Source organism: Myodes glareolus, chromosome 5 (genome assembly GCF_982192425.1).
Source record: "Myodes glareolus chromosome 5, mMyoGla1.1, whole genome shotgun sequence".
In the NCBI taxonomy this organism is placed as follows: Eukaryota; Metazoa; Chordata; class Mammalia; order Rodentia; family Cricetidae; genus Myodes; species Myodes glareolus.
The window spans coordinates 99,056,722-99,128,810 of NC_142030.1; the positions used below are offsets into that span (position 1 = coordinate 99,056,722).

The 72,089-nt window shown below is 41.2% G+C and overlaps 1 protein-coding gene across 1 annotated transcript; it reads left to right on the top strand.

The window, feature by feature from the left end:
- The first annotated feature begins 10,354 nt into the window (after window positions 1–10,354).
- On the top strand, window positions 10,355–55,156 carry Actr3 (actin related protein 3). The gene is made up of 12 exons (XM_048443786.3): window positions 10,355–10,602; window positions 29,690–29,745; window positions 31,586–31,710; window positions 35,879–35,989; window positions 39,559–39,654; window positions 40,530–40,637; window positions 42,261–42,404; window positions 44,382–44,555; window positions 50,533–50,625; window positions 50,831–50,956; window positions 52,944–53,027; window positions 53,973–55,156. Exons 1-12 carry the CDS (start codon window positions 10,559–10,561, stop codon window positions 54,066–54,068), a joined length of 1,257 nt encoding a protein of 418 aa, XP_048299743.1. The 5' UTR covers window positions 10,355–10,558; the 3' UTR covers window positions 54,069–55,156.
- Window positions 55,157–72,089: the final 16,933 nt, after the last annotated feature.

A 72,089-nucleotide genomic window follows, 5' to 3' on the forward strand; every position in this document is an offset into this window, starting at 1 on the left:
GCCCATGAATGCCACCACCCATGATGGGCTCAACCCTCCCCCATAAATCAGCAACTAAGAAAATGTCCCACAGGTTTGTCTACAGCCGGATCTTACGAAGGCATTTTCTCAACTGAGGATCCCCTCCCTCTCCAATGACTCTAGCTTGTGTCAAGTTGACAAAAAACTATCAAGTACAGTAAGTTTACCACCCCTGATGGCTGAAGATGTCTTGTCCCCCCATCTATCTCCAGGTAGGAAGCAAGGGTTGAAAGCAAGCTGACTTTTCTCCCAAGTGACCCAGTCTGCTTTGTAGAATTTTTTTTAGGTTCCACCCAAGTGGCTTTACTTCCATCTCTTTGGCCACAGCTTACTGGCACACCCAGCTGTGGAGGAGGGGATGGCAAAAGGCAGTGTGTCCTGGTTTCCTTTCTGTTGTCATAAGCCACTGACCAAAAGCAACGAAGGAAAGGAAAGGGTTTGTTTCCCCTTACACTTCCAGGTCAGAGCCATCATTGAGGGAAGCCGGGGTAGGAACTCAAGGCACGACCCCAAAGGCAGACTTGCTAGTCCCTGCGATATCACCCACTCACCAGCAAATTATTACGAGCAGGAACCACAGAGGAGCTTGCTTGTTCTCACAGGCTAAGAAGCTTAGCTAATGTCTTAAACAGCCCACGGCTGTGTGTCTATGGAATGGTACCACCAACAGTGGGCTTGGCCCCCTGCATCAATTAACAAGCAAGATAATCTCCCTACAGGATAATCCGATCTCTGCAATTTCCCCAATCAAGGCTTTTTCCCCCCAGATGACTCTAGGCTGTGTTAGGTCGACACTTAAAGGTAAGTAAGGCAAGTAGTGTCTCTTCTGGGTTCATTGACACTGGAATGAAATGTAAGGCCAAAGAAGCCAGTGAATCAGTTGGGGTGCCTTATCCCTGTGGGTTAATGAAGGAGAGAGACTGCTGATTGTCCCTCAAGACCTAGCTGTGCTTCCTTCCACTCCAGACAGTCTCTGGGAGCTACCTGGTCACAGTGGTATTTGGGACATAGGTTAGACTTCTACATTTTATGATTTAAAAAACAATCCCCAACCTCAAAATATATTCTATCTTTGTCAGTATTTTTTTTTCATTTTTCTTTTCAGACAGGGATTCATGTATCCAAAGTTATGCCCCTTGAACCCCTATACCTTAGGATAATCTTGTCTTAGTTTTTGTTTTGTTTGTCATTGTTTTTGTTTTTCGAGACAAGGTTTCTCTGTGAAATAGTCCTGGCTCTCCTGGAACTCACACTGTAGGTAGACCAGGCTAGCCTTGAACTCATAGAGACCAGCCTGCCTGTGCCTCCCCGAGTGCTGGAATTAAAGGTGTGTGCCACCACTGTCCAGCGATCTTGAGCTTCTCATCATCCTGCCTCTACCTCCTTAGTGCTCAGATTGCAGTATGTGACATCACAGCATTTTAGGTAGCACTACGGATGGAACCAGGGCCTCGCATATACTAGCCCAGCACTTTCTCAACTGAACCGCACACCCACGCCCTTAATTAGCATTTCCATTTCTTCAAGATTCACCCAAAGCAAGATTTCTAAAACTAATACATATGCGTGTTAAGTTTTGAGACACGGTCCCATGTTGTCCAGGTTGCATGTATACATGTTTCCAGGTCCAATTCTAAGCATTTGTTTTAGTAAATAACTTTTCAAATTTTATCTTTATTTAGTATATGAGTGTTTTGCCTGTTTTTATGCTGTGTAGCCCATGCATGCATGGTGTTCACAGAAGCCAGAGGAGGCCAGATCCCCAGAACTGGAGGTGCATACCATTGTAAGTCATCACAGGGGTGCTGGTAATCTAGCCTGGGTACTCTGGAAGAATAGTCAGTTTTTGTGACTTCTAAACTGTCTTTCAGTGACCCCCTCCCATCCATCTAAGTTCTAATGGATTGTGTAGGGTAATTTCTCAGGAAAATGTGGGTACTTGCCACAGTATTTAACACACTTCCCCATGGCTTTGGATATCTTTCTTTTAAGTATCTTCTTCCTGAGCTAGGGAGAGGGCTCAGTCAGTAATGAGCTGGCTGCAAGAACATGATAATCTGAGTTGGGATCCCCAGCATCCACAATAAATTGGGTGTAGTGGCTCACACCTATAATTCCATAATCCCAGCATCGAGGAAGTGGAAACAGTGTGATCCTTGGAGTTCACTGGCCAATCAGTGTTTCAGAATCTGTGAGATCTAGGCTCAGTGAGAGCCTCAAAAAATGTGACTAACAGGAGAAGACATTGAGCATCAGCCTCTGGTCTTCACACACACACACACACACACACACACACACACACACACACACACCACACTCATGCGTGCACACAAATGAACATGTACAGATACACATCATTTTTCTTCCAATCTTTAATTGAAACTATCTCTAGTCAGTGAAATTTGGCTGTTCACGTGATCAAATCTTTCCATTGGACTTCCATATCATTTAGAATTCTTAAATTGGTGCAAATTGTGGGAAGCACCTGCAGCTTACTTAAGTCAGAGGGGACTTCTGAGAAGGCACAAGGACCACAGATCCTTGAAATGTGGGCAACCGGACTTGGACGTTGCTAAGAGCTAAGCATCTGGTCGATCTGAACTAACAGGAAATTGGGGTGTCTCTAGCGAGCAACGAGCAGTTATCAGGTCAACCTCACTAGCCCACCTGCTTTCCATTTGCTTCTAGCGGGCGGGCATCTCTGCAAGGTCTTTTGACTGCTGTGCTCTGCCTCTATATTTGGAGAACCGTGAGCAGAAGGGGCGCATATGTAAACAGGGTGGTCAGAAACGGTTTGCCAGGAAGTGCATCTGAAGCTCTCTGCGAAGCTGAGGGAGGCTGGGCCAAGGCGGCAGCACAGAGGCTGACCAACTTTGTGAGCAGCAAACAGGAAGTAAAGGAGATCTTAAGCAAGCAAAATGTTGGGGTAGACAGAGTACAAAGAACAAGCAGAAATAACATCGCCAACAAGCGCTGCAAGTTTCCAAATATTTTCAACAGTTACTGCCTTTGCAGGCACAGGACAAGCTTGACGGTGTGAAACAGAACATTAGCGGTTTCCTCACGTCTTTAAAAGGTTTTTCTACGTTCCCTCCCCCCTCTCTGGTGTATGATGTGTGTGTGTGTGTATACGTGCGTGCCCCAGCACACAGGTGGACGTCTGAAGACAATCTGTGGAAGTCAGTTATCTCCTTCTGCTGTGTGGGCTCCAGGGATGGAACTCAGGTGGTCAGACTTGTTGGAAAGAGCCTGTCTGCTGAGCCACTGGCTGATCCCTCCTCATACTTTTTCATATGCGGAGGCCACACACAACTAAATCACAGAAGCCGTTGCAGTGGGAAGTACGAACTAGCAGCAACAGATCAGTTATAAGGCCCCAGGAAAGGCTCATTTACCATCTGTCCTAGTTACCTTTAACTGTGTTCTACACAGCCTAGAATCTTCCAAAAGGAAAGCCTTGTGTGAGGAATTACCTACATCTGACTGTCTTGTGGGCATGTCTATGGGGCAGTGTCTTGATAGCTAATTTATGAGGTGAGCCCAGCCCACTGTGGGAAGTACCATCCCTAAGCTATGGATGTAGTTGAGCATGAGTCAGAACCAGCCAACAATCTTGCTCTGCGGTTCCTCTTTTCGCCTTGAATTCCTGCCCTCACCACCCTCAGAGATGGTTGTGACCTGGAAGTATAAGTCAAAAAACCCATTCCTCCCCAACTTGCTTTTTGTTGGAGTGTTTTATCACTGCAACAGGAAGAAAACTAAACCACTGTATTCATCTTTTCCCCCATGCAGCTATAACAGAATACCTGGTGTCTTAGCTACACCATGTGAAGAGACACCATGAGCATGGCAATTCTTATAAAGGAAAACATTTAACTGAGGTGGCAGCTTACAGTTCCAGAGGTTTAGTCCATGATCATCATGGCATGGTGGCTGGGAGTATGGTAGCATGCAGGTAGACATGGTGCTGGGGAATTCTACATCTTGATCCAAAGCACCAGGAAGTGAACTGTGTCACTAGGTGTGACTTGAGCATATGTGTGACCTCAAAGATAGTCTCCACAGTGACACACTTTCCTCCAACAAAACCACACCTACTCCAACAAGGCCACACCTCCTAATAGTGTCACTCCCTTTAGGGGCCATTTTCTTTCAGGGATAAATCATTTTAAAGAGAAGAAAATTATTCATTTACTTTGTCCCACAAGGTTTGGGTTTCAGAACTCTAGGTAGGGGAGGTAAAGGAACGAGAAAGGGGCAGACACGCATACAATGAAGCTGGGACCAGAAGAGCTTCTCTAACTGATATGGCCATAACCCAGAACCTCACTCAGCCTGTTTATTATGTACAGCACTGGAGGAGGGGCGAGCTGCTTAATGCAGAGACTCCTAATGGGTGAAGCGTTGAGAATAAGTGACTGTCGAGTGCTCACCCTACATTGGAGAGCAACTCTCTCCCTTCCCCAAGGCTCAGGGAACATTTCGAACGGTGAGTAGAAAGAATGTAAGATATGGAAGATGGGGAAGGGTGCTGGGAAAAGCCGTCTTCTGTACATGACATTAACTCATTGGCTCTACGGTTACATGCACAAGATGAAGCTGGCAAGTTAAGTCAACATTCTAGCAGGCAACATTAATTGAACTCAGGGAGCTACAAAAATTCAATAAATAAAAAAGGAAATGAAAAGGGAGGGGACTGTTTGGTGGTGCCTGGGTAAAGTACGAGCTGCAACCAAGATACATTGTTTAAATGTATGGAACTCTCAAAGAATAAATAAAATACAATGCATTGAAATAAATAAAAAAGGGCTGGAGAGATGGTTGAGTGGCTAAAAGCACTTGCGGCTCTTGCAGAGGACCAGAGTTCAGTTCCCAGTACTCATATTAGGTGACTCACAACTGCCTATAACTCCAGTTCCAGGGAATCTGATAATATCTTCTGGCTTTTTGTGGTACCTCATGTGTACAATACATTCAAATAAATATACATCACATAAAATAAATAAAAATGAATGAATAGATAAATCATTTTTAAAAATACAGAAACACACTCTAGGACAATAGTATTAATGAGTCCCAAGGGCAGAGTCTGCAAAGCATAATTTCTTCTTAGTGCTTCTGCCTCTCCACATCACTACATGGGAGGGAGTTTAAATTCCAACATATCTACTTTGGAGGATCTATTCAAACAATAACACTTAACAAAGAAACACAGATTTCAAATTTCTCTTGGGAGGAAGGCTCTGGCAACATCAGGCCTGCATTCCCACATAGCAACGGTTAGTTACTACCTTCTGCTGGGTGTGGGAGCTATGTATTGCCACATCTTCCTGGTGGCCCACATCACCCATCTCAAACAAGACCAGAACTGGAAGTTTCTGATCCTTGGGTTGGGATGTAGTCCAGTTGGCAGAGGGCTTGTTAGGCAGGCTTAATCCTCACCACCACATGAATGGGGCACAGTGGCACACACCGTGTGGTAATCATGGTAGCAGTCAAGTGGAGGCAAAGAAGATCACAAATTCAAGGTAATCCTTGGCTACACGGCAGGGCCTGAGGCCCTCTCTCTCTCTCTCTCTCTCTCTCTCTCTCTCACACACACACACACACACACACACACACACACACAGAGCTTCTGGTCTTTGCTGTAACTTCTTTCTCACCATTGTCCAAGGCCAGGGTGTTGGGTACTAGACTGAGTGCCTCTTGGTGACATTTCCAAGGTTCCTTTAAGCCATGCTTAGGAGCTCTTTGGTAGAATCGTTCATGTGTGACCATTTACTGCTGCAACAATCTATCTGCTTGTATCAGGCCTCTGCTTGGTGTTCTGTTCAGGTTGGTTCCTCAGCACCTTTCTTCCCTCATAACCCCAACAACCTGAGGAAGAGAGGTCAGGGGAAAACTGTTTAGGGTCTTCTAAAATGTACGGGGAAAACCAGCTACCATGTATCTGAAAGAAGAACCACTCTTGATTGACTGCCATGAAGGCAACTTCTCAGAAACCTTCCCTTGGGGTTACTTAGTATGAGGAACTGTGAATATGCTCCATATTAACTGACCCTGCAGCCCTTCTGTACGTATCAGGCCCTATACTGGCTGGTTTTGTGTGTCAACTTGACGCAAGCTGGAGTCATCAGAGAGGAAGGAGCCTCAGTTGAGGAAGTGCCTCCATGAGATCTAACTGTAAGGCATTTTCTCATTTAGTGATCAATGGGGGAAAGGCCCAGCCCATGGTGGTGGTGCCATGCCTGGGCTGCTGGTTCTGGGTTCTATAAGAAGGTGGGCTGAGCAAGCTACAAAGAATAAGCCGGTAAGCAGCCCCCCTCCTTGGCCTCTGCATCAGCTCCTGCCTCCAGGTTCCTGCCCTGTTTGAGTGCCTGTCCTGACTCCCTTCGGTGAAGAACGGCAGTGAGGAAGTAGAAGCCAAATAAACCTTTTCCTTCCCAATTTGCTTTTTGTTCATGGGGTTTCATGGCAGAAACCCCCAACTAAGGCAGGTCCCTTAGGAAGGCTGGTCCTTCACTGTTTACCTGTGAATTCCAGAACACACTCTATCCACTCTGGATTCTACTGCACCAATTCTCAACAAAGCAGATGCCAATTCAAAAACCGCAACTCTCCCCTCAGAAGGGATAAGAGAGAGTACATTTTGGAGCCAAATATGAGTGATTATGGCCCAGGAACATAGACTTCAATTAATATCAAATTTGTGTTCCAGTGTAGTAAAAGTTTCATGTGGTTTTTACAGTAACAGAACAAAAAAGTCATAAAGTAAGATGTTTTGAATACATGAGAGGAAACATCAGAGATGTGGCTTACAGCAAAGTGGAGAAAATCACTGCTAGGCCTCAGGTAGCTCATTGATATCCATAGCTTTTAGGTGGATCTCAGATAACAGATGGATACCCATAGCTTTTAGGTGGATAGCGTCCAGAGACTTAGAAAGTTAATATATTCCGAAAGGTTTCACCTGTTAGTTACAAACGTGTTAGGGCAGACACAGTCACGGACAAAGGAATGGCTATAGGGGCTAAAGATAGCCCAAAGTAAATTGTAATTCAGCTCTGGACCCTTGACATTCCAACCTCTCACAGTCGGTGATGTTGTAACTAGGAATGAGCCTTCTAGAAGGTTCCATGTAAGATGCCAACTCTATCCAGAAAGTTCAGTTCTCACAGCCCAAACTTTCTTTCCCCTAACTCCTTCGATAATTTCCAAGTTGCATTGGGGTATGCTCGAGCAAGCTTGGGGGACTCCATGAACTCCCGCAGCCATCCTGTTTCTCAGATTTCACTTTTCATCACATCCTCTTTAGTTGTCTTCATTGTAACCATGGAGTTCTTCCTCCTACTTGGGGAAGAAGTCAGACTCCCCTCCCCCAATACCATCTCAGGTCAGTCCTCAATACTTGCTTCTCTTCCTGGGGCCCCCCTTTCTTCCTTCTTCCGTTCTGCAGGCTCTGTGGCTGAACTACTTTGTTCAGGAGCTACTATTGCTCCAGTGTTCGTCAGCTCCTCACCTGTTTCTTATGGGCCTCAGTACTCTTCTGTCTCTTGATACAATTCATTTCTCTACTCATGTGTAGCGAACTCTAGGTCACACCTCTTCCCTACTCTGCATCCCACTGTACACAGGATCAGTACAGTCTTTGCCATACAGAACCGGTGAGAAATACTTCTCTGTCAAGTGACTAATTATAATAAAGGAAAAATAATATTTTACCCCTCAGGTCAGCTTAATGCCTGATAATATTCTGTATTGAACAAGACATCCTTTCTTAATATAGTTCTACTATAATTTCATATAAACAAACCTAGCGTGGTTTAAAAAGATTAGCCTGTTCAAAATACACTGTTCAAAATGCAGTTATGGCTCAGAGGTTATAGAAGTAATCAACCACTTTTGGAGCAGATTTGAGGCCTGCTCTGCAGAAGGGTATCTATGCAGAGTACGGTAAACCTTTCTGAAACCCCGTAGCTCAGGAAGCCACAGGCTCTAGCAGGAAATCTACTACCGCTGCCTTGCTAAATGGAACTGTTGTAATACTACCTTCTAAATATTGATATTTCTGCACATAGATTTAGTGCTGTCCTCAACCTCGGCTAGAGAAGTTTCTCTCTGCAGTGGTCAGCAGTTAAAGCAGACACTCCTAACTGGTCAAAGCGCTGAGATTAAGGGACTATGGAGTGCTTAGCCCGAAATGGTACACCTGTATCAACCCTCACCACTCCACCAAGCTCAGGGAGCACCCTGGGAGAGGGGATGGAAGGACTGTAGAGGAGTAGGAAGATGGGAGGAGTGCCTTGAAATGCCGTCTTCCGTGTGACACTGACTTTGCAGTTACTGGAAGGTAAAGCCAAGGTCAGCCAGCAGTCCAACAGCCCCCCCCCCCAAAAAAAAAAGATGGAAAAAAAGAAGAAAAGAGAGAGGACATGAAGCGAGGAAGGGAGTCATGTTAGGGTACCCGGGGAGCTGGAGAGAGGGTTCAGGGTAAATTTTGATCATGATACATTGTTTAATGACTCACCACAAAGAACATTTTGCAAGTAAAGCTGATGGGGCAAAAGGTCCTCTGTTTGACACACCAAGGCTCCCAGTGCAACCAAGATGAATGAAGAGTGTTTGAGAGGTGGGAAACTTGGAGGAGCGAAGTGGGTTTTGCTGTTGTTCGATTTCATTTTAATTTCTTTTTCTCTTGGGGGGGGGTGAGCAAGGGTGAAGGGCGAACTTTGGAGGAGTTGGGAAATGAGCGGAATTGGGGTGCATGATGTGACATTTGGAAAGAACCAATAAAGAAATTGTTAAGAAATTGGATAAATAAAAGAAACAAAAAGATACATTGTTTACATGTATAGATTTGTTCAAGACTAAATAAAAGATAAGCCTGCTGGGAAGGAAAGCTGTTAGCTTTCCAGGTTCCTGCTCACGAGAAAGGCAACTCTCAGGTTTGACTGCACACTGTCCTTGTAGGATCCCCTGGAGATGTGACCCAGCAGCGTACTTTACGCTTTCAATCTTACTCTAATGCTTTCAAGTTTTAAAAATACTGCTTTTTTAGGTCTATAACATAAAACACACACATCTTTTGTCTTGTTCTTTTCACAGAAAAAAGCTGGCACCATACCAACAGCACCACAGAAGGGAGTCCGTCAATACCCCAACCCAAATACAGGCCACCTGCAGAGTTTATTATGTAGAACACAACCTCTGGGACGCTGGCCTTTCTCTAAGGCCCAAGAGAATCTTCCTACTCTTGTAGAAGTCTATCGTCACCCCAAAACCCAAATAAAGGCCACTCATGCAGGCTATGTAGAACATAACCTCTGGGAAGCTTGCTTTATAGTTTTTGTTTTACCTGTACTTATGGGGGAGGACTGTGAAAAATCACAGAACATACCGGGGGCTTTTCATTCCTTCTGTAGGTCCCCAGGGATCAAACTAGGGTTAGTGGCAAGCGCTATCTCACTGGTCCAAAGCTTGCCTCTCTTGAAGGCACTCACTAGAATTCCAAATCCCTGAATTTTTATTTTTTTATTTTTTGGTGAACCTGTGCAGAATATATTAAATAGAGCAACCTCTTGGACAAGCGCTTGCCTTTCTTAAAGGCACAAGCCCACCATCTTGGAGAGCTCGTAACCTATAAAGTAATACTCTAAGTGGCAAATCTCAGGACACAAACCTTTGTTCATCCCCCTCCTGACTGCTCAGCTAGATGTGCTAGAGCGATAGAGAGGGCGTGCTGCTGACCACGTTTCCAATTAGTCCCTCTCCCCCGCAGTAGGAGAGGCTGCTGCTCATCCCTCAAGCTAGCCAAGGGGGAACGCACAGCAACCCACCCACCACCACCAAAAGGCAGCTTCAGAACTAGAAACTCAGCCTGACTTCGGGGCTTTCACCGGACGGAAAATGCGAGGTGGAATTCTCGCAGGAACCGGAGTCGTGGACCACGGCTGCACGCCACCGCGCATGTGCCGTCGCTTGGGCGTGGAGCGGGGGGGGGGGGGGGACTTGAAGTTCAGCCTGGATTCTGGATTTCTAGCCTCGGAAAACCCGAAGTGGATTTTTTGGATGTCCGGAAAGGAGCCTAGGCCGCCCGGTCGCACACTACAGCGCACGCGCGCTCGCCCCTCCCACCCGGAACCGGAAGTAGGCGCGAGCGCGGCCTGGGGCCTGGCCTGGCCGGGGCGTCGGCAGCGGCGGCCATCTTGGCTCCCCGCGGAAAGGCAGTGTGAGGGGAAGAAGTTGTAGGGTGGGGGCGGGAGTGAGGAGGAGGAGGAGGGCCGAGAGAGCGGAGGGGTGGAGGAGGAGGCCGCGGCGGGGCAGGGCGGGGACAGCCTGCCGGCCGGCCAGCCTGCCGGGCTTGCGGAAGTACTAGCCTGCTGCTCACTCGCTACTGCTCGGGCTTCCCACAGCTCCCTCCCTTCCTCCCTCAGGACCGAGGGCGGCCCAGGCCAGTGCATGGTCAGCTAGCTCCCGTCTCCATCCCCGGCCTCTAGCAGCACGGAACGGACGGCGGCGGCGGCGGGCGAGGAGGAAGATGGCGGGACGGCTGCCGGCCTGTGTGGTGGACTGTGGCACGGGGTACGGCGGGTCTTGTGGGTGGGGAAACTGAGGCTGGGGATAGCGGGAGGAGGGCGATGAATGGGGGGAGTCAGCCTAACCGGCAAGGGGTGGTGCCGGGAGCCTCCCTGGTCGGGTCGCCTCAGCCGCTTGGAATGGGAACGAAGAATCTTTTCAGGCCCTTCCTTCCCTCCGGAGAAGGCCGTCCGGCCCACCTGGCTTTGCTTTCCCTTCGCTCCCCTTCCTGCCTGGGATTTCGGGGGGACTCACTGGGGACCGCCGGACATAGGATCGAGGCGAAAAGAGAAGCGCTCCTTGCAGGTTTTGCAAGATCGTTGTGACAACCCTCAATCTCCAGGGCGTGTGGGTGGGGAGAGGGAAGAAGTAGGCTGTGCAAATGGCAAGCTAGGATGGGGGCTCGTGCAGAGGACCCACGCGCCGCCCGCTTTCCACCCCGCACCCCGCCTTAGCCGTCTCCCACCACCCAGTCAACCAGATTCCAGTTCAGTTCCAGTGAGCAGGATCTCATGGGGTTATTGCTCTTGCCTCAAAAAAAGTCCCTCAGTGAGCAAGCGCGCTGCAACTTCCTTAGTTTTGTCAAAGCCGCTTCCTGCTTTCCGTCTTTTATAGCCTTATAAGGTAGTTTTTCGTCCCCAACGTTAACACGTCTTATTAGAACTTTCAAAATTAAGCAGGTTGCAAAAAGAGGGGCTCATGAGTGCTAGGTATCAGTGTGTTTCAATTAAAAAAAAAATTGTTCTTGTGCCCACGGAGGGAGGCCGAAAGGGAAGAGAAGGGACGCACCGCACCCTGGAAACTCAACTAAACGTTTACGTTCGTTTTGTGACAGTAATTTGAAAGGCGAAAGGAGGCGTAGAGGTATAAAGGAATGTGTTTGATTTAAAGTAATCGTTTCTGATCGTCGTGTCGTTGACTGCAATGCCTGTGTAGTGGTGGTTTTTGTATTGCTGGACCTTTTAGAGAGTTACAACTTGCTCTGTGTAGCGACTTAGTGAGAAGACTTTAGTTTTGATTTTCTAGGTTGAAATACTTTGTAGAGGAAGACGCCTGAGCTGATCTCTAGTCCACAGAACACGTCAGTGGTTTTGAGGGCAGTTGCCAGCCTTTTTCCTCTCATTCACTATGCCACAGTCATTTCAGAGATGCCTTTCCCCCACGCTAGTCAGTCTGTGTCAGTTCCTCCAGTCTTAATTCTCCTGCCTTTATTTCTAACATGCGGTCCAGGCAGCTGGAAACAACGGATCTCTTAAAATTTTTTTTGTTCTTGGAAAACACTAGCTTAGCTTTGGAATTTCTCTGCATTTTCTTGGTTGGCATCTTAGTAAAGTTAAATTTTCTTCTAATCCTGTCTCATTCCTCTGAAGTGTTTTCTATGTGTATATTTAAGTTTGTTCTTTTATAGTTTAATTGGTGAGTAGATGGATGTTAGGGATATTATTAAAATTAGAATTGACCAATGTGAATAGGACTTTTCAGGTGTCTTGTATTGAAGCTTTAGAAATCATTGTCATTAAAACATGTAATCAGTGACCGTCTTACAAATAATGCTGTGACAGGTGAAGTAGAATGTTTCTTTTTGTATGTTTATTTCCCTCTTTTGAAAAGCAGTTTTGGTTATATTTGAGTGAGTAGTATTGGGTAGCTCATTGAATTTAGCTGTCCCTAAGTGACCTTTTTTTCTGAAAGGATAACCTTGAATTAAAAACACACGTTGAGTGACCAGGAGGCGTGGTGCAGCTTCTGTGTAGGCTATTTCTGTCTTATATCTCGATTACTAAATCATTACTAGACTGATCTCACCTTACAGGGCCTGGTTAGCTGAATGTTCGTTTATGATATAGATGGGACTGATTAAAGTCATCCTCTCTATTCAGTATGTTTACCTTTGATCACACAACCTGTATTTCCCAACTTAGAGTTTTATTTATTTTGCTTCTCAAAAGGCTTTCTGTGTGGTGTCCCCTTATCCCCACCCCTCCAAGTTGGGTATTAAATATAGCAGTTTAGAAAGTCATAACTTGAGTTTTATTAGAAAAGTCCTCTCAGAGACCAGGATAAATAGCATGTCCAAGAATGACTAAGGGAGTTTTACATCTAAATAACTTCCCCTAATGCAAAGGGTGCCCCTTTAGTTTGTGTCCTCACCCCCCATGCTCCAGCTCTTAGACTCACCTCTTAGGTTCTATAATTATTCCTACAGAGTAACTGAAACATTTACAGGTTTCCCATCCCATTTCATCAACGAATTTAGGCAGAAAGTGCTTGTCTGTTAAACTTGATGGTGGTCTTAGAAGCTGTAAGAGATAGGGCACATGAAGTTTAATTCCAGAACTTTAAATCAGGAGTCCTCCAGCATAATTCATCGTCAAAGATTCATCATCATTACCCAGGTTCATTAAAGCATTAAAAGGATATAGTGCTTGGGTAAATAAAGTTATCCTAGGTGATAACTTTTTGCCTGTTTTCATTCATTTCTTCAACATTGCATCATGGACTTTATTTTCTCATTTTATGTATTTTATTTTTCACTGAGAAACTGCTTTAGGGGATTATATTTGATTAAATGAGAGGTTAGTGTACAGCCTTATTTTACACATCTTGGATATATTTAAATTACAGAATTTTTCAAATCTACCTTTGTTTTTGTTTTTTGTTTTTTAAAAAAAAAACAGTCTTCTAACCGTAAGCAGAAATAGTTTTGTTGGCTTTGGCCAAATCCTAGAAGTTAGGAAAGATGAGTTTGAGAGCAGTGAAGAGCCATGAATGAGAGAAAGCATTCTTAGGAAGTTCATTTTGCTTGTGTTCTTATCAATGTGTTACTAGTATAAAAGGCAGGAACCTTCATAATATCTTGGCAACAAAGATTGTTTAAAATTCTTACTCTTGATTCCTTGTGTGAGTTGTTGAAGGTAACAGACTGTTGAGAAGACAGGTTCTTAATACTCTCCTGCTAGTATCTTAACTGCCTGCCTGCCAGGCTTATGTTACCTGCACTGACTTTGGGATGATGCATGTGTAGTGATCATTCCAGGCTTATTGCTAAACACAGTTCATAATTTTTATTTCTAAGAACAGAAGGAAAGGTTGGTTACTGGTGAATCCAATGACCAGGATTTTAATTTGTTCTACCTTATTTAACTTGTGACAGCTCTTTTTGCTTTTTACAAGTGAGAAAAGAGAATTATTACCTTGAATATCATTTAGCTAATAGGTGGTGAACTGCTTGAACTAAGTTCTATATTTGAGTCTGTGGGGTTTTTTTCAGAGATTCATGTACATCATTCTTTCTGGTAGTAAAATTAATTCAGCTTAACTCTTGTTTACAGTTATATTGCAAAAATAATCCTAGCCTTAGGAATTTGATTCAATTAGTGAAATCTTTTTTTCTTTCTTTAGATTTTTCTCTGAATATTTGACTTTCTAAACTGTTTCATTGTTACTTAGATTAAAAAAAACACTCTGGGGTTTCTCAGGAAGCTAGTGTTTAGTAAGAACCATGCACAAGACCTGTGGTGAACACTGTATCAGCTCCTCCTGAGCAGTGTTGTTTGTATTATGTAGACAAGAAATTTAAGCTCCAGGAGGTTAAACCACTTTTGCCTAAGTACAGTAACATGGAGCCTGATGATCAACCTCTGACAGTTTTTAATCATTTCAGTATTTTGGATTGGAAAGGGATTATCTTATTTGCTAGTTACTTGTTTACTATGTATTTCCTAGTAGGCCAGTCAGTCTTGGAATTATAGTAAAAATATCTAATACAGGCTGCCCTCATGAATCTAAATCCTGACATTAAAAAATTTAAAGGCGGTGGATAAAGGCAGGGTTCTTTCAGTTTTTATTTTTTAAATAATCTCATGAGTAGTGGAATCACTGTGTAACTCAGACTGCCCTTGAAGTCCTAGTGACTCTCTTGCCTTGGTTTCCTGAGTGCTTTGTTTTCTCCTGGGAGCCACCATAGCCAGCTGAACCTGACAGTTAATCAAATGTTAGATAAAATAGCTGTTTTCCAGGTTTTAAGGAAAGTAGTGATTGTCGTCAGGAAGCCAAGCAAGCTGCGATAATTGTCAGATTTGAGCCATCCTTTCAAGGAGCTCGGTAGATGCACAGGAGAGCGTTTTACCATGGGAAGGAAGGAAAGAAGTGTTTGTGCTCACCGCTGATGGGAAGAGTGGCTGCTTGTCTCGTTCTGCTTGCCTTTGGGCTGTTTGATAACACTGTAAGTTTAGATTTTGCAGTACAAACTAACATTTATCCAACATCTGTTGTGTACCAGGTTTTATATGTCAGCGAAACGTTGATTTCAAAAGAATTGTACTTGATAGGAAATCCAAATCTCAAGAAGAGTAATTAATGATGAGAACATGGCTTTTAGTACATTTACTGAGTGGAATGCAGTAGGACTGCATGTAGGAAAGTGGGGTCAAGCCACAGGCTTAGTGTATAACAGCAGCTCTGATTTGTATTGAGAGATCTGCTCCTGTTTTAACAGTGGATGAGTGTGAACAGGAATTAGGACTATGGCTTTGCTTTCTTTATTTTACTTTTTTTTTTTTTTAAATATTGAGTCCCATGTAACCCAGGGTGGCATTACACTATTTTCTCCACCTCTTGAGCAAACACCAAGGTGACTGGCTTGCACCACCACACCTAGTTAGGAGTATGACTTTTAAAAACTTCATCAGAGATACTCTGTTCATAGTGTGTAGAGTCTCAAGGATTGGGTCTACCAATGAGCATTTGTTTCAGTGGATTTCTTAGATGAGTCTATTCTTGTTTGTTGAGATCAAGCCTCACCAAAATGTCCAGCCAGCCTGGAGCTCACTTTGTAGCTCAACTCAGGGCTCTTCCTAGCTCAGTCTCCCAAGAGTGGGAATTGCAGGTATGAGCCAGCACTCCCTGTGTGCTAGATGCTTCTTAAGCAGCCTGCTCGACACCAGCTTTGCTGGTGGATGTTATTTAGTAGTTAGTGTACAATTTTTCAGTTGGCTGTTGGTGGTAGGGATGGAGTGGAAGGAAGGCGTTTGGAAGACTGCTGCTTTTGTCCATACCAACCCTTTCACAGTTGCATTGTTTCTTTATGGCTTGCAAGGACTCTGTGGTCAAATGTTTTGAATTGAGTTCAGGCCCTGCCACAGAAGGACCTGTATGCTTTGGCCACTTCCAGTTCAGAAGGTTTTTTTTTTTCTACACTTATGATTTAGCAATTGTAATTGTCCACCTTATTTTTATAATGCTTAAAAATGGTTCCTCACACAGGACTTGGCACATAGTGAGAACCACTGTATGTTGCAGTTATAATCAGTAGTTAGCTCCTTTTTTTTAATTAAAGTTTTTAAGAAAAAGTGTCATGTTTTGTGCTTATGTTCTTATCTCACAGACCTTGGCCTGCTTGCTGTATCTGGGTACAGTCAGTGTAGTTTTTGCTTATTTAAGAGGAGGGAAGGTGGTACAGCTAGGCTTTGGAATTAGGTCTGTAGATTGATATATGAGAGTTTCAAGATGGTGACCTTGAGTGATTTAGACAATGTAAGTTAGCTTTTTTTTCCTTTTTGAACATTTATATATTTTTTTTTGTGCTGTGGGTGTAGAGATCAGAAGATAACTTTGAAGAGTTGATTTTTTTCCTTTTATCACGTGGGCCCTGGAGAAGAAACACAGGTGGGTAGGCTTGGCAGCAAGAACCTCTACCCACTGCGCTGTCTCCTCCATCCAGGAATTAATTTTAAGAACCTTTAAATATGGGAGACACACAGGTGGCTTAGTGGGTGAAGGCATTTGAACCTAGCCTGACAGCACACACTAAATAAATAAATGCGAAAAAAACAAGACAATAAAATTGGAATAGTTGTATTTGTAATGCTGTTTTATAGCTAGAAATGTCCTTGAAGAGTGAGAAATAAAGGGGCCTCCTTAAGTCGGACGGACATTGAGTTGTTATAGCAGTTTGCTGATGAAATGAGAATCCCAAGAGAAAAGAAGAGAAAGATTGAGTCTCAGTGCTTCTTTAATACACTGTGAAACAGCTTCTGGAATGTCATGATGGGAGCGAGGGAGCCAGCAAGTCAGCTAGCGCATGTGGCTTGTGAGTCATCGTTCTATTTCATTCTATTTTCTAAGAGGCAAACTTTTTAATCAGGAGGGGAATATCTTAAAAAGCTATGCTAATACCCCCCTGTCCAGCCATCCTGCTCCCTAACAAGTGAAATAGTTAAAATGTCATGGAGGCAAAGTGTGGAATGGCTAAAATGTAGCTTCAAGCAGTGTTTCCTGCAACAGAATTCCTCTAGTTAATAAAAGCTTTCAGTGCTGTCTGTAATTCTATTGGAACTTGGTAGGGTTTTAATGATACTACCTGTCTGTAATAGCCATATGCATAAAGAAGCAGGAACAGAACAGTGAAGTGGTAACAACACTGCAAACTGTGCAAGCTCCCTCACCAAGCCCTTAGAACATTCATGAATTAACCAGTGCAAGATAGGTGGTGTTTTAAATTTGGTTCTTTAGAATAAGACAGTGATGAGTATTATTTTGTGTTTGTTGTTGTATGTGTGAGCCTTTACATCACAAGACACAAAAAAGACATTCTCTAATCACTGGAACAAAAAGGACAGATGACATCCTTATCGTCTCAAAAGGCATTTTGTGAAATTTTAATGATTTTTATTTGTCTGTTTCAGGGCTTTGTGTGTGTGTGTCCCAAATCATTTCTGATCCATTGCCTTAAATTCAGCTCATTTACTTTTTCACACATGGAAACCAGTAAAGGAGTAGCAATGAGTTTGTGTATTGTGTGTGTTGTTTTACCCTTTCTTATAGTTTGTACCTTAATAGGTACTTGAGTGTATTGAGGTGTTCTGTTGCCAAATATTCCGTCATTTTCTTCCTAAATGCTTTTGTTTCAGTTCCACCCTCTAGCAAGCCACGGCACTATGCATTGCCCTTAATGAAAGTACAATACTCTTGAGAAGGGTGTCTTTATTTCTTAGTTCAGTATGAACAAAGGGTTTCCAAGAGAAGGACAGCAATCCTGAAAGGGAATTTAGGATACTAAAGATCTTATAATTTAGGCTTGATTTCAGACTGTTAAAATGTGAACTATGTTTTTGGTATTTGTCTGAAATAGAAAACAAATACTTGCTTATTTAAGTTTTAGAAATTATTTTAGGTAAATACAGTGTGTCTTGTAAGCATTTTTAGAAACCAATTACTTTGTGTTACTTTCATAAATTAAATTAAATTTTAATAATTTTATTTTTAGAATTTAAGTGAAGTACCTAACAATTCACATAGAATTACAGAACTGAGCACTTATGGGGGCTTTTCTTTTTTTTTTTTGAGGTTGAATATTTATTTATTCAGGGGGTTATGGAGGGGGAAGGGAGAAGGGGGGGAGAGAGAGAGAGAGAGAGAGACAGACAGACAGACAGACACAGAGAAGGGGGGAAGCGGAGAAGTGGGGAGAGCGGCAGAAGCGAAACTGCCTCTCCGAGAGAAAGATGAAAAAAAAAGGATTATGGGGGCTTTTCTAGAAACACAAAATTCAGCTCTGCAAAGGAGAGAGGTGTGTATAGTGGTGAGAGCAGGCATGTACTAATTGAGTGGGTGTGGTAAAACCTTAAAATCCTGCAGTGATGCATCTCCACCAACCTCCTATTAGGGCCATTCTCATTCAGATAACCACAGGTGCTGCATTTCAAGGTCCTTTATAAGTTCTTTTTCCCCCTTTGAGATAGTTATTACTCTTTCAGAAACCCTACAGAAGTGGATCAATACGTTTTAAAGCTATAAGGATCCTGAGATATTGATAATTGAGTAGATCTAGAGCAGTGGTACTCAGCCTTCCTAATGCTGTTGTTTCTCATGTTGTGGTGACCCCAGCCATAAAATTATTTCATTGCTACTTCATAACTGCAATTTTCTGCTATTAGGAATGGTAATGTAAATATCTGACATGCGGGATAATTTGAGATCCCTGTGAAAGGGTTGCTTGACCTCAAAGGGTCATGACCCACACCGGATGAGAATCACTCATCTAGAGTTTGAGGACCAATGTGCGGTCATTCAAGAGACTGCCCTAATGGGAATATACTGTATTCAGTAAGTGGTTAAATTTTTAATCTAGATAAGAGAATTCTTCTTAAACAATCATCCTTTAAAAATTAATTACCTTTAGAAATGCTAATTCAGTATAAACACATGTGTAGAAAGGTTGTGATAATTACAATGCAAGTTACATGATAAAGAATTATGTGTGGTCCATCTCAATATTCTGAGAATAAATATTGTATCTAAAGGACATATTGACAATTGCAGATTAATTTTAGATAGTTCAATTAAGAAAATAATTTCTACTATAGTTAAATGTCAAAAGGAAAGTGACTATTTCTGTAGTTTGAAAGTGAGTGTCTACTGTGCATTGGAAAGGAACTGCTGAGTCTACTATGCTGGTGCATGCTCGTAATCCTAGTACTGGGGGAGGCAGGAGGGCTGCATGCAGTACAAGGTTGTCCTGCTACATAGTGAGTTTAAGGCTAGACTGGGACACATTAAACCCTAGCAATCCTTTAGTGTTAAATACCTTACAAAACAAAGTAAAATGAATAATGGAACTTAGGAAAATGTATTTCTCTGAAAAAGGAAAACAGACTCAGAACTTGCTTTTTGACTTTGAAATAATGATTGTACAGGTTAAATGAAACCAGTTATTGGAAAGTAGGACTATCATGCAATCTCTGGAGTGCATGATATATTTGGGTGTGTTTTATCTAAAAAACACACAAAGTTCTAATAAAGACATGAATATTTACTGCTTAAAAGTCTTTGTAAGAAAAGGGTAATGATAACAGCAAATAATTAGTAATGACTGAAACTTTTATATCTAGAACACCTTTCAAAGGCAATGTAATTTGTAGTACAGATTTTGGAAAATTGTACTTTTAAGCTGAATTTTCTTCTCCTGTTGTAGTTTTTTTATTTTTTATTTTATTTTATTTATTTTTTAATTGTGGGAGTGAAAGTGTTCCTTAGCCGCCCTTGTCAGTTTGTGTGAATGACCTGCTCATCTTGTTTCAGGGTCCATTTCCACAAGGGAGGTTATTTGAGAAATAGATCGAGCTTTTTAAAAGGGGATATGGGCCTGGGCGGTGTTAATGAACACCTTTTATTCCAGCACTCAGGAGGCAGAGGCAGGTGGATCTTCTTCATGTTGGAGGCCAGCCTGGTCTTCAGAGGTAGTTCTAGGATATCCAGGACTTTGCAGAGAAAACCTGTCTCAAAAAAAAAAAAAGTGTGTGTCGGGGGGGGGGGGGTTAAAATTGATAGGAAAACTGAAAAGAATCAAAGGAAACATACCTTTGTCCCACTGTAGACATTTTGGATACAGTAACATTAGCAAAATTATTCTAGTGGATAGGTAGAAAAGAAATATCGAGTTGCAGGAGCAAAGAAGGGAAATTCAGACAGCAGGAACCCCATCAAGCACAAGTCCTAAACTGAACCCTCACTGCACTCAGGATTCAAGTTCTGATCAGAATAGCTGGAATTAGACTATGGAGAGTTTGAACCTGATGTGTGATGAGGTAGTATCCTTTTTCTCCTATATAAGACAGGTTTTGCCTCCTACCAAGACTTAATCATCAGTGGTGGCTCTTGTCAGTTGGGACTAGAAATTAGATTCTGGAGGGAAAAAAATTATAACATTTTCTATAGTAGAAAAGACAGAGAAAGAAGACTAAATATACAGTGCATTAGGTATGCCAGCCACTGTTGTAATTGTTTTTCATATGCTAATTCATCATATGACTCCACTTTGTTCTAGTGTGAACAGAACAGGTATGTTGGGTGTCATGTGTAAAGGCTTACATACAATTGAGTAGTTTTAGCATTGTTACCAGGTAATACAATCATTATCACATCAGCTGGGGACATTTTCCTTACTCTGCCCTCATTAGCAACCACATTCTATTCCCTCTGCCTGATTTCAACCCTTGGCATACATTGATCCAACTCCTGTCTTTATGGATTTGCCAACTTTTAGGATCTCACAGAAATCGAAGCATACAATTTGTGGCCTTTTGTGATTGTCTTTCTTGGGGGAAAGTATTTACTGCTGTAGTCTGTGCTGTTTGTGATAATGGACAGAGATTGGGAAACCGATCTTGGAAGAGATTCTTCCAGGAATGGCTAGGGACATATAACGAGATCTGTGGAGGGCAAGTCATTTGGGAAGGAAATGCTTACTGATTCTTATAAAGTGCTCTCTATTGTTACTTTTTATTTTATGGAAGGGAGCTTTGTAATTTGGTGTCATTGCTTAGACATTAGAAGTCTGTTTCTGTGGTCATGGTCTATCATTATAGATGTTTGTAGGATCAGGATGCAGGCTTCCAAATGGTGGAACAAGCATTCACTTCATTCACTTTTTTCTTTTTCTTTTTCTTTTCCCTTCCTTCCTTCCTTTTTTCTTTTTTGAGACAGCGTTCTTGGTAGGGGAGTGTAGGTTACTTTGGGACTAGTTCTTTTGGTCAAGTTGACCTCAAACTTTTCAAGAACCTTTTACTCTAGCCTCCCCCATACTAGGATTCCAGGAGTGAGCCATTGTACTTGGCTCACCTGTGTCCTTTTGATCCTAAGTTCTGGCTAAATTCCAAAATTTGAACTTGAGGGAACTAGAATGGTGTTGTCTCTGTTGACTGAGATCAGGTTTTCTCCCAATATTTTACTAGGCTTTTTGTATAAGGTTGACCATTTACTTACAGCTAGTAAGGGGGGGAAAAACCACAAACCAACAAACCCTTGAGTTCTAGAGTTAGAAAAGCTTTCTAAGCAATTGTTATTTATTTTTCCAGCTAATATTTGTTGCTTGCTTGGCAAGTTCTCCTGTGAATTAGCTATGACACTGTTATCTAAAGTTCTTAACCCTGGATTTTACCCTTTGAGTTTGGGTACAGAATGAGAAAGTTTGTGACAAAACTAAAGCTGAACTCTTTAAAAGAGGGTGCATTGGGATTGATCTGTAGAATTGTATACAGTGTTCTGTGCTGTGTAAGGGTAGAAGCAGGTTTTTCATAGGCTTTCAGCTGCCAAGAAATTTTAGAAAGTGAGTTTCACAGGATCACTGGGATGAAGACCTTGATTCTCATGTACTATGGCCTCGTGTTTGTTGTGTTTGCTATCTGCTTTAAAAGTTGTTAACGGCTGAAAGAAAGAAAACAGTAGTGTCACCTTTGACTGTCTTCGTCACTCCTCCCTTGTGATACTAGGGATTGAAGCCAAGGCATGGTTCATACTGTATAAATCCACTACTACTCCCAGCCCTTCTTTACAGGCTTGTTTTGGGGTAAGTGGAACTTGAGTAATGGGCCCTTACCCCACCACTCATGCCCTGCCCTTTCTCCCTTTTGTAGACTGCAGAGTCATCCACTGTGTTCAGAGGAATAGTGTGTATGCTGTTCTTTGACTTTTATCACAGCTTTTCATCCAGCTCATTTTAAAATGTAGTTCATATTTCCATTACGTGCTTTTATATTTATAATCCATTGGTATCTTCAAGTATCTTATTTGTGTGAGGTGCTTTGAAAACACAAATACATACAAATATGGAGTAAGTAAAAGAACTCTTGTCAAGTGCAATGTTTAGTTTTAATAACTAAACTTTGGAGTATGCAGAAAGCACAGTAACGTTGAAAGGAAGGGATGCTAATGTGTTTTACAGTATAAGGATACCTACTTTACTAAAAAATTTTTGTATAAATGGGTTTCTTTTAGCAATATACAGTGAACAGTATGGTAGATGCCTATACTGAATTACTGCCTACTGACACTCACACATTTATTTCAGCCTTTTATGGTTTTGAGGACCAGGGGAGCATTACCAGTTGATGTTCCAGATCTCTCCCCTTCCTGAACTGTGTGTCACACCACCATTTCTTGCGCAAAACCTCTTTTTTTTTTTCTTTTAGTAATTTTATTAAATTATAAAAAGTTTCCATTTACGCCCCTCCTCCCAACGCCCTCCCACTCCCCCCCTCCCTCTCCTCCTCCCTCTTTGTCCCCAAGGGAAGTCAGGGTCTCCTGCCCTGTGGGAAGTCCAAGTTCCTCCCCCCTCACTCCAGGTCCAGGAAGGTGAGCATCCAAACAGACTGGATCCCAAAAATCCAGTATATGCAGAGGAAACCAGTCCCAGTGTCATTGTCAATGGCTTCTCGGAAAGACTGCATGCCAGCCACATTCAGAAAATCCAACCACATTCAGAGAATCTGGTTGGATCACATGCTCTTTCAGTCACGGTCCATCTGGCCTTGGTAAACTCTCATTAGATCCGACCCCTTGTATCAGTGGGTGATAGTATCCCTCACAGTCCTTCGTCATTTTCTTCCTCCTTTTGCTCCTCGTTTGGAACTTGGGGGGCTCAGTTCGGTGCTCCAACGCGGGCCTCCATCTGTATCGTCATCCAACGCCAGGTGAGGGATCTATGGTGATAAGCAAAATATTCATCAGTATGGTCACGGGCCAAGGCTGGTTCAGGCACCCCCTCCTCTGTCCAGAGAACAATCTGGGGATCTCTCCTTGGACCTGGGATCCCATATATAATCAAGTTTCCTGTAAACTCTAATATGACTCCCTTAGTTGAAATATATTCTTCCCTGATCCCACATTCATCCTTCCTCCCTTCCCCCCATCCCGGTCAACCGAGCTTTCTCCATTCCTCCCCTACTCCCTTCTCTCTAACCCTCTCCCCTTCCAACAACCCTCCCACCACCCCCCCCCCCCCCATGCACCCAAGGTTACCTGGGACTCTTGACTATTTCCTACCTCCTGGCGGATAGGTAAATAATCTTCATCAGGTTCGTCTTCTTATTTAGCTTCTCTAGGATCACGAATAATAGGCTCAAAGACCTTTAATTATGGTTAGAATCCACTTATGAGTGAATACATACCGTGTTCCTCTTTTTGGGTCTGGCTTACCTCACTCAGTAAAGCGTTTTCTATGTCCATCCATTTGCATGCAAAATTCAAGATGTCATTATTTTTTACCGCTGAGTAAAACTCTAATGTGTATATGTTCCACACCTTTTTTAACCATTCTTCTATTGAGGGGCACCTAGGCTGTTTCCAGGTTCTGGCTATTACAAATAGTGCTGCTATGAACATAGTTGAACAAACGCTTTTGTAGTATGTTTGGGCATCTCTAGGGTATATTCCCAAGAGAGGTAAGTGTATTGTTCCTGACCGCCACACAAGGCCGGTTAGGGAACACACAATACTCCCGCCACCCTTATCTCCCTGACTACTCCAAAGGGGCAGCTTCCCCAGCTAATCCCTCTCTCCTGCAACGCCATCCCAGCTTTCTGCCTGGAACCCATACCCTCCCCTCTCCTTTTTTCGGGGCTTAAATTCCTCCATCTCAGCCGGGGTGGGCACCGCGGGCCAGGTTTTTTTTTTTTTTTTTAAAGCAGTTTAGGCCTCCCCCGTCTCCCAACAGGTTGATATTTCTCCTGCTGTTACTTCAGTCATCCAGACTCGGTAACTTCAGAAGTGCTTATAATTCTGTCTTCTATTTTCCCATCTCTAGGTGCAAGCCCATCCCCCTAAACCTCAGAAGCCAAAATCAGTATTGTAAAGCTGTGCTTAACTACCATGGCTATTCTACTCTAGAAAAAAGTTCTTCTGAAAATCATTGTTATTTCCTAGGCCATAGAGAAACATTTTTGGGTCGCTTTCTCAAAAATGTTTTACTGTCCTTATGGGTTGCATAAAATTTAGTAAGCTAGCTTTGCCATATTTATTTCATGATATAAGGATACTTTTCTCAGTTAAGTATAAAGAAATAAAGTGGACTCACAATTTGTCTATATAACTTGACACATATGTCCCTCCCTATGCCTGAGATAGCTCTAGAACACAAGGAAACCTGATAGTGATTGATTGGAATGAAAACTGGGTAGGGAGGAGATAACTATGGGAGAGAATTATCTTTAGGCTTTTTTTATATTGTATTCATTAAAATTTCTTCATGGGCATATATTACTTATTCAGGAATTGCTTTCAAGTAATACCCATACATGATTAGAGCACTTAAGAAATAATGATAAAAATTTAAAAACCAAAATTTCCCCCCTTTTCCATCCCATTAGTTGAAGATAGCTACAGTTTCCTGTTTCTTGTGTTGTTTTTCCAGAAGAGAAAAACAGTGATATTCTTTTATTTATTTTTTTTGGCATGTTTCAGCTCTAAACACATGTAGGTCTCTGTCAATCCCAAGGGTTTAGTGCTTGTGTCTTTGACATGTTTCTAAATAGTCACATAAGTATGATTTCTCTGTGTGTGAAATATTTCTGAGCTATTGAAAATGACTATAATATCAGCAATATAAAACACAAGCACACAAGCTGTTAAGTAGTGACAAAGCATCAGGATGCTACAAACATTGCTGGGAACTCATCATTAAAATTCAATGTCTCTGGGCTGGAGAGATGGCTCAACACTTAACAGCACAGACTGCTCTTCCAGAGTACTTGGTTTCAATGCTCAGCACCCACATGGTGACTCACAATTGTCTGTAACAACACCCTTACACAGGCATACACACAGGTAAAACACAGTGCACATAAAAATAAATAAATAGTTAAAAATTGAATGTCTCCCGAAAGAATGATTTCATCCCTTTTATTTACTACTAGTATATATCTAAGGTATATAAATAGTGCTGTAAGTACACCATATGCAATGATTCCCACAAAGTAACATATCCATTCCCTAGCATATAGTTGTATTCTATTTTTATGTGTGATACTTTAAGCGAATTTCAAATATACAATATATTGTTATTGTCTATGGTTACCATGCTGTTCCTTAGTTAATTATTCCGAATAATTATTCTTACAATTATTTTTTTATATTTAGTAATTATTCTTATAATTGAAAGTTTATATCTATCAGCATCTTTCTATTCCTTTCACCTCACAGTCCCAAACACCATTCTTTATTTCTTTAAGAATGACTTTCATATCATCTTCATTAATTTGTGATGCATCTATGTGTAATTTTCTTGGTGTTTAAATGTTTGGGGTCTTTCAAGCATATATCTAAGTTGGGAGAGTTGTTAATCGTTCCTGCAAATGTGTCACTTTTTGGTTTTGTCTCCTGAGTCCTGGGGGGCCCAGTCTTTCTTTTTCTTACTCCCCTCCCGGCTTCCAGAATGGATACTGCCTATTGATGTGCTTCCAAGTTTCCTGATTTTTAACATTGTCATTGTACTGCTGTGTCCCTAGTGTTGTTGTTGTTGTTTTTAATCTAACCTGAACCTGTTTCCATTTGTCCTTGGTATCATTTTCATGTTTCTGGTGATTCTTCCTTGTTATCAAATATAAGAATATTCTTTTTATTTCATGATAATATTCAAAGCTGATGTCCAGTATTTATCTGATGATTCATACAGACATGATGATTCATGTCTTCTGGTTTTTCACATGAGGAGTTTAGTTGGTACTGAGTGTATGGGTATTTACTTTAAAGTAGGGAATCAGAGCATCTGATCCAACTTTAAAAGCTTTATTTACTCATTTATTTTGTATGTTATGGGTATTTTGCCTGCGTGTATGTCTTTATACCACATGTGTGCCTGGTGCTTTCAGAGAACCAAAGAAGAAATTGTATCATCTGGTACTGAAGCTAGAGGTGTTTGGGGCTTGCCACATTGATGCTGGAAATCAAGCCCAGGTCCCTGAAAGAACAGCCTCTGCTCTTAGCCATCAAGCTATCTCTTCAGTCCCCCACTTTTTGGTTTTAATTTGGTGGGGACGTAACTATTTTGCAATTGACTAATCTTAAAGAAACTGAAATTAATTTTAACTCTTATCTTGTTGGCAGTAGATCATCATTTTAAGATTTTGGGGTTAGTGATTTGTAGAGATTATTCTCATCTGCTTTGTAGAAGTTCCAGACTTAAAAGCAGGACATACTGTTTGGGGGTTTTGGTCTCATACAGTTTGAGGTTGTCTGGTATTAGACAAGTCCTCAGTTTTGTATGATGTATTCCATTCCATTTACCCAGGAGAACAAAGTGTACTATTGGTCTTCTTCCTTAGGGCAGTGGCTCTCCGCTTGTGGGTCACTACCCCTTTGGGGCCAAATGACCCTTTCAGAGGGGTTGAAGATCCAATATTTTTCATATCAGACTTTTAAATTATGATTCATAACAGTAACAAAATTACAGTTATGAAGTAGCAAGGAAATTTTATGGTTCTGGGTTTCCACAACACGAGGAACTGTGTTAAAGGGTCACCTGGACTCTGGTGGTAATGTTTAGATCTAATGTTGTAGTCTTGTTTCTGACTGGTTACGGTTGTGTCATTGATTCTCATGTGAGGAACATGTATACATCAACTTGTGGTAGTTTTTCTGCAAGTGAACACTTCTGATTACTGTCTGCAGACCTGTGGGCAGTTCAGAAACATCCATTTCCAGCTATTGTGGGAGTTCTATTTTTTCCACATGTAAAGACTTAATATTAGTAAGAAATTTTGCGTTGGAAGAATGAAATACTACTTTGATGTCTAAGAGTTTATCAGATATTAACTACAAGTCTCAATTGGCTTAGAAAAAGATAAGCATGTCATAACTGTAAATTTAAAACTTAAGGTATAGATGTGATTTAAGATGATGTAGGTAATGGACTGCGGAGAGAATATGTGGAAAATAGAATTAGGACTGGTACTTGTGTGTGCTGTGTAAGGTTCTGTGGTAAATACTTTACTGTGTTATCTTGCTTAATCCTTGTGAAAGCCCAGCTAACTTTTTACAGATGGGATCAAGACTCGGAAATTATTAAATAATAAAAAGGCAATTGGCTGTCTGGAACGGTTATGAAAGCTTTCAAGAGGCAGTGATACCCTGAATTTTGCAAGATGAGCAGGAGTGTAGCGGTTGTGTTGAGGGCTGGAGGGCAATCGTCAGATGTGGTCAGAGCAGGGTTAATAGAGGCTCAGTGGCATGAGATGAGCCAAGCTCTTCAGAAGCTCTCTGTTCAAAAGCTCTCAGCAGTACTGTGACTAGGGAGACTAACGGCATTGGAACAGCTGGGAGGGGTTATTAGGCATCACATATTAAAGGAACAGTATCATATGCTTTGCAAAGTTTTGCTTTAGAAACAAAAGCATAGACAGTGGGAAATACTTGAGCAATATCATGTTTTGAACAGTCTTGTATTTCTCCTAATATGTAATGGTTGAATCTGTTTAGCATATTCAATTCTTGAACTTAGTTTTGGGGTTGACAATTTCAAAAGAGAGTCTTCTTTCATATTAGATAAGTTTTCTGCCGCTATTACCAGAATTCAGTGATGTCACAGTAAGTTTTCTACTTGTATTTAGTAAGTTCAAGTATAGGCCAATATGACTGTTGTGACTTGCTTTCTAAAGCCTATTTGTAGTTAAGAGTGTGCCCATCTATCTCGTATGTAGCTTCAAGCACATTGTCAAAGCTGTATTATGCTTTCTAATAGAAGTTTTATTAGCGTTTTAGCACTTTATTGTTTAATAGTATAGATGAATATGCTGAATCAAAACATTAAAAATCATTTGTTTGAATAGTAAAACACTCAAGTGATATGAAATGACATATAATTAAAAATATCTTCATTTCCTTTCTGTGTCCTACTTGCTTTGCTCCCCTAGATGCAACCAAAATTCCTTATCTCATACATTTTAGAGATACTTTGTGTCTAGATTGTCAAATGTATTCATATGTTCTTATTCTTCTCCCTTGTGTTTACTTCACTTTTATGCAGCTGTAGTACACTTTGCTCATTGATCTGTACCTTGCTTTGTTCAGTTACCCCACTATATCTGTAAGTGTTCCAGTCAGTATATAAAAGCTTCCTCAATCTCGTTATACCTGAGTAATGTTCACAGTGTACACTGAGTGTATTTAGCTAGTTTCCCTTCTGTCATTTCCAATCTCTTGCCATTACAAACAAGGTTCTACAGAATGATTTTTGTGTGTGTTTGTTGTTTCACACAATAGTAGTCTTGTAGTGACAATTTCTTGAAGTGGTATTGGTTAATAAGGTGGTTCAGTGAGTAAAGGTGCTTGCTGCCAAACCTGATTACCTATAGAGTTCTGTCTCTGGATCCACATAGTAAGAGAGAACTATCTCTGAATGTTGTTCTCTGACCTCCACATGCATGCTGTGGTTTGTACGCGCACAATCACTGTAAATGAGTAAACTTAAAAAGGAGGGGTATGTGGGTAAAGTGTCTTATTGCTGACATGATTTGAGTTCAGTCCTTTGAGTTCAGTCCTTGGGACCTATCTGGTGGAAAGAGAGAGCCAACTCTTGAAAGTTGTCCCTTTCTTCCACACCTGCATCATGATACACATACATGCATACATATATACATTCATACATACATAGATGTGCTTTTAAGAAAAAGCTGTGGGGCTGGAGAGATGGCTCAGAGGTTAAGAGCACTGACTGCTCTTCCAGAGGTCCTGAGATCAATTCCCAGCAACCACATGGTGGCTCACAGCCATCTATAATAAGATCTGGTGCCCTCTTCTGGCATGCAAGCATACATGGAAGGAATGTTGTATGTGCAATAAATAAATAAATCTTTAAAAAAAAAAAAAAGAAAAAGCTGTGGGCATTTGCGTCTGTATCTCAGTCATAGAGCATTTATTTGCCTAGCATATATAGAGAGAGCCTCATAGTTTGGTCTACAATACTGCACAATGAAACAGAACTGTGGATATACGTGATTTTTTTTTTTAACAAGCTCCCCCCCCCCCCCCCCGCTTAATTTTTGTTTTTTCGAGAGAGGGTTTCTCTGTAACAGCCCTGATTTTCTTGGAATTTGCTCGGTAGTCTAGGCTGGCTTGCTTGCCTCTGCCTCCTGGAGTGCTAGGATTAAAGGCATGTGCCATCACTGCCTGGCTAGTGTTTTTGATAGTTTTCAAGGCAGAGGTGCTAAATGACTAAGCTTTTGAATATTGTATGTTATGTATAGTGAAATCCTACTTTTAAACAAAAATCTAAAAATACATACTGAGATTAGTGAAATTTTACGAAATTTTTATTTTGCAGATATACAAAACTAGGTTATGCTGGAAATACAGAACCACAGTTTATCATCCCATCATGTAAGTATTCTTTTCATTCCTAGATGAGCTGATTTAAAGGCCTTTCTCATTATCAAAATAACTCATTAAGTATGTGATTCTATCAGAATTAGGCATTTAGAAACGTGATTGCCTTGTTGTAAATAGAGCCTTATTTCCAGATCTCTTAACTCTTCATTTCAGCTGTTTACCAAATGTGCTAAGTGTCTCTTAAGGAAAACAAAACAGAACAAAACCCAGTAGTGGGTTGGTAATTAAATGGTTTCCTGCTTTGAGAATATTTCTACTACCTGTGTGTGACTAAGTAGCCCAACCTCAGCCCCTGTAATTCAGCTAAAGTGACCGCATTTCAGTTAGAGATGTGAGTACTGTTTGTGAGACCTATCCTATAGACATCCACTGCAAGTGCCAGTGTCGTCCTCCACTCAGCAGCCTCACGCATTTTCTGATATCCTAGAAGCATACTGTGCTTGTAGCATTGTCTTTGGGAACTTTTGTTCTTTCCTGCTTTTCTTAACTTTCTAATAACAGTAGATTTGGATTGCTAGAGGTATGTTTGTTAGTAAAGGTGTATCTTGTCTTCAACATTACTTTGGTATTTTTGATTTTGACCAACTTAAGGCTGTTTGCATAATTATATTGAATGAAGATGCTTAACTTGAATTCAGAAAATTAAAACTTAAAGACTTTATTGCAGGTTTAAAAAAACATTGTTTTTATTTTTATTCATGTGTGTATGTGTCTGCCATGTGTGTATGGGTGCTGGTGGGAGATGCAGGAGAGCACCTGGTCCCCTAGAGCTGGAGTTGTGAACTGCTGAGTGTGCTGGGTCCTCTGGGTGAACTGTAACACTCTTAACCAAGCTCTCTCTCCAGCCCCTAAATGTACAGAATGGATTTTACCTCTGGGAATAGACAGAGACTTGAAATTATTTAAAGGAATTGCTATGAGTTTTCTTAAATTTATTGAGGTGTCTTTTCATATATGGGACTAAAATTTAGCAGATTACTATTGGCTAAAAGTAAGTAGAGAAAAAGATTAAATAGAGATGTAAAGAAAACTTGTTTTTAAAAGTTCTTTTTGCAGATTTTCTCTTTTTATTAAAGTTTCACCTTTGATTTCTTGTTCTTCAAGCTTTATATTGACTTTATAAGATTATAATTTTATTTTAATTTATTATTATGTTATATATTTGAACATATATTGCATAGTTGACGTAATGTGTGTAGAGGTCAGGATTACTTTCTGATGAGTCAGTTCTCTCCTTCCTCCATGAGGATTCTGGGGATCGAATTTAGGTCATGAGACTTGTGGAATAAGTGCTTTTACCCACTGAGCCATCTCTCTGGCCTTCCAGGATTATATTTTTTATTTCGAATGAAGCTAAGAGTTGGTGTCAAAGGACTGTAAATACCCATTACTTGGGAAGCTGAGGCAGGAGGTTTTCAAGTTCAAGACTGTTGGGGATAGCTCAGTGAATTGTACTCTAAAGAAAAAAAAAATTGAAAGGGCTGGTATATAGCTTGGTGGAAGTACACACCTGACATGCGTGGGACCCTAGTAACACCCATAAGCACAGCTAGAATCAAAGTCAACTTAACAGTTTTGGAAGTATAGCTGAACAGTCCCATAGTAGTGCTGTTTTCGGAGTACTCGAGGCCTTGTTCCTATGAGGAAGCTGAGGTGTCATTGTACAGAATGAATTTTGTCACAGGTTTCATATGACTTCATTGATTACTCTGTTTATGCTATTTGTTGTTGTTTTTTTAATAATAATTTACAACTGAAGAAGGGCAAGGTAGAAGTTTGTCTAATTTGAAAGATGAAAAATTCTAAAATGTCTAATTAACTTATTTCAAAGGTATTGCAATCAAAGAGTCTGCAAAAGTAGGTGATCAAGCCCAGAGGAGGGTGATGAAAGGTGTGGATGACCTAGACTTCTTCATTGGTGATGAAGCAATAGAAAAACCCACATATGCAACAAAGGTATGTGTCTCGAGGGATCCAGTCAGCTGCTTGTTGTTTAACTCTGTGTGGACTTGATGCTCTCATGCATCATTTTTTTGTTTGTTTGTTTGTTTGTTTTTGCTTTAACATTTTTGATTCAGGGTCTTGCCTGGAACTCGCTCTGTAGAACTCAGAGATTTGCCTGCTTCTACCTCTTGAGTGCTGGGGTTAAGGTGTGTGCCACAACATCTGACTCTGTTCTCATCTTCCTAACCATAGAAATCCCCCCTTCCCCGCTTTAACATACTGGAGTGAATGTTATCCCCCTCAGTAGGGATTGATTTTTCTCTCATCTCCACGTTGCCACATCAGGGAATGTTGTTCTACCTCTTCCCTGCCCTTTCTGTCTGTCTGTTTATTGAAATAGAACTGATACAGTAAAGCAAGTAGTCTTCATTGCACAGATTAGAGAAGTTGTGTGGCCGTCCACAGCCACTACTCTAGCCTTCCTGGAAGGTAAGCATTTCCAACCATTTGTTTCCTCTGTTGGGGGTTCTTTCCTTTTTTTGTAATTTTAAATGACATAACTGCCCCCGCCATATATAAAAATAAAACTTTGCAGTTTTTCTTTGTGCTGTAAAGAAAGTAGCAAGAAACAACCTCCCTACCAATGAGACCGTATAAAGTCAACAGAAGGGAAACTTGATAGGGTGTTCCTGGAATGTGCCACGGGAAGCACTCGCCTAGTTGGGGATTTAGCAGTTCTTGAGGGATAAATCATTAAGCCAGGTCTTGGGGAATAAAATAGGAGTTAGGTGAGATATGTGGATAGTCATTAGGCAGAGAGGCTAGTATATAAGAAGGCTTATGAGGAAGATGGAAGGCAACATAGCTCATATTCCTGAAATCCAAGGGCAGGAAACCCTGACTGCTCTTAGGACTGGAGAGGGAGGAGGAGAGGGAGTGGGGGGAATGGGAGGGTATTGGGAGGAGGGGAGGAAGTGGAAATTTTTATAAATAAATAAATAAGTAAATAAATTAAAAAAAAGAGGAGGAATGTATTGACCCCATACATGCCTGTCACTCAGCTTTGGCAATTACAAATTTGTAACTAATCTTACTTTGTTATTCCTTTCCCTAATTATGTTTTAGTCAGTCACTACAGAGTACTTGCCTGTTAACAGCATCTCATGGTTTTAGTCAGAGTTTAGTACATTTCTATGCGTGTTCCCTAATTGCTTAATGTTTGGGTCCTGGTTAAAATAAGAATTTTCGACTGGATTTAGCTATTAAGTCTCATGAGTCTTCTGACCCATAACTTCTCTTTCTGCATATGCTTTTAAAAGCAGCTGTCTCAATGCATTTCCCATGTTATTGTGTCATTTGCCATGATCCACCACCACTTGTTCATTGTTTTATTGTTGGCATAGAAATCTAGAAGTCTGAGTCAATAGTATGTTAGAGTTTATTGTTTGAGAAGAATAATAAACGGGATATCTAAGGATTAACAAGGAATGGTTGACAAGGCACTGTTGATGACTAGATAGGTAGGTAAGGTTATTCCTAGTTACTTCTGAAATAAAGGGCATTAATGTAGGAGCACTGGGGTAGTGTATGGAGGGGAGGATAAATTTAATTTCGAATGCAGCATATTTGAAGTACCTGTGAGGCAGATCACATGTTGCCAGACAGTCCAGTGTGTGAGCTTTGGAGCTCAGAAACAAGATGGATAAGGTCAGAGGTAAGGGAGGTATCAGTTACTTTGGGAGGTGAATACTGTTACCTAGGAGAGTCTGCAGCAGGTGAGAAGCCTGAGAGGTATACTAATTAGGCTTGAGAGGTACAGAGATAAACAGCATGGCCTATCAAATAAGATAGGTGTGCTGAGCTGGAAGTGCTGAGGTGAACTGAATGGATGTAGCTTTGTGGATGGTAGATCAGGAAAAGAGTAGGGGTACTATTTTATGAGGTTAGCTGTGATGGGGGAGAGAGAGAGAGAGAGAGAGAGAGAGAGAGAGAGAGAGAGAGAGAGAGAGCGATGAAAGGATAAAGCTACAGAATTAAGATTGGAGGACGTTTAATGTTAAATTCTGCTTAGGAAACTGAAAGAAGGGGCACTTAACAAGGTCTTGAAAAAACCAGAGGAATGTACTCTGGATGACAAATTTGATCGGGTGGGAGCTAGAGCGATGAACCAGTGATTATGAGTGCATACTGTTCTGCATAGGCCCTTCTGCTCACAACTGCCTGTTACTCCAGCTCAAGAATAAGACAGCCTCTTCTAGACTCTCAGGCACCTGCACTTATATGGATTTAACACAGAGACACATACCACATATACATAATTGCTAGGAGTATTGCTAACATAGTGGAAGTTTACAGATTGGGTGAAGGAGACTCAGTTCCTCTCTTGAATTCTCCATTTTCTGTGGAAGATATTAGGTGCCACCTGCTGCTCAGGAAAAGGGTGCCCCAGGAGAAGTGAGGTCGGTGTGGTCTGAACATTGAAAAGTCATCTGTGGAGTGGTGAGATGAACAGAGTGGTTAGTGTAGATGGCCCAGACAAGGTGAAGTTCTTTTGCAAATAACAGTAACATGCCTTATAAAGTATGGTGGGCAAGGGTCCTCAGAACCAACCCTGTGGGTTATCCCTCATTGATACTTAGATGTTGAATATGTGACAGATAATCTGTCAGAGATTCAGGAGCTTTCTTGGTGCCTTTTATATTTCTGTAACATTTTCAAAGTGCCACCCAGATTTTGAAAAAGAATGTATGTGACAGTTTGTAACAGGTTTTTCTCTTTTGGGCCACCAACCAGCTCTCAAATCATGATATGGAGACTTAGATTATTAATTATGAATGCTCAATTGTAGTTTATGTTCTTTTCTGGCTAGCTTTTTTTTCCCTTTAACTTAAAATCTATTTCTCTTCATCGACATTTTGTCTTGGGGCTCTTTAACTTCTCTCTGTATGTCCTACTCTGTGTTTGCTGACTGAAGGCTGCCTGGCTGGCCCTGGACCTCTCTTTTTCCTCATTCTTCCCTGTCTTCTCTCTCAAGCCTGGATTTCTCCTCCTACTTACTTTCTCTGCCCACCAGCCCCACCTGTCCTTTACCGGCCTAGATATTGGCCGGTCCACTTTGTATTAGAGCAGTCAAGTGCCTTAGGCAGGCAAGGTGAAACAGCAACACATCTTTACATAATTAAACAAATGCAGCACAAACAAAAGTAGCACACCTTTGCACAGTTAATATTCCACCACATAAACAAATGTAACACATCTTAGTCTAGTTCAAATAATAGTCCACAACAGTTATTTATTAAGTAGCTAGTAATGTTCAAGCCACATAAAAAGGCAGATTAAGTTGAAAAAAATATTTTTACTTCATTGTTAACTGTTCCCATTGGTAAGCTTTGCCTGATAAGCCCTGTGCAGCTGTCCACAGTGGAATGGATTAAACATTGCTACTTCCATTTCTTGCCTTCAAAGTGGATTTTGTTTTGTATGTTTTTTCTTTAATCATAGTAACAGGTGGCAACCCAACTTCACAAAAGAAACATTGTCATGAAGGAGTGCGGCACACGTCTGATGTTGAAAATTACCCATAGGCTAGCACATGGTGTGGTGTGTAACCTGTGTATGCTTGTGGGTTGCCCTGGTTCAATTTAGACCTGTACAGTCCTCCAAATTAAATTCTATGTGCTTAATTATTATTCTGACTATCATATATTTTTCAATGTTTTATTTACTGATTTGTCTCTGTAATTATCTTGAGGTGATATCTCAGTGCTGTTCAGAGTACTCTCAAACTTGTGAACTCAAGAAGTCCTCCTGCTTCAGCCTCCTCAGTAGCTAAAATACCAACTGTGTACCACCTATTCAACTACCAAGTATGAATTATATGTTAGATATACAACAGATATTAATAATGAGCTAATTATTGAAGAGTAAGAAAATTAGGATGAAGTTGGACATTTTTGACATATTCATTTTATATTTTCAACCACCTGAATGTACATTGTAAAAGAAATTTCATTTTTCTAAGTGTGTATATTTCTACTAAGGATGACCTGTGGTAACATTGCACCTAAAGAATACATCTTTTTCTAATATTTGCTAATGAGCTAATAGTCTCTGGTTTTATATTTATAGGTCTGTTTTCTTGACATTATTAAGACTTAATTTGTGAATTTTGTTTTAATAGTGGCCAATCCGCCATGGTATAGTTGAAGATTGGGACTTGATGGAAAGGTTTATGGAGCAAGTGATTTTTAAATATTTAAGGGCAGAACCTGAAGACCATTACTTTCTTTTGGTAAGTACACATTATGATTTATTGGGGACTCCCTCTTTTTTGGGATTGGATTTGTAAGCCCAGGGTGGCTTTGTTCAGGATCATCTGCCTTTCCTCCCAAATGCTGGGTTAACAGGCACATTGCCCTGATGCCTAGTCTACTGGGAAGAATTTGAAGAGCATTTTAATGATCCCTAGTATCATTAGCAAGCATATGTTATCATGCTTAAGCTGTCATATCTGAAAGACTTTGTTATATAAAACTCATCCATAAGACTGACTGCAAGCTGTGGTAAAGTAGCAATGTGGTCAAGCACAAAAGTGTAATCACATAAGAGCTTTTGATAATTAATATGTAATCATTAAGATTTGGCCCAAAATAATAGTGTTATTTTATTTTGTTTTGTTTTGTTTTTTTCTCACTGACAAAATAATGTAAGGAAGAAAGTTTTCAGTTCATAGTTTCTGAGGCTTACATCCACAGTTGTTTGGCCTCATTGCTTCTGGGTCTGTGCTTGGTAAAGCAGAGCATCTCTGTGGGAAGTGATAGAGCAGAGGGTTGGACCTCAGGGTAGGGGGAAGACCATCATCTGGACCCTGGTAACTGACTCTAGCCAGACTATCCTCCCCTTCACAGTTCATTCATCTAGCTATTCAGTGGATAAGTCAGTTGGTGAGGTGGAAGCCCTCATGGTCCAGTCACCTCTGGGAGCTGGTCAGCTGGCAGTGAAGGCTTGAGCACATGAGTCTGCAGCTGCCAATTTTAGACTTAAAACTGTCATAATTATCTTCAGAAGCAAGCTGCAAAGCAAATTCAAAAAGTAAACAAGTGGTATTTTGTTTTTTACTAATATTAGGTCTGTAGAATGTTTCTTGTTAAAGGTTAGGCCACCACCTCATTGGTTTATTCCCCCCCCCCCCCCAAGACAGGGTTTCTCTGTGAAACAGTTCTAGCTGTCCTGGAACTCACTCTGTAGACCAGGCTGGCCTTGAAGTCACAGAGATCTACCTGCCTCTGTCTCCTGATTGCTGGGATTACAAGCATGTAGGCATGTTTCACCACTGCCCAGCTCATTGGTTATTTTTAACAGTAAAAGTACAATGTCATTTAATTTTTTAACTTTTAAAAAATTAACTCATGTTCATAGCTTTAAAAGCAAATGCTTCTAAAACAATATTTCTTTGTTTTTAAAATTGTTTTAAATATTTATTTTATTTTTCTCTATGACTGCTTTGCCTGCATGCGTGTATATGTATTATGCGCCTATCTTCAGAGGTTAGAAGAAGATACCAGATCCACTGGAACTAAAGTTACAGAGGGCTGTGAGCTTCCATGTGTGTGCTGGGAATTGAGCCCAGGTCCCCTGCACGATCAGTATATGCTCTTTACCACTGAGTCATTCCTCTAGTCCCTCTTACTTGTTATTAAAACTATTTAATAACTACTGGTTACTTCATAGTAGAATAAATGAACTCCCCCCCATCTTCTTACAACACAAAATGGCTGCCTTTTGTGTCTTTATACTTGAACATGAGTTTCAATGTTTTATTAGGTGATTTGTGAATACTGTTTGTAACTGGACAGTATGTAAAGTTGAAAGAATACTACTGTTTACACATACATATACACCTCTATACCTACAACCTCAGTGCAATAATTAACATTTCAGTCTAAGTATACATTTAGAGTAATTGCTTTGACATAAATTTGTTTATCCTTCTGTTAGTCTCTTTTGTTTTTGAATCACATCAAAATAAGCTACATTTAGGTGAGAATCATTTCATGCTTAAGCAGTATGTCCATCATCAAGCAGTTTGTTATTTGTTTATGGTTATTCTTTTATATAAAATTTGTGTATTATAAAATCACAAATCTGAACCATTCTATGGATTTTGACCAGGCTTGGCCAAGGAAAAAGGACCAGATTAGATAGATAGATAGATAGATAGATAGATAGATAGATAGATAGATAGATAGAAAGAAAAAGGACCAGATATACATAGATAGATAGATAGATAGATAGATAGAAAAAGGACCAGATATACATAGATAGATAGGTAGATAGATAGATAGAAAAAGGACCAGATATACATAGATAGATAGATAGATAGATAGATAGATAGATAGAAAAAGGACCAGATATACATAGATAGATAGGTAGATAGATAGATAGAAAAAGGACCAGATATACATAGATAGGTAGATAGATAGATAGATAAATAGATAGAAAAAGGACCAGATATACATAGATAGATAGGTAGATAGATAGATAGAAAAAGGAAGGACCAGATATACATAGATAGACAGACAAACAGACAGACCAACCGACTGACCAGGCTTGGCAAAAGAAAGAGCACCAGAGATAGATAGACAGACAGACCTACCGTCCAGGTTTGGTAAAAGAAAAAGAACGAGAGAGAGAAAGAGAGAGAGAGAGAGAGAGAGAGAGAGAGAGAGAGAGAAGGAGGGAGGGAGGGAGGGAGGGAGGAAGAGAGAGAGAATTTGCTTTTGTAGTCCATATGGACACTGAAGATTCCAGATGAGAGTGTAATGGGTTCTGTCACAGCTATTGAGCCCTACTGTAGAGTAAAAATAGCCACAGACCATACTTAATGCAGGAGACAGTATTTAATGAAGTGAGTGAGTATAGATGTGTCCCTGTAAAGTAATATTCAGGATAGATGGCTGGTCCACTGTCAGTTTTGACAGTTGTATAAGTAACAATATAAGTAACATATTATCAATGCCTTTTCTAGTTAATTCATGCTCTCCATTCCCCTGAGGCAACCACTGTTTCATTCACCTTAATTTTTTGTTTTACAAGTGAATTAATTTTGCCTGTATTTGGGTTTTACGTAAATGAAATCATATAAGGTGTGCTGTAGTAAAAATTGTATCCAGTTTAATGTTTTCGACTATGAGAGTCTGGCTGTTTGAACATTTTTTCTCTATAGACATTTATTCTCATCTCTTTGTGGACTTGCTCTGCTGCAGGGCAGAGACTTAGCTGGTTTAGACCTCTGGCCTGGAGTGTTTTTTTTCGTATAATACTGTTCATTCTAGCCTGCATTTAGTGTGTTAATCTTCTTAACTTTGGTCATTGTGTGTGTACAGACTTTTTTGATTGGGTTTTAATTTTCATTTTCTTGATGACTTGTAATGATACTGAACACTATTTTTTTTAATTGAAATATTTTTTCCATTCTGTCTGTTCCAATTATGGCTCCCCTCCCCTAATACCTCACAAATCTTCCTGACTTCCCACCCAAATCCACACTCTTTCTTTTCTATGTAAATAAAATATAAACATATTTCTAAAATAATAAAACAAATCAACGTGGGACTAAACAAATGGGGGGAAAAAGAACCAAATCAAAAGGAGAAGGGACATGTAGACACTGAGAACATATTATTTCCATGTATGTGTAGGTCTGCTTTAATTCTCTATAGTTTTCCTATAGTCTTTGTGTCTTCCTACTTACACATTTAGTACTTTTTAAATTACTTTATAAATTATTTTACCTTTAGAATTTGCCTATAAAATTCCAAAATGATCTCACATTGTCTTTTAATATATTCAATTTAATAGACTGAACCTCCACTGAATACTCCAGAAAACAGGGAATATACTGCTGAAATAATGTTTGAGTCTTTCAATGTTCCAGGCTTGTACATTGCTGTGCAGGTAAGTGATTTATACTTATTTAATCTTGGCTTTTAGATTTTACTCAGGCTTAATTTACTCCTAAACCATGCATCTCTCTTTTCCCAGAAAGCTTTACCATAATTAATCATACCATATTCTCCTGTGTTGATAATTTAGAAACAACTAGGAAAGGGAGATAGTATTTGTAGACAGAAAGAAAAACTTCTTTTCCTGTCTCCCATGATTGTTATGAGTTTAGAGCAAAGGAGGATGGTGGGCTAAATACCTATTTTGCTTCCTTTTAGGTTTACTAGCAAGTGGGAAAAGTCAGTTTTGTTATCTATTTTTAGTTACTATTCATATATATTGATTATAAGATTATCTAACTTTTAAAAAAATGTTATTCTTAGTTTTCAAAAATGTTTTTTAGGAAAGAGTTGTTTTTTATTGGCCATGGCGAGATTCTTGGTAGGAAAAAATGGTGTCATGTGTCAATCGATTTTTTTCTGGTTAGCTCAGAGTATGTAGAAGTGTATGTGACCTTTTCAGTTAAGGTACGTGTTGTACAGTGTTAACTGCAGATTGCGTTTAGGAACTTGGAGTTTGAATTCTTAAGAGTAATGCTTCTGGCTCATGATGTTTGGATGCCTTGGCACTCTGTGGTGGTCTGGGTAAGTTTGGGTAAGGTAGTGCTCCACATATTACGTGTCTGTGTCACTCTTGATTGTGGCTCTAGGAAGAGAGTGATCCTACTAAACTCTGAACTTTCTAAGTGGCCTGATACCATAAGAGACCCATGAACTTCTCTCAGTGAACTGTAGAATGTATGCAGTGTTGTTATAAGTTACTTCTATAGACTTGTATCCCTAGTAACTCTTTAACAGTTTATTTTTGTCTGTCTTACTTTTTTTCTAGCTGTTCTTGCCTTAGCTGCATCCTGGACCTCAAGACAAGTGGGAGAGAGGACGCTGACGGGTACAGTAATAGACAGTGGAGATGGAGTCACTCATGTCATTCCTGTGGTAAGGACAAAGAATTGCTAAAGAGAATGTGGAGTAGTACACCTAGAAGTAAAAAATTAATGACACCTTTACCAGAGTGAGAAGCTCTTTTTGGCAATCTTTCTGAGCCACCATCATGGGCCTCATGAGGAACTTAAGGATTGTAAGAGCCAAGGCTCTTAAGAGCATCAGCAGTTCTGAAAGGAGACAAAGCTAGCTCCCTATCATACTGTGCCCCAAAGTCAGTTAGGCTTGGAATTGATGAAGGTCACAGAGCTGGGGGCAGTGTTGTGGACCTCACACAGTATGGCATAATCAACCTCAGATTTGATCTTCACTTAAAGACCTAGGAAAATAGCAGAATAATCTGCTGAGAATCTTAGCTGGCATCATGGGCTACAAAGAAGGAAGATGAGAGCACACAGGAGGGAAAGTTTTCAGTGAGCTCAAATAATAGTACATGGCAGCTTCCAGGTATGGCGCACATTACACCTGCCAGCCACAGGTTTTCTGTGTGAATACTTAGCCTGTCTGGCAACTTCATAGAAATGGAATTATAGACTCAGGTCTTTGTGACAGGCTATGTGCATTTAGAGTAATGTTTTCAAGATCATTCATGTATAGTATATATACTATTCCATTTCTTATTTTGCCAAGTCATATTTCACTGGGGATATATCCCCTTTTGTTTTTAGCCTTTGGGTATCTTTAATATCTTATTAGGATGTGCCTAGAATTTAATAGCTTTGTGTAATTTACTCGGTAGCTCCTTTTTCTTTAATGGTGTATCTAAAATAATTGTGGGGCTGGTGATGATTTGGTGGGCATTTATTCTGTAAGTATGAAGACCTACGTTCAGGTCCCTAGTACTCACATAGTAAGTAGAACAGAGCTGTACATGCCTAATGATAGCAGTGGTAAGTAGAGACAGGATAGTCTCAAGAACTCAAAGATCTAGTTGAAAACAGCACTGCATGGACTGACTTTGTGGGAGCCTGGTTTGTTTGGATGCTCACCTTTATAGACCTGGATGGAGTGGGGAGGACCTTGGACTTCCCACGGGGTAGGGAACCCTGACTGCTCTTAGGACTAGAGAGGGAGGGGGAGATGGGGAGGAGGAGGGAAAAGGGAGGCAGGGAGGAGGTGGAAATTTTTAATAAGTAAATAAATACATAAAACCCTGCCTAAGAATAATGAGACACCTCCTCTGACCACTGCTGCATCATTGTGCTAGACAAGGTCCCTATCACGATTTGTACCATAGGATTAAACCTGGCTTTTGCATTTCTGTGAAAGAAAAAAGAAAACAGCAAGTTTCTGGTTCAGTCACAGACACTGTGTTGAGGAAGACACCCAGAATCCTGCCCCAGCCTTTCAGATGCTGGGAATTTAGGCATGCCTGTCGCATGTGGCTAAGAAATGGATCTTAATTTTTAGAAATATATTTTAAAACTATTATATGGGAATGGGATAGGGCATGCTTGTGCCAGGACATGTGAGTAGAGTTGATTCTCTCCTTCCACCTTTATGTGGCTTATAGGGGTTAAACTCAGGTTTTCAGGTTTTAAAACAAATGCTTTTCCCACTAAGCCACCTTTATGATGCTGAGAACACTAATGAAGGCACTTGTCTCCTTGTATGCAGGCTGAAGGGTATGTCATCGGCAGCTGTATTAAACACATTCCAATTGCAGGAAGAGATATAACATACTTTATTCAGCAACTGCTGCGAGACCGAGAAGTAGGAATCCCTCCCGAACAGTCCCTGGAAACTGCAAAAGCAGTAAAGGTAAGCTCTGGCAGCATGATTCAGCTGGAAATTAGTCACAGGCTTAACTGATGGCAGAAGAACTCTTCTGTCCCAAGTCCTCTCAGCCAGTCAAAGTGATCCCTATAAGTTGTTTTTTTCTGTTTTTCTCACAAATAGATAGGTGATGATCACCTGCCCTGTGCGTATTCTCTCCATGTTCACATTGAGACAACTAGCATAAGAGTGTTTAAACTTAAACTTTTGTGATTGCCCCTTTTATTAAAAGTAAATACTTATTTTGCCCAGAAATTCTTTTATCTTAGCTTATTCTGAGGTTTCTCTGTGTTGCCTTTACTGTCCTGGAACAGGCTGGCCTTGTACGCACTGTGTGTACCTGCTATTGCTTCCCTAGTGCTGGGATTAAAGGCGTGTGCCACTACTGCCTGGCTGAAGTTTTTATTTTAATCCTAACAGTTTTCTGTTATTAAAATTATTTTGACGTAATTGGCTTGTTGAGTTCTGTAGTATAGATGCTGTGCGTTACTCAAGTGATGTGGAACATGGACAGAAACTGTGCTGGGTATATGAGGTATTTGATTAGGCTTTTGACTATATGCATTCTTTATTATATCCGTGTTTCATGCATGTAATCAAAATATTTTCCTTATTCTTTTGGTATTGCTTTTGAATTTGTCATTTATCCACAAAAACCAAACATTTTCTGTTGTTCTGATGCTTTGAATATGTAAAACTGCCTTTGCAAAAAAGAACTTCATTTATTTACATCTCTTTGTATGACATTAGTGGAGGTGTTTTTGTTCTTTCAAACATAGATGTAAAGATGCCTTGACTACTTCCTGTGTATTAAAGAAACTACTAAATGATTTTCAGACTTTTTCTCAAGTTGATGGTGCATCACACCTTTAATCCTGGCACTTAGGAGGCAGAGGCAGACAGATCTCTGTGAGTTTGAGGACAACCTGGTCTACAGAGCGAGTTCTAAGACAGCTGGCGATATAAAGAATGTGACTATCCAAAAACAAACACCCCAAACTGCCAAATAAGAAAAAAATTAATATGAACACTATTATTTTCAACTTCTTTGACAAATGAAAATCTACTAGGAATTTAAATTTATTCCAGGGAAGACTACTCAGGCTAAAGGTCTTTTAAAAACCAATCTCACCTCCAAGGAGAGATGTGTAAGATAATGAAATTGTCCTTTTTTCCTAGGAGATTTTCCTTTTGTAGGAGATTGAGACAGGGTCTCACTATATAGCCCAGTGTGTGGCCCCCAACTCACAGAAAATCCTCCTGCCTCTGCCTCCCCAGTGCTGGAATTAAAGGTGCGCATCACCACGATGCCTTATCGTGACAACCTTTTATATCTTTTTGTTATCTGTGATAATATTTTCAGCTACCTTGGGCAGAGTCCTTGATGTGCAAAGTGATAAGAAATTGTATATGTTGCTCAAAAACTGCCCAAGGGATAGAAGCACTGGGACATAGTCAGAGATAATCATGTGCTAATTCAGACTTGCAGATAATAGCAAAGTAGCTTACATTTCTACATTTTTTTTCTTTATTCATTATCTTGATGAGAATTAGTTTTCTTCCAAATAGGCATAAAGGATCTCTGTTAATTTGTAGTTATAGCTATTCTTTTGCGTATGCCTTTTCATTTTTCTTTTCTAGAATGTTTTATTCTGTTACAAATGTATTAGATGGGGAAGACTTTAATGAATGTTTTCATTAAGTGGCGTTAAAATGTTAAGACCAAGTCTAGTCTTTCATATTTTAGTAGTACTGATGGCGTCAGAAACTGTGTATGTATGGGCCTTCCATTGTACTACATAATAAGATATTCTAGCATTAAATTTTCACCTATCACAATTACTTAATTATATTTAATGAAATTGTTTTTATTCTGATCTGTTGACTGATATACTATCTTTTTTTTTTTAAACTTTTCTTAAAACGAAAAAACTTACCTTTTTTTCTTTATTTGCTTTTAAGGAACGCTATAGTTATGTCTGCCCAGATTTAGTAAAAGAATTTAATAAGTATGACACTGATGGGTCAAAGTGGATCAAACAGTACACCGGAGTCAATGCAATCTCAAAGAAAGAGTTCTCCATTGATGTTGGCTACGAGAGATTCCTGGGACCGGAGATCTTTTTCCACCCAGAGGTAATGCTTGGTAGTTTGTGGTTTTGTTTGTTTTTTAATGGAATTACTTTGAAATATGTAGCAGAAAGTCAGAAGAAATTCAGAGAGAGTCAATCTCAGAAACTCTATGTCCTAAAGCACCATAGAATGATTTCTGTCGTACCCCACCCCTGAGAAGCAGCTCATATTAAAGCAGCCTTGTCTGTTATCCTACCTCTTCGATCTTTATGACTCATGAGGGGTTTCATGGAAGAACAGGGCAGAGGATCACCTTTCCAGTTTGTAACAACTTAAACCTTGGAAAATCCAGAAGCCTGTACCTAGTGTAATATGACTATGTGTAGACTTCAGTTACTGTCATAGCTATTAGAATAGTCTCTGATCTGTGGAATCTAAGGAAAATAAAGACTCTCTTAAAATAAAAATAGGTGCTTTTGATATTCTTAAAATGATAGTAAATCCTCCAGGTAACTTGGTATTAGAAATTTAACTCTAGTAGTAGAATTTTAATATTCAGTGCCTGCTGTGCTTATACAGCATCAACAAGTTATTTTTAATAATTGCTTTATTTTCACTTATTGGCCCTAACTTTCATGGTCTCAGAAATTGGATATTGAAAGCTGAAAGATTATTTAATCTTATTCTTCTTGAGTTTAGAGAATAATAAGAAAGGTAGTTAAATAAAGGTAGTTTTCTTAACAGATGGGCATATGTGTTGAGGGTATAGAAGTCAGCTTGGAAGAACTGGGGAAACTTCTCAGAGGGCTGAAAAATGACATCAGCCCAATGGTTGGGTGGGTATTTATCTTACATCATAGTCTGGAAATCTAACATGGAAATGACAGATTTGTGTCATTTATAAAAAAGGTTGTTTTGGGTCAGAACAATGATGTGGACCAGGTTGGAATCATGTGAGTTTGCTATAGTGTTTCAGGTAAATAAATATCTGTGTCATGGAGAAAAGAGGTGAAGGAAAATGGAAGTCTTAGGATTTGGTGATTCTGCTTAGATATGAGAGGGATAAGAATATGAAGAATTGATAACTTGAGTAACTTAGGTCTTTCAAGTGAAGTGTGGAGTTGCAGTCAGAGTCATGAGGTCAGAGCAGACGAGTGAGTCTGTGTAGCCTTTTCTTCGCTGTGCATGGGCTGCAATTCTGTAGTCTCATCACTCAAGAAGCTAAGCCAAGAGAATCTTAAGTTTGAGACCTTCTTGGGCGCCCCAGTGAGACTTCTTGCTCCTATCCCCCTAAAAGCAAAGCAAACCAAACAACAGAACATCTGAGTTCTAGGGATTTGCAGCCTTGGTATCCCCCCCTAGTTCATTTTTGTATTGACTTTGAGTTGTGGACAGTAACTGCTGCCTCTCTCCTCCCCTTGTCCCTCTGTTTCCTTTGTACCCTGATACTTTCTACACTTGAGTCAAGTCTCAGCGCTTCTGTCTGCTCGAGCCGTGCTCCTGCCCTGTGACCATCTCTTATCCTGTGCCCTGTTTACCGTGCGGTCATTAACAATTCATTTGCTCAGTTTAAAAGTCATTATCAGGAAATTGTCTCTGAACTCTGTTAGCTTGACAAGTCTCTTCTCAGGATATGTAAATGCATAATTTATTTGTGAATTTGTATTTCTTGATTATGGGCTGACCCAATGTACACCTTCTAGACTTTCTGTAGAGTCCCATATTCCTTCTCTTTCAGTCTGGAGGCTTCCATTGCCTTTTCCCTTCTCTCTTGTGTTGGATACTTCCCTTGTGTCCCGTGTCATCTGCATTCATATTGTTCAGTTTTTTCAGGTAAAGATAATTTATTTCTAGATTTCCTGATAAAGCAGAGGAGATGAAAGCTTATTTTCACAGGAAGACTCCTGTGTGGAGGGTAAAGATTTTCAGTAACAGAAAGGGAGGAGCAAAGGGAGTGGGATTAGCAGTCTGTGAGGCTTATTTAGGGACCTCGACACCCCTCTGTGTGCTTCCATTAACTTTAGATAGGACAAAAATAGCTCCAGAAGCTGGTTTCTGAAGAATATTCTGTTCTTAAGAATAGATTAAGCAGAAGTCTTGATGAGGAGAAAGCTTTTGATAGACTCCTATAGAGAAGAACGGCCTCTTTCTATCTCAGTTTCTAAGCTCCCGGCTGTAGAAATAGTCCATTATTGTCAAACAACTTCATTCTTTGTTTGATGTCATTGGTGACTTAAATGTTGGGGGAAGGGTCTGTGCGGCCTTGTCTTTGTGTTGTTTCTATTTTTATTTTAAAGATTGTCTTTACCAGTAGTTTTAGTTTGGGCAGAGAAAATTAGACAAATGTGTTTAGTTAGTTCACTATTAATTTCCCAGAATGGAGCTTGCTGTGTGGGTGTTGTAGAAAGTGTGTCACTTCCCAAGTGAATTTTGAGGATCCTTAATGGGTACTTCCTGTGTTCTTGTTTGCCTGTCACTTGAAGTAGTCATTCATTTTTTTAAAAAAAATTCGGACTACATGAATTATTGAATATTTTACCTATCCAAGATTTTAGCACTAAGATATAAAAGATCCAAGAACATTTTTTTATTCTTACTAAAAAAATTTTATACAATATATTTTGGTCATAATTCTTTTCCCTTCCCAAACTCTCCCCAGATCCTCTCTCAAGCTCTCTACCAACCCAACTTTATGCTGGTGTGAGCAAAAAAAGTTGCTGCCCAGTGGCACTCTGTGGGAGAAAGCTGATTTTCCTAGCAGGTGTCAGTTGCAAATAGTTTCTTACAAAGGGATGAGAAAATTGTGTCCACTTACTCTTCTCACTGCTGCAGTTTTGTCTAGCTTGTGAAAATCTCTGGGTGTGTGTATCACTCCTGTTGTGTCTGGAGGACACTGTTTCCCTGGGGTTACTAACCACCTGTGGCTCCTGCCATCTTTCAGCCTCTTCCTTCTCCTGTAGATCCCTGACCCTTTGGGAGGTGTTTAATACAGATATCCTTTTGAAAGTTTATTTTTAAATGGCTAAGTTCAGCACAAATATCAGAAAGAAGTGATTTCTTTTATAAGAAAAATACTTGGGACTTTGAATTTTTTTAAGAAAAAATTATATGCCATTTTATGTTTTAAATTTATTATTTATTTCTAAATATAAGAAATACATGTGGTGTTATATTTATTTGGGGTGTTCAATCCACCTAAATAATAATAGCCCCTTAGAATGTTCGCAACAGCTGTGTGCTACTGAGACCTGATCAGGGGATAGTTAGAGCTGAGACAGTTTTCAGAACAAAGCTGAAGGAATGACTGAGTATTAGTTTTGGGGAGCAACTGTTGAGTTTATTACAGTATTGAGGAACTTGTAGCAAATTATTATTCACTTGTTTAATACTAGTTTGTCTTTATAAAATATTCACAGCTTACTACTTTATTGAATATTATTCTAATTTTATTTTTCTTACTTTATTATTTATGCATATGTGTGTTTTACTAGCATGTATGTCTATGTACCATTTCTTTGCTTGGTGCCCACTGAGAATAGAAGAGGGCATTGAATCACCTAGAACTGGAGTCCTGGATGGTTGTGAGCCACCATGTATATGGGTGCTTGAAATTGAAACCAGGCCTTCTGGAAGAACAGTCTATGCTCTTAATTGCTACACTATCTCCTCAGCTTCAGATAATTAATTTTTAAAACTATGTTTATGAATGCATGTTGGTACACTTGAATGCAGGTGCTTACCAAGGCCAGAGGGTTGGATCTTCCTGGAGCTAATTACAGGCACTTGTGAGCCAGTACAGGTGCTGGGAACTGAACTCAGGTCATCTGCAAGAGCAGCACACACCCTTAACCACTGGACCACTATTCTGATTTTCATTTGGGGTTCTGTAGTGCAATAACCCCTGAAGTTCTCCAACAGATAAGTCCAAGTTAAACTTCATTTCTTTCTGTATTAGAATTTCTGTGGTATACACAGAGTATAGGAACTTTTAAAGGCTTTGTAACGTTTTGCTTATTAAAAACTTAAAAACTTTATGTGGTAGTGTGCACCTGTAAGCCCAACACTCAGTAGGTTAAGGTAGAAAGAAGCATGACGTAAACTCTAGGCCACCCTAGGCTCCATAGCAAGAACCTGGGTTAGTAAAGTCAGAAGGGAGGGATATCTACTTTGAGAAGGATGCAGAGACAGCTGCAGATTGAATAGCCAAGTTCTGACCTTTTGCTCACAGTGTGACAGATAAGATGAGCAAGATTATGGGAAAGGTTAACAATGTATGCATAGGGGGCTGTGTGTGTGTGTGTGACTGTTTAGGTAAATATTGAAGAGGACAAAGGACAATGAAGGCACTTTACTAGTTCTGCCTTAACAATGGAAGGATTTTGAAGAAATCAATGCAATAAAAAAAGATTTTTCTGTCAAACTGTTGATATTCTCTGACTAGATTTGAGAAAAATTAAGGATTTTTCTGTTTGTTTTCTTGCTTTTTTTTTTTTTAATCTAAAATCAGTGCGAGGTTCTAAGGCTAAAGTATTACCATGGGCTCGTTAAAGCTCAGTGCTTTGAGAACTGTAGGTTCTTCAGAGCACTTGCTGTCTACAGCCAAGATTGTCTGCATTCACAAATGTCATGACAGTAAGATTTCGAGTTCTGTTTTGGTTTGTTTCAGTTAGTCAGCCTCGGACTGTATATGAGCTTGTCTTTTAGTGGTATCTAGAGTCAGCTGAGTTGAGCTTTGTTTTCCATTTCCCTGTAGTGTAGTGTGTGTGTGTGTGGAGGGGGGGGTCTACTTTCCAGGTAAAATGTGGCATGTGTGTTTGCTTTTGAGCATCACAATTTAAAAGTGGCTTTATTTTGGCTATGGTGTATCCTACGATTACATCACTGACACTTTGTTCTTCATCTGTTGATAAAGTTCTTGAGAACATTATAAAGTACTGAAGACTAAACTAGTGTTCCTAAAGGAAAAAAAGGTTAGGTTTCTATGAGCCCCTTGTCATGTTTCATCATCCTATCTGTTCATAGCCCCGGTCTCTGTGTGCTTCTTGAATATCCACACTGCTGTTCATGTCTGAAGGATGCTGCCTAACTGGGACTTTGCAAGACCCACACCCCAGTCTTCCTAGACACATGTGGACTACACTCCAGTACTGTGCCTTCTAAGCAGCAAGATTACCAGTCATAGTAGAAACCAACAAAAAAAAGTCACTCAATGACTGTGAAAAGGACACCTGTTAACAGTGCCACAGTTAAACAAGACAGCGTATTAGCCTGGTCAGCTTCAACCAGGGATGTGCACACTTGAAAGGGTGTAGAAAACAAGTGTCACCTGTTGACATGAGTATTGCAAGTCAGTATTCACACAGGCAAGTTTGCAGATGCAGAATCTGATGATAGGACATATGGCATCTATTTCACTCTTACTGGTGGACTGTTGGTGCTTGTTATCCCCTTTGTATAGACATTTTATGTGTGTGTGCCTAATGAACTGAGGATGTCAGAAGACGGCATCCTATCCCCTGGAACTGGTATTAAAGGGCAGTTGGGAGTTAAATATGGGTTCTAAGAGCAGATTCCAGGTCCTCTGGAAGAGCAACAAGTGCTTTATATTATTGAGCTATCTTTCTAGCACAGTATTTCAATGTGGTGAACCTGGTTTACATAAAGTACACAGATCAGAGTCTCCTTTGGGGACTTTTGAAGGAGCCACTGGTATGTGCTTTTGAGTCTGTGTTAACTATCATCTGATTGTTTTCTAGGTGATAATTTTGATATGTATGTATTCTCTTAACAGTGTATAAAAGGTCTTACTATGATGCCCACTGTCTCATAGGAGAGGCAGCAGGCTTTACATGCTCTTTCCTCTCTGTAGTGTATACATTACTTTACTTGAATTTTGCCTGATTTCTATCCTTGGTAGCTTTAGTCTGTTGAAGACCAGGGTTCTTTTACTCTTGAGGTGGGTACTTCACCCTTTTGTTACTGTAATATTTAAATCAATAACAATCTTATAGTTCATGTATATAATTTATTTATCTTTCAGTTTGCTAATCCAGATTTTACTCAGCCTATCTCAGAAGTTGTAGATGAAGTCATTCAGAACTGCCCCATTGATGTCAGGCGTCCTCTCTACAAGGTCAGTGTTTATAGCAAAAACTGGAATTTTAAGTTTTCTTTTCATATTTAGTAGCATATTTTTAAACCTTTATTTTTGTTCATTGTTGAATATTAGAGAATCATGTCTTAGAAAGGACACAATTGAATTCCTTGTCTATTTGTCTTTAGATTATCTTTTAAAATAAAGGTCGTAACTGCTTGTTTTGTTTTCTCTACCAACACAGAACATTGTCCTCTCTGGTGGTTCAACCATGTTCAGGGACTTTGGACGTCGTTTGCAAAGAGATTTGAAAAGAACTGTAGATGCCAGGCTGAAGTTAAGCGAGGAGCTAAGCGGTGGTAGATTGAAGGTTGGTTTTCTCAACTCTTGGCTGAGAATGTCGAAGGCCCCTTGGTTATGCAGTCAGAAGAATGTCTGCCAGCTTCTTCTCACTTGGGAATGTTAAGACAAGCTTTGCAGGTGTTCTACTGGAGCATTTTGTCTGTCCGTAGACTCATGGCATGCAGTCTGTTATTTGTACTATGGTCTTTTTTGAGATCTGTGGAGTGATGGCATGATTTTACATCTTAGGCAGACTGCTGCTTATGCAATAGGTTTTTGTATATTTTCCTCCTCAATCAGCCAGTTCCCCTGACACACATGTACCTCTCCACTGTACGGAAGACTGACTTGTGTTTCCCAGGCATAGATTTAAATCTGTGTGGTAGACCTGGTGAGATGGCCTCTCCAGTACACATGCTGTTCTCAAGCCCAGTAACTTGAGTTTGATTCCTGGAGCCCATGGGAAGGTGAAAGGAGAGAACCAGTTCCTCAGTGTTGTCCTCTGATCTCTGCCAGCACACCATGGCACACATACACATAAGTAATAACTTTTAAGGAAAATGTTTAAGTTCTGGGTTTTGGGAATTCATCCATTGACTATACACATAGTGTGACTGTTTACCTGAGGGAGACTTTACCAGTTGATTCAAGAATGACCTGTCTAGCCAAAGAAAAATTAGTAAAATTAAAACAAAAGGAAAAAACAAACAAACTATGGTATATTACCCAGTCAATGAGCATACATTTCCCCCCTTGAATGATTTGAAATGATTTTGACATTTATCTATTTGGGGTGTGTGTGTGTGTGTGTGTGTGTGTGTGTGTGTGTGTGTGTGTGTATACACACCTGTGTATGTATGCATTCACATGTGTTGAGATAAGCGGATAACTTACATGAGTTGGTTTTATCCTTTTACCTTGTGGGTCCTGGCAGCAAACTTAGATTGACAACAAATGTCTTTTACCACTGAGCTATCTTGATGGCTCGACACACTCCAGTTCAGGTTCCCCAGGATTCAGTGCTCACTCAGTGTTTTCTGACCTTAATGTACCGGAAGAACACAGGCTGTTTATTTTCTTCCCTTTGTCTCGATTTGGGTTTGGTTGGTGTTCGCCCAGTGGATGGGTGTAGTTTGTGCTTTGTCAGTGACATCATAGAAGTGATATCAGGTCAGTTTTATTGCATGGTGTGCACTGTCGCCTACTAACTTTTAATACTTGGCCTGAGTGATTCCTGCCGAGTTTCTCTGTGTGGCTGTTAGCTTTGTATCTATATGTATAGACCTTAGAGGCGGCCTCTCAGACTGACCTGCATCCTGCTGTTCAACAAACTTTCAGCCAACAATCTTAGCTCCATGGTTTTTTTCCTGAAATAGTTATGGGTGAGGTAGTTGCCCAAAGTATATAGTTAGTGTAATTTATTTCTGTTTGCCCAGGTTTTGCCCTGTGCACATCTCCTTTTATGTATTTGATTGTATACTTTGTATTTAATTATACATGTTTATGGGGTACAGTGTGATAATTTGATACATGTATACAAGCTGTAAGATCAGAGCAAAGTATTTGCTCAACTATGTTTATAGCAGCTTTATTCATAATAGACAGAGACTGGAAACAACTTACATATCCCTCAACCAAAGAATGGATAAAGAAAACATGGTACGTTTATACACTGGAGTATTACTCAGGTGTTTTAAAAAACACTAAAATAGCATTTCTGTTTGTTTAAATGATTGTCATTTGTGTCTGGATCCTCTCAACTTCATTCTTGTAAAGTTGTATAAAGTAGAGTAGCTTCTGTGAATAACTGTACTGTGATATGTATACTGTAAAGTGTGGTCCTCTCCATCCTGCTGTTCATCCTGCTCCTTCCGCAGAGTTCTACTTTCACTCTGTAGATAATCTCAGTTAACTCATATCACTTCGGTGTTATTTTTGTGTTTGCGTATTTAAGCATAAATAATAAATTATTGCTTAATTTACTGTTGAAATGATGTTACTATGTTACTTTTTAGCCCAAGCCCATCGATGTACAAGTTATTACACATCACATGCAACGGTATGCAGTCTGGTTTGGAGGGTCAATGCTGGCTTCCACGGTACGTAAATTTACTTGTAAATTTTTATTGTTTTGATAGAAAAATAAGAAACTTAAAAAATTTTGTATGTATACACATAATATTTTAAAATCAGAAGTCATTTAATTTTAATATTCTTTTTATCTTTTGCCTATTAGACATTATTTACTTTAGAGTGAGCTTATTATACTGCATTTTAATGTTTACCATAGGAAAAATTCTTTTAAATGTGTACAAATATACTCACCAGAATGTTGTTGGTATTTCTGTTTAGACATCTAAAAATGTCAAAGTAAATGTTAACTTTCAGTGCATAGGAAAGGTAATGCTTGTAACTGAATAAAGAGAATTATTCTAGCATCCTCTCTCCAGACCAGTATTTCTTTAAAGCTACCTTAGATTATGTTCTAACATTCTTAGTCTAGAAATATTGGTGCTGTTGTGTTAGCTCATAGACTATTAAAACGTAAGTGTTTTTATATAAATTACTAGATTTATAACACTGGACATAAAACCATTTAAAATAAATAAAAATTGTTTTCTTAGTTTTAGTTATCTTCAGTTGTGGTATATTACCACGGTGCATGTATAACTTGCCCTTTAGAAGGTAGTGTTGCAGCAAGTGGAAAAGAGGGAGACAGACGTGCTTGTAGTGTGATTTGGTTTCATGCTGTGCTTTAGATTCTGGGCACCAAGTGGGAAAGCCCCTGCAGAATAGACTGTGCATCAGAACCCAGCAGAGACAGCTTTTGGGTTGAATTGTGGGATGTGAATTAATGGCCCTGTATTTCTGACAGATTTCTGTATTATAGATTTTAATCATGATTTCTAGAATTATAAGCTTTGCCCAAACTAGACTGATAGATGTTGTGCATTGAACAGCTGTTTAAAGCATCTTTTACAGACTATTGGAAGATAGGAGAATTTGGCTTCTAAAAAATGGTGTTTGTTTTGTTTTGTTTTCAGCCTGAGTTCTACCAAGTATGCCACACCAAAAAGGATTATGAAGAAATTGGACCTAGCATTTGTCGTCACAATCCAGTGTTTGGAGTTATGTCCTAAAGTTGACTTGTTTATTGGGGTTAGGGAGAAGGAAACGAGATAATCTTTCTGATGACCAGTTTTTGTCTGAATGGATGGTTCTGAGGTTTTTAACCAAACATGATCATACAGGAATATTTAATGAGTATGTCAACATGCAGATGTAGAAGAGAGCCAAGACGATTGTTTTCCTTTAGGTTGAATATTTGAATCTTATGTGTATCAAAAAAGAAATGGGTTTTAGTTCTTTCTGTGCCCTGATATTTTGTATATTATTGACTTACCCAATGTGCTGGGCTCTGGGTGTGTAGAGAGCTCTGTAATGCCTGATTGGGCACTGCCAAGTGGGCAGTGCAGGAGCTTGTTTATATTTCATACTTTTTTATACTTTGAGGAAAAAAAGCCTAAGAAAAAACTATGGTATTAGAGGGAAAAAAATGTGATCAAGAAAAAGATGAATTCAACAAGCAGCCTCATGGGACTTGGCCGCACACTCTGGGTTCCAGTTATCTCGAGCTGCTCCACCCCTCCCTAGCCCGCCAATGGTTCTCTCTGCAAACGCTTTGGATCTAAGAAGCTAGTCTTCTGGGTTAGCCGATGTCTGCCCTGCTTTCCGGTTACTCACATTCTGTTTCTTGCTTTAAAAGAAAAGACAAGACTGTTGGACCAGTATTGCAATTATGTAGTCATTTCTTATTAAAACAATAATGTGATTACCAAATTTGGCATATTTAAGGCCTAATGCCATTCTAATAAAGGCAAAAATTTCTTTTTACTACTTGTTCCAGGCTCTTTGATCTCTTTATAAGTTAACTAATATGTCTATTTTCTTCAAATTCTGCAGTAGCTCTTTAAAAAGCACAGCGGTTGGATAGCAAGCTGACTTTTTTATGTGCTCTGTACAAATAATTGTGAACTTTTAATATGTTGAGTGCTTTCATTTTGATAACTGGATCTCCATTTGATATTTTCATTTGTATAACTCATTTGCAGTCTGAATTTTTTTTAGTGCCAGTCCCTGACATATCATGAAAAGTTTGTTTTCTTTGCATTTTAAAATATCTGGATCATGAAGAAAAGTGATGACAATAAATTAAAATTGAATTACCCTTTCTGATGGTTTTTCTTTATGCAGTGTAGTTCTACTGACTGTTTATATGTTCCATAGGATTTCTGTTTCTGGAGGAACAGTGGGTAAAGTTTCAATCTCTAGCATGTGTGTGGTAGAACATAAGATTTTACCAGTTATATAGACCAGATATATATCAGCAAATGGGATGGATATGTTTTATAATCTTGAAGCACTTAAAACAACAGTGTCAGAAATAACACCATAATACACAAAACACATAGAATTAGGAATGTCTCTCTGCAGAAGTTACAAACCCTTAAAGTGCTTTTGTGGTCTTTTGCAATAAAGCTGTAGAGACAGACTCGGGGACTAAACATAAGTTTTCATGTAGAGTGTATTAGGATATTTGGAATGTCATTATTTTTCTGAGAATGACAGACTGAGAAGTTGCATCAGTAATGAGTTTTATGGGCGCTCACAAAAGGGTGAGAGTAAGCTGCTTCCTCAACCCTGCCCTCTGCTGGTTTCATTTGTCCATAGCAGTTACTAGCTCATCTTCCTGGCCCAATAATGTGTACTTGACATAAAGACTTAGCTGCAAGACTGGAGGGACGCCTCAGTGCTTAGGAGCACTTGTGCCCTTACAGACGACACTGCTCCCGGTAGACAGCTGCTTGTAAATCCAGTTCAGGGGACCTGGTGCCCTCTTGGGTTTTGTGAGCAACATGCACAACATATGCAGTGGTACACATAGTATACATACACACTCACATGTATAAAATAAATGAAACCTAAAAATTACATATATTGTCTTTGGGGGGGCATAGTCTAAAAAGGCATGTTTAAAAAATCATTCCTTTAACTTTTTGTGGGAAAACTTGCCAGAAACTTTAGGCCTACACTTGTTGGAGGGTACAGGAAGACCTGGGTTGTACTCTGTGTTTCCTGATGAGCATTTTGGTCTGTGCCTGGAGGAGGAAGCTCTCCCACGTGGGTCCCTGCACCTGTCTGCATGCAGGAATTCCAGGACACTTTAGTGTTCTCTGATCACTTTCCACCTATTCCTTTTGAACAGGGTCTCTCCCTGAACCTGGGGCTGTGTTTTCCCTTTTATAGCTAGGCTGGAAGCCAACAAGCTCCATTGATTCTCTTGACTCCACCCTTCTCCTAGGTGGGTTACACACATGCCACTGTGCTTTTATTCACAACCATCTCACCATCCCCCAGAGACGTATTTTGATTCCCTACTATGGTTCAAGCTTTGTGCATGAATACTGGGAAGCATTCTGTCCTGAGCTTAGAGACTATAGTAGAACAGCCATGTTCATAACAGCCATGTTCAGATGTTGCTACCTCTGATCTATTACTTTTGAACCTATTTTTAAAAAGGATGGGGGGGGGTATATCTATTTTAGACTAGGTCACATATTTGGTACTTTGTGTATCTACTTAAATTTTGTCTTAACATTCATCCTTTTCAAGATGGTCAGTTGAAAACAGATCAGCCCTTATCTTCATTTCATTTCCTTCTACAGTCATGGAATACCTGGTAGAAAAAGTTGAAGGAAGGAAGGAAGGGTGTACTTAGCTCACAGTTCCATGGCACAGTTGTAGGGACATCAAGGAGGCAGAAACCTGAAGAAGATGGTCATATGCTATCCACAGGAATGATGAATGCATGCGAGCTGGCTCTCCAGAAGCTGTGTCACATGTGATTCTGAATTGTATCATGTTGAATGCTGAACCAGCACAGCCCTTTTGTTCACAGTTGGTCTGAGCAGCATTCTTTTTGTACTTCTCATAAAATTGAAACTGACATTCCTCAGGGCACTGGAAGCATGAGTAAATGGATTTAAATGATTTTTTTAAAAGACCGGTTTCTCTGCGTAGTAGCGCAGGCTGTCCTGAAACTCACTTTGTAGATCAGGGTGGCAGAGATCTACCTGCCCTGGTCTCTAAGGTGCTGGGAAAAGATGTCTGCCACCACCACCTGCTTTAGTTTTTTTTTTAACTGAAAAGGAAATTACTTCTTAAGCCCTGTTGATTTCTCATTCAGCCATTATGATTTTAATCTTTGTGTATATATAATGCATACATAAATGCAAATTTGTGTGTGTACATGTTTTATATGCCTGAGTCTGGGAGAGCCTGTGCAAGGGTGTGTGTGTGTGTGTGTGTGTATGTGTGTGTTAGTGTGTGTTAGCATGTGTTGGCGCATGTGTGGAGGTCACAGAACAACCTCAGCTTCTAGTCCTCACCTTTCACCTTGACTGAGGCTGTGTTTTATGATTTCCCACTCCAGTCTAGCTAAGAACTTCCAGGGACTCTGTGTCCATTACCATCTCCAAAGAATGCTAAGAGTACTGACACATTGCTACCACATCTGGCTTTGTCCTGGGGTTTGATGGCAAGCAATCTTACCCACTGAGCTGTCTCCCTAGCTTGGATTCTGATATTCACTTTGAGGCAGTTACTTGTCTTTAATGTATTTCACAAAGAAATTACTTTTTCCACAATGTGTGTCAGGAGGTAGGAGTGGCAGCCTGTCGCTTCTGGGCCTAGTCCTCCCATCTGCCAGCTGTTGAACCAGCCAATACTGCAACCTGTGCTGCCAACCAAAAGTAAGTGATATCCCAGCCATCAGAATAATAGCGCTTACCTAAAGGATACATTTTCAGTCGTAATTGCAGAGAACAGAAGTGTTTCTTAGGCTGTTATATACAGTGCGATTTATTGGTAATCACCTTGGAATCTTATACACACACACACTTATTTCTATTTATTTGTGTGTGTGCGTATCCCATGAAAGGCACATGTTAGAGCCCCGTGGCTGGGGTTAAAGGTGGTTATTAAGTCATAAGTTGTGTTGGAAACCAAATGGGTCCTCTGGAAGACTTGTGCGTGTGTGTTTTCTATTTAGGACTATCGAGGTGCTCAGCTGGTAGAGCTCTTGTCAAGCCCAGTGACCTAAACTCAAACCCTGGTTAGAAGAGAACCAGCCCCTGGAAGTGGCCCTCTGGCCTCACGTGCACTGTGGCTCACAATGCTCAAACATACATTTGTCATTTTTGAAAGAATGTTTTCCTCTAGATTTTGATAGCTTCTGTGTACTATGCTCACCAAGTCCTATCCTACGCAGAACCATGAAGTATACAGTCCAGTGCTGTGTCTGAGTGCTGTGATCAGCTGCCTTTTGTGCTGTCTTCCGATTTCTACCCCCAGACCAACACAAACAGCCCCTTGCAGTATGTTAGCATTAGAGCATTTTGTTTGTTCTGAGACACAAAGGGCCTTTGCTTGAGGGGCACTGTGGGGTTGGGCACAACGTTTCCTCCCAATGGTTTCTTTATGTTTTCTATAATGACTGTGATTGTTTAATGCTGACATATTAGAGGCGAAATGTTTGAATACACATTTAAGCAATAAAAACCATTGAGTAGGAAACAAAAGTTTGTCTTGCAGCAGTTAACATATGCTTAGGATAGGACAAAACAGGAAAAACTGATCATCCCCAGCCACAAAAAGAAAGTCAGAAAGATGCTAGTGTAAAAGTGTTCTTTTCCATAAAAGGGACCTACGGAGAATACCATGTGCATAGCTGTTTCCTGGGAAGAATCAGCCTTGTTCGGGCCAGAGGAGGAAGGGTAGGTGGTTTAGTGCTTGTATGAGGCCTGATCTCCAGAATCCACATTAATGACAATCAGCAGCCTGTGAGGTGTGCCTCTGTCAGCTCAGCCCCCTGCAACTGACAGGAGCAAGGAGGCTCAGAGTTCATCCACCCTGGAGGAAGTGGTAAAGTTGGAGCTACAAGAGAACCTGTCCCAGAACAGCGGAAGGGGAGAACTGCACCCCAGAGATGTCCACACCACGTGGTATGTGTATGCCTGTGTTAACAAGCACAAATGCACCACACATAAACTTTAAAAAAATTAATTAAAAGAAAATTCACCTTTGTATAAAGAATAACTTGGCTGAGTGGACTCCTAATGAAGGCCTCCTACGTGCTAATTCTGCTAGGGGTCCTGCCCTGCCCCCTGTCTGGGGTAGGGAGCGCTTTGTGGCAGCTCTCTAACCTTGAGTTTCCTGGGTGAGATATGCTTGCTTCGATTCTCTTGAAGTCTTGCTGCTGCTCTCTGGTAATTGCACTCAGCCTCTCCCCCCACCTTTAGAAAAGCTGAGTCATCTCCCCACACCCTTAGCTAAGCCTTTAGAACTACTTCAGGGAGTCATTTGTATTAATAACACTATTTTTTTAAGTATTTGATATTGCACGTGTGAGATCAGAAATGATTTTTTTTATTTTGATAATGCTCAATTAAATGTACTTGTATTTTATATAGCGTTAAGTGTATTTATATGTATATTTTAGCATAACACATACATATAAGTATACACATACATATAAGTATTTATTTATACATCTCTTTCCTATAACCTATTTTCTACCTTCAGTGTTTTTTTTATATTTTATTTATTTATTTTGTATACACTATTCTGTCTGTGTGTATGCCTGCAGGCCAGAAGAAGGCACCAGACCCCATTACAGATGTTTGTGAGCCACCATGTGGTTGCTGGGAATTAAACTCAGGACCTTTGGAAGAGCAGGCAGTACTCTTAACCTCTGATCCATCTCTCCAGCCTTCCCCTTCAGTGGTTTTGTGTGTAGACACTTTTCTCCTGCAAAGGAATATCTGTCACTTAATTTTTGCCTTAGTCTTGTACAGTGTTGAGCATAGAGCAGGCAGAGGCTCAATAAATCCTTCGCACATTGATCCCAAGTAGCATTTGTTTTAGTTATTTCCTTGGCACTTTCTCCAAGCTTGGAAGGTAACAGATGGTGTGTGGTACCATTTTTATCACAATCTCACCTCTGCCTGATAAAGCACACATTACCCTTAGGCTCTGAGGCCCTGCGCAAGCCAGCCTCTTTATAGCCCACTGTCTGCAGTCTCCTAAACGTCTACGGATAGGTGTGTTCATCATGATACATGCTAAGTGCTCATGAGCCTCCATGGGTAGCATCCTCAGAGATGAACTTCAGGAGACTGTAAACCATCAGATTACACCCCAAGGAAACTCATCTGCAGTTGAAAATGTGCAGAAGTAAATACGTCACTCTTCATCCTAACTTAATTTGTTTTTCAAACTTTCCTGTGTTTACATTTGTTCATCTGTTACTTTGGTCTTCATGCTGAAATAGGCCATTAATTATCAACTAACAGTGCTTCAGGGGCTGGCGCAGTAGGTACAGTGCTTGCTATGTAAGCATAAAGAGTCAAGTTTGATCCTTAGCACACAGGCTAAAGCTGGGCACTACAGCGCATGCCTGCAGTCAGCCTGGAAAGGCAGAGACGGGATGATCCATCCATGCGGGATAGTGAGTGTAGCCAGGGAACTTGAGATTCGATGAAAGACCTTGTTTAAAAAAAATAATGTGAAAAAGAAATCAGGTGGGTGATTTCTTTAATCCCAGTGCTTGGGAAGCAGAAGTGGGTAGATCAATGTGAGTTTCAGGTCGTCCTGGTCTACAGAGTGATTTCTAGGTCAGCCGGGGCCACACAGAAACCCTGTCTCAAAAAACCAGAACAAAACCAATAATGTGCTGGCCAGATGGCTGAGCAGGTAAAGGCCCTTGTCGAGCAAGCTTGTGAATTCGTTCTTTAAATCACAGATGGAAGAAGATAATTGACTCCTGCAGGTTGCCCTCTGACCCCCACGTGTGCACATACATGCCCTAATCCCATCAGGTTACCAGGCATTGTGGCAATTGCCTTTACCCACTGAGCCATCTGCTCAGCCCAGAAGAAATCCTGCACCACGCTTGGAGAGACAGGTGAAGTAGGGCAGGCTCTGCAGATGAACCAGGAATTAGGCTTGGGGCTTGAAGCTGAGCCCCTTCATCAGCACTCTGGAGAGAAGGGCCAGACGCAACCACCCACTGCCACCTGGGTGAGGGACCACACAGAATTAATCACAGCACAGAGTTAGTGGTGGAAAAGAAACCAAAACAGAAACAGCACAAATCCAGCAGCAATGGAAAGGCTGCCGAAGGGCAAATGTGAACACAGGCTAGTAGGCCTTACACAACCCTCTGGAACCTGGGGCACAAGGAGATCCACAAGCAAAATCTATTACACAAAAGACAAGGACAAAGTCAAGTGGTAACTGGTAGGCAGGCAGTATCTGATGGGGGCGGGGATTTCATCAGAAAGTGGGTCCTAGGGCAGATGAGATGGTGAAGCCTGCAAAGGTACTTACCAGCAAGCCTGATGCCCAAGACTGGCAACCTAAATTCAGTCCCTGGGACCTGCAGGTGGAAGGGACTTACCGACTCCTGCAAGTTGTCTCTGACCTCCACAGATGCAGCCTTCATCAAGTAAACAAAACAAATAATAATGATAATAATTGTTAATAAATAATCATTAATTTATAGATTAATTATGTAAATATTTGAATAATCAATAAATATTATTATAGAGTCCCACACCAAAACCTCCTTCAGCAGGAAGAACACAACACCTGTTTGAATCACTAAGACTGGCAGTCTACCGTAATCTACAAAGATGCGGTAAAAGGCACCCAAGGGAGATGGGTAAAACACTCTAACCCATCTAGGAAGAAATCTTTTTAAAAGTATCTTTTTAAAAGTTGTGTGCATGATGTATATGTGCATGTGTGTCTCTTCCATTATTACTGTTTTTTATTTATTTATTTATTATGTATACAACATTCCTTCCATGTATGCTTGCATGTCAGAAGAGGACACCAGATCTCATTATAGATGGCTGTGAGCCACCATGTGGTTGCTGGGAATTGAACTCAGGACCTCTGGAAGAACAGTCAGTGCTCTTAACCTCTAAGCCATCTCTCCAGCCCCCATTATTACTGTTTTTTAAAGACAGTGTCTCACTATGCAGACTTGAATGTGTTTGGGCCCTATAAGCTTATAGGGAGTGACACTATTAGGAAGTGTGGCCTTGTTGGAGAAGGTATGTCTTTGTTAGAGGAAATGTGTCACTGTGGGGGTGGGTTTTGAGGTCTTGTATATGCTCAAGTCTTGTCCAATGTCTCAGTTAATTTCCTGTTGCCTTTGGATCAAGGTGCAGGATTCTGAGCTCCTTCTCCAGCACCGTGTCTGCCTGCCATACTCTCAACTGCCTTGCTCCCCACCATGATAATGGACTAAACCTCTGAAACTGTAAGCCACCGCCTCAGTTTAAATATTTTCCTTTATAAAACTTGCCATGGTCATGGTGTCTCTTCACAGCAATTGAAACCCTGAGACAACTGGTCTAGAACTTATGATGACCAGGCTGGCTTCTAGCCCTCAGAGGTCTCTGCCTCCTGAGTGCTGGGATTTAAGAATTGCATCCCGATGTCTGGCAAAGTATACCCCAAGCTAGCCTCAGACTCATGACCCTGCCTCCACAGCTCTTCAGCATGTCCTACCAGCACTACCACAAGTGGTTCCATCATAATTTTTGAGGCAGAGTCTCTGGTTGAACCAGGATTCACTATTTTGACTAGAATGTTTGGCGGATCAAGTCCTTATTGCGTTCTCTGATCCCAATCCCACAGGCATATGCTGCCACATCCAACGTTTTATACAAACGTATGTCATGTTTTCAGATTAAGTGCCCTACCCAGTGAGCTATCTCTAAAGCCAGACAGTATCTTATATTCACTTTTTTCTTAGATCTGAAAATTTTGAAATTTAAATATTTGGAACTGGGTTTGTAGCTCAGCAGGTGGAGTGCTGGCCTAGCATGCATAAACCCTGAAGAGAAAACCAGTTTCTGAAAGATCACAGCTGTCCTGTGATCTCCACATGCACGGAATAGTACATGCACACACCACACAGAGAGAGAGAGACACACATGCGCGCACACACACAGACACACACATGTTTATCAACTCAACATAACCTAGAATCACCAGGATGGAGAACTGGATTTGTTGACTGTTGGGTTGGCCTGTGGGCATGTCTGTAGGGATTGTCTTAAGTAAGTTAATGTGTGAAGGTTTAGCCTTGTATGGGCAGCCACTATTCCTTAGACAGCAGATCCTGAACTCTGTAAAGGTGAAGTCAGGCTGAGCACAGGTTGCTTTCGCCAGGGTATTATTGTAGTGCAGCAGCAGAAACAAAGCCGTGCCACACACACATGGTAAATTGTGTCTTTTCAGAACTTAAAGTACTTCCTTCGGGGACAGGAGGGAGAACTTTGAAATAGTCTCCGAAGACCCATTTCTCATTGCTCCTGGCTCCATGGTGGAGACCAAGGCAGAATAGAGAAAGACACGGATAACTGTGGGGGTTCGTGAAGGGTGCCTTTCAGCCTGCAGTCCCGTTGAAACCTTTTGTGTGCGGAGAAGCAAGAACTCTAGTCAGTAACATTTGCTGCGGAGGTTTCAGATGTAGAGACAACATTCCTCTCATATGGAGGTGGTTTGTGCTGAAACAGCGGTGGTCTAGGCTAGAGGCTGGAATGGACTTGACTTGGGCATGACCATTTTCTGGTCATCGCAAGTGGGACTACGTTCTTGGTTAACTATGCTGACTTGACCTCACTTCCTGTATCCATGTGATCTAGTGTTTATATCATATATTTATATAGATTGTAATTCTGTCAAATGTTCCCAGCACTACTTTTTAGCAATGCCTTGAAGGTAATCACTTCACTTTTTTATTTTCAGAGATAGTTTCATGTAGCTCAGGCTGACATCAAATTTACTATGTAGCCAAGGATCACCTCTAACTTCTGATCTTCCGGCCTCTCTCTCAGGTGGTGAGATTACTTGATTATGTGGTGCTGGCAATGGAACCTATAGCTTCATTCATGCTGGACAAACAAAAAGCTCAAGCAGCTGAGCTATGTCTCCACCAAAATCCTGTGTATAGCTATTGTAACAAAGTCCGACTCTCTCAGAGAAGCTTATGCTCTCAAATGTATCATTGCTTCCCAAGTGCTTTCTTTCTCTTAACACGTGAGTTTTAAATCTGTAACACCCCACCTCTGTTTCATGCTGTCTAGTCCTGCTTTTCTTTTCTGTGCCCAAAGCCAGGGAGGCCAAAGAGATGGTTCAGAGTTCAGAGTGTGCACTGCTCTACGACTCCTGTGGAGGATCTCAGTTCAGTTCCCAGCGCAGGTCAGTTGGCTCACAACTGCATGCAACTCCTTCTACCAACAGTGTTGCCCAGAACCACGCACAGATCCACATACCTCCACATAATTAAAAATAAGAAAGTATTCTAAGAAGATAAAAGCCAAGGATCCTGTCTTGTCTGAGTCAAGGTCCCTGAAAGGTTAAGGGGGGGGGGCAGATGTTCAGCAGTGACCTGCTTACCATGGCCATTAGTCACTTCTGTTTGTGTGACAAAGCACCACAACCAAAGTGACTCATGGAAGAAAAGGTTATTTGCTCCAGAGGTTAGGGTCCACGATGGAGGAGTGAGGCGTGGTGGCAGGGACAGGCAGGCAAGGGCTCACATCCTGAACCCCAAAGTACAGAACCAAGAGTGAGAACTGGAAATGGCCCTTGAAGCTCGCCCTCCCAAGCCTCCTCAAACCGCACCACCAACTGGAGACCAGGTATTCAAATTCCTATGATTATGGGGCTGTCTTATTGAAACCATCACACTACACAAGCCTACTGATTTGAGTTTGATCCCTGGGACCGAGGTAAAGGTGGAAGGAGGGAAATGGCTCCATAAAGATGTCCTCTCATTACCATGTGCACACCATGGCATGTGCCACCACACATGCTCCACTGCCACAATGATCAATGTTCAATTGGGCGGGTGGGATGGCTCAGCGGGTAAGGATGCTTGCTACTGAGACCATGGTGGCTATTTGGTTGTCAACACATCTAGAGTTAGCTAAAACCCCAAAATGGGGCTTTTGGAGGGCACACCTTTGAGGGATTTTTGCCTAACTGAATCATCTGAAGAGGGAAGATCCACACCTAATCTGGATTGTTGGGGTGGGAAGACACACCTGTCATCCAAATCTTTTAAGGTGGGAAGACCCACCCCTAATGTGGGTCACACCTACTGCTGGAAGCCTGTATAAAGGACATGGGCAAAGGAAGCCTTGTTCTTTGCCTGCTTGCTCTTGCCCTCCCTAGCGAGTGCATCATGACTTTACTGGTATGAGCATCTACTTCCGGATTCCAGCATATCCTGAAGACCAGCTGAGACATCCAACCTCATGGGCTGGATAAGGACTGGATTCTTAGACCTTCCACTCATGGGCAACAATTGTTGGATTAGCTGGACCACACAGCCTGTAAGCCGTTCTAAGAAATCCACTTCAATATATAGAAAGAGAAGATCCATTCTTCAAGTTTTGTTACTCTAGAGAATCTTGACTAATCAAAGACCACCTGAGTTCTATCCCTGGGCCTGGGACAGAAGGAGAGAAATGACTCTTGGAAGTTGTCCTCCGAGCTCTGCTCATCCCTCAGGCACACATGCACACATGCACACAATAATGAAGAATACACTCAAAAAAGAGTGAAGGAATTCCTAAAGCTACGTTGGGCGACAATGTGAGGCTGTGCCTCGGTCCCTGCCACCCTAACTAAGAGAGATCAATCTGTAACCCTGCCCCTGCTTTTGTGGCAACTGGCAGCAAGTCCTAGGTTAGGAACCAAACTAAGCAGTGTCAATAGGAGCCGCTGGGAACAAGTTCTTTGATCAGATTAAGCTGGGATTGAACAGGACGTTAACAATGAAGATTAGCATTGGCTGCGTTGTTTGGTAAGGCGAGACTGGGAAATGCCAGGCGTTGAATTCAGCAGCCTTCTTGTATGCATTCGTTTTCAGGATTACATTTTAAGCACAAGGGGACTCCCAGCAGATCGCATTGGCTTCACAGTCAAGCATACTGCGCTGGAATTAGGCTGTGTTTCTGGAGGCACAACAGTTGAGAGGCAGTGGAACAGAAGCTTTCATCACCTCTACTTCCAGGTCCTGGTGGTGTTCGGGGCCAGGGGTTGGATTTGATAAAAACCAATCTCTCTCTTTCTCCCTCCTCCTTTCCCTTTAGGTGTGTCTCTTTTATCTTTTATTTATGTATTGACAAGAATCAATATTTATTCATGCCTACATACAATTTATTTTGAACACATACACCCCAACGCCCCCCACCACCCTGCTATTCCTCCAGCACAGCTTCCCCTTCTTGCCTTCACAGCCTCTCCATTTTGACTCATCGTTGGCAACTCCCTGAGATCAGTTACATTCTGCCTGATGGATAACAACTGGTCTTGTTGGCTCAGTTTTTACCACCTGCAGCTGGATGTATATGTTTGACTACCTCCTGGAGAATGCTGGAGGCTGTTCTGACTATTCCTAGGGTAACAGACCCAGATGTAGGTCATGTGGCATGTAGACATGTGGATGTGTGTGTTGACCTTTTAGTCAGAAAACACTGGTCTGAGACGCCCTACTCCTTCACTGCATGGTAGTGGGAGTGGTAGGTAGGTTCTTTTGTTTTGTCTTTCTTTTTTAATATGGGCCTCCTGTAACTCAAGGTAGCCTTGAAATCACTGTGTAGTGAGGGTGGCCTTGAACTCTCTATCCTCGTATCTCTACCTCCTGGATGCCAGATTTTCAGGCATGTGTCATCAAGCTTGGTTTATGTGGTTCTGGGCATGGAATCCAGGGCTTCCAGCATGATAGGCAAACACTCTGAACTCAGTCTAACATGGTAGGTGTGTTTTTTTAAAACATGATTTTATAGACTTAATCATTGATGGTTTTAGGAGAAAAAGTCACTTAGCACCTCCCACAATTCTGTAGGTCTTAAGAATTAAAAAAAAAGGTCTATTTTAATTTTATGTGTATGGTTGTTTTATGTTTATGGATGTCTGTGTACTGTACGCATGCCTGGTGCCTATGGAGGTCAGAAGAGGGCATAGGATTCCCTTGGTACTGGGTCCCCTGGAATTGGAATTATGGATAGTTGTAAGCTGCCATATGGGTGCTAGGACCCAAAGCAGCTCCCCTAGAAGAGAGCCAGTGTTTTTAACTACTGAGTCATTTCTCCAACTCTGGCCTTAAGAATTTTAGTTGCTTTGTTGTTGTTGTTGTTTTTTGAGACAGGGTTTCTCTGTTGCTTTGGGCCTGTCCTGTACTTGCTTCTTTTACCAAAACAAAAGCTCCTTGTGGGTATAATACATATTAGCACACAAATAGAATACACAGAGTATTTAGGAGACTTTCTTAATTTAAGGATGTGTGTGTATCATGGCATATGTGTGGAGGTCAAAAGACAGCTTTCAGGGGTGGATTCTCCCCTCCCATGCTGGGATCCAGGGTCTTACCTCAGGTTCTCAGGTGTGTAGGGCCTTTAGCTCTCACCTATGTCACCAGCCTCAGAGGCCATTTCCTTCCTGGGAGCTTGCTGCTCCGGAGGGTACTAATTTTTCTAAGCGTTCATAGATATGTTTCTGCAAACCCACCGGTACCAGTGGAGCAGACTGGAGGTTACCCCACCGGCCTCCAGCCTTCAGTCTTCCTTCCCCCTCTGGACACCAATATGTGACTGCATCTGGCTGCAGTTGGACAGGCCCAGTGCCGAGCTCTTGGGAGGGCTCACGTGCCAGGGCTCCGAGAACCGCATGCAGAATGACAGATGGCGGCAAATGAGTCTGGCAGTTGAAAAAACCGGAGGCTTTGCAGGGCCTGTGCTCAGGAGTCTCTGGAGGGGCCTGAGTGTGGGAGGATGGGAAGAGAGAAGGGAGCTCACGTCAGCAAACACTTCCAGAACCACCTGTGCAGAAGAGGGCGTTCCAGCCCCTGAAGGTGGCGTGCTACGGAAGGTGACCTTTTGTCTTATATCAAGGAGACGGATAATGGAAGCGTTAGCAGGGTTAGCTTTAGGCTGGGCAGGGTTGGAACAAAGGCTTATTTGAGGGTGATCCCCTAATTATATTGCTGGACTCTGTTGTGTCGAAATGTGTCCGAATGAGTAGGTCTTAGTGGCGTAATACGGAGGAGCGGCCAGAAACCCTGGGGCTGATCTGGACGTGATTATTTGTGTGTGGGGGATGGGGTTGGACGATAGTTTTCAGGACCCAGTTCTCACCTTCTGTCGTGCAGGTCTCAGGGACTGAACTCAAGTCACCAGGCTTAGCAACAGGCGCCTTCACCCACTGAGTCATTTCACTGCCCACCCCTCTTTTTACAATGTTTTGAGGTGAAGTCTCACTAGGTGGCCCTGGCTAACCTGGAACTTGCTTTGCAGACCAGGCTGTCTTTGAACTCTCAAAGTTCAAATCTGCTGTTTGTCTCCAGAGTACTGAGATTAAAGGCACGTGTCATTCAATTAAAAAAGTGTGTGTGTGTGTGTGTGTGTGTGTGTGTGTGTGTGTGTGTGATGTGTTGGGTATGTGCTGATCATGACACGCTTGTGACAGTCAGAGGACAGCTTGTGGGACTCAGTTCTCACCTTCACCATGTGGGTCCCAGGGATTGAACTCGGGTTGTTAGGCTTGGTGGCAAGCGCTTTTTACTGCCCAGTCTCTTCATATGAAGACGAGACTTGCATTCCTAGAGTGTAAGATGGTTCCTTCCATTTCTCCACATAAACCAGATGTGGTGGTGCATGCCTGTAATCCTACCACGTGAGAGGTGGAGACGGAGAATCAGGAGTTCACGGTTATCCCCGGGCTGGCAAGAGGGCTCAGCAGATAAAGGGATTTTCTGTGCATGCCTGTTAACCGGAGTTTGATTCTTGGAACACATAACAGAAGGAGAAGACAGGTCCCTCCCCCAACACACTGTCTTCTGGCCTTTTGTGCTTTGTGGCATGTGTACATGCCATCACACACACACACACACACACACACTAACACACACATGCAAATGTGCATATGCACTCACACATACACAATAATAATAAATAAATTCAATAAGCCAATGTCATCCTTGGCTGCAGAGTGAATTCAAGGGATACATGAAACCTGTCTCAGAACCAAGAAGACGGCGAGATGACATTGCAGTTCCTGCCATCCGTGGTGAAGCCCTTTCAGGTGTCAGTCAGGTACCCAGTGAAGAGTTTCCAGGAGCAGAGCAGAGCCAGCCCTTCCTCGGCTAGTTTCTGAGACATTAGGAGTATCCACTGCACATAATCTCATCTTCACAGCGTGGCGTTTTCTTCTAAGAGGCCAAAGACTCTAAGAGTTTAGTGGGCAAAGTGTTTTTCAAGACATCCCATGTTAGTTACTTTCTCTGTGGCTGTGACAAGATACCATGACCCACAACCACTTATCCTAGTTACCGTCCTGTTGATGTGGAGAGACTCCATAGCCATGCCACTCTTACAAAAGAAAACATTTAACTGGAACTTGTTTCAAGTTTCAGAGGTTTGGTCTTTTTGATACTGGCGGGAGCACTGTGGCATGCGAGCAGCCGTGATGCTGGAGAAGCAGCTGAGAGCTCCGCATTCTTCTGCAGGCGGCAGGAAGAGGCACACTGGGTCTGCTTTGGGATTTTGAAACCCCAAAACCAACCCCGAGTGACACACTCCTCCAGCAAGACCACACCCGCTCCCACAAGGCCATGCCTCTCGATCCCTCTCAAGTAGTGCCGCTCCCTGGTGACCAAGCATTCAAATATGAGCCTATGGGGGCTGTTCTTATTCAAACCACCATTTAATGTAATGAAGAAAAGCTCTATTTGCGTTTGCAGTTCCGGAGCTATAGAACCCATCACAGAGGGGAGATACGGTGAATGGCAGAAAAATCTGGCAGCTGGCTGGTCACATTTCATCCTCACAGGAAGGAGGCAGGGAGGGAGAGGGAGAGAGAGACACTATCAGGTAGAGGCTATAAACTCTCCAAGTGACACCCCAGGGGCTGGAGAGATGGCTCAGTGGTTAAGAGCATTGCCTGCTCTTCCAAAGGTCCTGAGTTCAATTCCCAGCAACCACATGGTGGCTCACAACCATCTGGGATGAGGTCTGGTGCCCTCTTCTGGTCTGCAGACAGAATATTGTATACATAATAAGTAAATAAATAAATATTTTTTTTTTAAAAAAAGAAACCCAGTGATAGATTTCCTCAAGCAAGGCTCCACTTCCTGAAGGTCCCATAGTCTTCTCACACAGCACCACCAGCTGGAGACCATGTGTTTGAGTACATGAATAGTGGGGGACTTTCTCCATCCAAACCACTGCCCATGCTCCGAGGACGCATACCAGGAGAAAGGGGGTGGGGCAGATGTGTATAGAGGATTAACCTGAGCTGGTGCAGAGAGCAGCCTTGCCTTGATTCAAAAAGGGCTCTTCAGTTTTAAAGGCTATTCGTGTTTCCCAAAGTTTCCTGCAGTGTCTTAGCCTTTGTCCTTCGGCTTCAGTCATAGTCTGGGGGCTGCCCTTCATGGCCATGACCATACACAAGGAAGACTCCATAGCCAACAGCTGCAGAGCCGCCGACAGGCATTCCAACAGTGAGTCACATGCCTTTTCCTACAGTCCTAAAGGAAAGCCAACATGGGTCCCCATGTAGTCCTTATTTCCCTACTGTCCTCTCAAAAATATCTTTTCTGTGCTCTTCTTACCTTCCTGCCTTGAGATTTTGACACTGACATTTGTGTAAATTCAACCATCTAGAACAGCGCTCCTCAGTCTGTCGTGACCCTCTTGGCAAACGTCTGTCGTAAAAAATATTTACATTGCGATTCATAACAGTAGCAAAGTTACAGTTATGAAGTAGCAATAGAAATAATTTTCTATTGGGGTCACCACACCATGAAGAACTGCCTTAAAAGGTCTCAGCAGTAAGAAGGTTGGGAACCACTGCCCTCGACCGACATAAGGAATAGCATGCTCGCGGTCGCTGGCATTTGCTCCATTTCTACTTTGGCTCCATTGTCTCCGTGTTAGATAACTAAGTAGATATGAGCAGCCTTGGAGGCTGTCTTAGTTACCTTTTCTCTTGCCGTGACAAAATGTCATGACCAAGGCAACTTAAAGAGAAAGCACTTAACTGGACTTATGGTTTCAGAGGCTTAGGGACCATGGCAGTGGAGTAAGGCAGGGCAGAATGAACAACCGAAAGCTCCCCTCTTGATCTATGAGTAGAAGGCAGAGAGAGAGAGAGAGAGAGAGAGAGAGAGAGAGAGAGAGAGAGAACACGTGGAAGTGTGACTCTTTTGAAGCCCCAAACCCCTCCCCCGTGACACACCTGCTCCAGGAAGGCCACACCTCCCAATCCTTCCCAAATAGTTCCACCAATCGGGGACCAAGTATTCAAACTTGTGGGCCAATGGGGCCATTCTCATTCATAGTGCCATACCTTCCCTGACAGTCTGGGACTTTCTCACTGTTTCTCTGAATGATATTCCCTCTCTTACACTCGCACACACATGCACACACACGCACACACATGCTCACACATTTTCATAGCAGCTTGTTGAACTCAAAAGACATGATTTCTCTTCATTTCCCTCTTCCTGGCAACCGCCAGGATTTTCAGCTAACCTGGTGTTTTTCTCTCAAACTCTAATGAAATGAAAGTTTAGTCTGTTCTTAAATTCCTTATTAGTGAGACTATGCAGCCAGGACTCCCTCCCTGGTTAACACCTTCACTCTACTTTCTCCTCTCTCCTTGTTCAGAGTTTTCCGACTCCTTGAGGATAGTAACAGACGTTTGCTGCTTAATTACAGAAAACAGCAATTCATACTATGCAATAAATAATTATTAACTAATTATTCCAGCCCAATGCTACCAACTCATATCCATCTCTGCTGAGAGCCAGATGCTCATCCTGGCTGAATTTAGAGGATGTTCTGTCTGGCATCTTTGCCTCATTTCTCCTTCCTCTGCCCTGGACACTGAAGCCATTCCAAAACACATCATCCAGTTCATGCAAGTCCTTTTGTTAGAAGTTTGCAGTATCACCTTGGTTCCTTGATGTTCAAGGACAATTAGCAGTGGACATGAATTGGCACCTTGGGGGAAGG

Bases quoted from the DNA above. Each gene is read 5' to 3' on its own strand.
- Actr3 (XM_048443786.3), top strand. From the start codon at position 10,559: ATGGCGGGACGGCTGCCGGCCTGTGTGGTGGACTGTGGCACGGG. The intron at 44,556-50,532 runs GTAATGCTTGGT...TTTATCTTTCAG, and splicing joins AGATCTTTTTCCACCCAGAG to TTTGCTAATCCAGATTTTAC. The intron at 50,957-52,943 runs GTTGGTTTTCTC...GTTACTTTTTAG, and splicing joins TAAGCGGTGGTAGATTGAAG to CCCAAGCCCATCGATGTACA.